This window comes from Puntigrus tetrazona, chromosome 5 (assembly GCF_018831695.1).
Source record: "Puntigrus tetrazona isolate hp1 chromosome 5, ASM1883169v1, whole genome shotgun sequence".
Lineage (NCBI taxonomy): Eukaryota > Metazoa > Chordata > Actinopteri > Cypriniformes > Cyprinidae > Puntigrus > Puntigrus tetrazona.
In genome coordinates this window covers 28,178,119-28,250,207 of record NC_056703.1, presented here as the reverse complement: position 1 = coordinate 28,250,207, position 72,089 = coordinate 28,178,119, and the positions used below count along the sequence as shown (strand labels likewise).

The 72,089-nt window shown below is 36.6% G+C and overlaps 2 protein-coding genes across 6 annotated transcripts in view; both read right to left on the bottom strand.

The window, feature by feature from the left end:
* Nucleotides 1-7,936, bottom strand: part of pappaa (pregnancy-associated plasma protein A, pappalysin 1a) — an 88,227-nt gene extending 80,291 nt beyond the window's left edge. The window contains exons 1-3 of the mRNA XM_043240426.1: nt 6,479-7,936; nt 3,482-3,774; nt 1,972-2,741 (exon numbers count right to left, since the gene is read on the bottom strand). Of these exons, the coding sequence (XP_043096361.1) occupies nt 1,972-2,741; nt 3,482-3,774; nt 6,479-6,866 (1,451 nt within the window). The 5' untranslated portion in view covers nt 6,867-7,936. The remainder of the gene's footprint in view (nt 1-1,971; nt 2,742-3,481; nt 3,775-6,478) is intronic.
* A 14,050-nt stretch (nt 7,937-21,986) lies between these two features.
* znf618 (zinc finger protein 618) lies at nt 21,987-66,058 on the bottom strand. 5 transcript variants are annotated; one of them, XM_043239233.1, is made up of 13 exons: nt 63,131-66,058; nt 58,888-58,982; nt 48,037-48,310; nt 45,543-45,620; nt 44,119-44,166; nt 43,897-43,986; nt 42,991-43,062; nt 37,918-38,007; nt 34,991-35,083; nt 33,108-33,152; nt 32,713-32,790; nt 31,730-31,852; nt 21,987-31,383 (listed from the first exon to the last, which is right to left on the bottom strand). In XM_043239233.1, exons 3-13 carry the CDS (start codon nt 48,275-48,277, stop codon nt 29,852-29,854), a joined length of 2,490 nt encoding a protein of 829 aa, XP_043095168.1. In that variant the 5' UTR covers nt 48,278-48,310; nt 58,888-58,982; nt 63,131-66,058; the 3' UTR covers nt 21,987-29,851. The 5 variants fall into 5 exon arrangements, with proteins under 5 accessions (XP_043095168.1, XP_043095171.1, XP_043095166.1 ...); XM_043239236.1 differs by having other exon boundaries at nt 63,230-66,058; XM_043239231.1 differs by lacking the exons at nt 58,888-58,982; nt 63,131-66,058 and adding an exon at nt 49,362-50,069.
* Nucleotides 66,059-72,089: the final 6,031 nt, after the last annotated feature.

The window sequence follows — 72,089 nt, the reverse complement described above, 5'->3', positions numbered from 1 at the left end:
CACACTTCAAAAATCGACCTGAAATAGTAGACCATTCAGAGACTCTTTTGCATAATCTTTTCAACATAGTATGCTTTAGGATGTACTTATTCTAACATCACATACTATTTAGGGTGGATAGTATGAACATTGAAACGCAAGTTTTTTAAATTTTCTATTTTCAATGTCCAGTCTCATCCTTGGATGTTGTGTTGTTTCCGTACCTGTGGTGGATTTCTGAATCTTTATTAAATTCTGTTTTGGAATTGGTCTTTGTCTTCTTCAGGCATTCCTCCAAAGATTGTGGCAAACGACAAGATCAAAATAGTTGATTTGCTGCTTTTATCCTCCCATAAACAGATATCCTCACTGTTAAGCTCCTCTGCATGGGGCAAGAGGATCGCTCCCTCAAGAACAACATAAGGGAATTTTTAATCCTGACATACCAACCTACTTGGACAGCTGCCTCTGTTCTTTCTTCGTAAGACTCAAAACATCGACTAATGCCAAGCTGTTCAGGAAGGGTCCTTGGGGGAACTTTGCTGCATTTGTGGAGTGGGTGCTGGTGAACTGTCGCTTGCCTTTTACCATCATTCCAGTGGAAGATGTCTCCAGCCACATTTCCCACACAGAGCCTGGCCAGTTGTCATCCGGCAAGTTCCATCCAGCCCTCAGTCATCTGTCAATGCATTGGTTCTGTCCAGCCCAGAATCTGTTTAATCTCTTGTTTTCTTTTCCAACCTCTTTGTCTTAACTCAGGTCTTATAGTCTCCAGCTCTACCTTGGTCTGAGGATCCCATGTCTCCACCTCCAGCCTCCAAGTCCAGGATTCCACCTCAGCCCTCTGATCAGCTTTGATCAGCTAATCAGCTCCTAGTTCCCTTGTGCTCCCTCGATGTGGTTCATCATACACCTGACTCCTCCTTGCTCCTCTTCCCTCTGGCTGCACTTTGGCCAGTTGTTGACCCTCTATTGCTACAGGATTCCACTCCTCTGGCTCCACTTCATCCCTCTGGTTCCATTTAGCTCCTCCTTCCCTCTGGCTCCTTCTTGGTCCTCAGTCCCACTGGCTTCACCACGGTCTTCCGGGTCCCAGCCTCAGTTACATGAGCTATCCTATGGACCCTCCAGAGGGTGATTTTCTCTTGACTGGTGAATACGAAGCCAAGCCAATGAAAGTCAATGCTTCTCACACCCGGACTAGGAGCGGTGCTTGTGTAAGCCACCTGTCTAACTGGACCAAAGCTATGTTAAGTCACTTTAATTAATATACTACTTTTTATTAGTATACTACTTTTTACAACACACTTTTATTTTTGTGCTCTCCTCTCTGTCTCTTACTCATTGTACCCTAACTTTTGGAGGTGTGTGTTTAAAATGTCAATCCAGAGAGGAAGCAAATGTTAAAATTTTGAATAATGATTACCAAGACATACAATTTTTTTTCAGCAGATTAAAGTGCACAGATTAATTGTTCACATGAAAACTAGCAATGTGTGCTAAGAAATAAAGTAAATTTCGATTTCATGCAGACTTTAAGATTTTGGTCATATTACCCACTCCAAAGTCTTAGGTACACAAGGACACAACACCATGGACACTTTATTTCCCTTTTTAATTTTTATCTATCCATTTTCTAAACCACTTGTCCAGTGTATTCTTAGGCTTGAGATAGACAATCCATTAAAGCGTTAATGGACTAATGTAATGCATAGACATTCATACTCACACCTACAGACAATTCTGTCTTCAATTCACTCATGCTGCATGTCTGTGGATTGTGGGGGAAACTACAGCACCAAAAGACACTTCACAGAAACACAGTGAGCAAATGCCACACAGAAAGGTCTGCACTTCATTTTCCCCAACAAATGAAATCTTTTTTACAGAAAAATTCATGCATGCAGTCTACAGAACAAACAAGACTTAGCTTAGTGACTTGGTGTCTTTTAAACTCTCTGGTGTTTAGACTGTCTGGTCTTAAAATCTTACCTTAAAGGAGAAGCTGGATTGAAGCATGTCTTGGTCACATCGGTGATGCTAGGGTTGCAGCAATCTCCATTATCATAACTATAGTTCTCACAGTTGCACTCTGGATCACAGATGCCATTCCCTTGTTTATGTTCAGGACATCGTGTCCTGGGCTTGCAGTAACCAGCATCAAAGCCGGTCAGAGTGTGGTTGCATTCAGGGTCACAGTCTTCATCACCCACCTTGCTAATGTCACAGTTGGCAAGTACCAGACGGTTATACAAAGAGGAATTGCTTACATTGTGCACAGTCAACTCCCAGGTAATGTTGTACATGTTAAAGGCTTCATTCAGATGCTGATGTTGCAGGTTAATCTGTTGATCTGTGACTGTGGGTTTGCGCTGGGAGTCATCAAACACATTAACAACACGATACCGTACTGTTTTGGGGCGGCGGAAGCTCCAGAAATGATTGTAGTTGCGTGCCACTTCTGTGTTATCGCACACCGTCTGTCCGCAAGCTGGAGGCTCCAGAGTAGTGTCCAAAGACCCCAACCCTGCACGAGGACCCTCATCTGGTATTGGGAAGCTGCCGTCCTTCACAGCTAGCCATTTGCGTGCTGGGTGTTCAAATGTCTCACGGATCACCAGGTCAACCAGGTCCTCAGGGTCCTCATGTCCATGCATGTCCCTCATGATTTGCCTCTGAGAGAGAGCCTGTCGCCACAAACCAACACGCTCCACAGACCCTCTGTAGTTATGATTCAAGGCATTTCCACCCACCATCAGCACCTTTTTAAATCAGATGGAATCATTACATTTCTCTGTTTTTATTTGCATACAGTACACATATTATGTAAGATCAGGAACCTTTTTAAAGGTGAAGAGTGTAAGTTTGGTAACACTTTAGAATAGGTATGTCTTTTCCCTCAGTTATTTCTTAATTTGCTGATTATTAATAGTTAGCAAGGTAGTTGTTCGGTTTAGATATTGGGTAGGATTAGGAATATAACAAAAGGTAGAATAAGGTATTAATATCTGCTTAATTAGCACTAATAAATGGCTAAAATTCTATTATTATGCATGCTAATAAGCAACTAACCTTGACCGTAAAAGCGTTATCGTAACTTTTTTTCTTTATAAGATGCTTTCCGATACTCAATGCAGAGAGCTGTGTAAGTTAACCCTTGATAGGTTGATTTGCTGGGTTGCATTGCAGTTCCAACAATAAAATTACTTTAAATCTCCCAACCAGCTCAATATAGCATTATTGATTCAACTTCATGTGAAGGCGAAAAACAAGTCAAGACTTTTAGAAGTAAGATAAAATGGCATGGCTACTTCTGTAAATGCTTTTTTTAATCTAATGATTGCATTGGCCGAACTTAAACTCAAAGCACAGAAATTACACACTTCACCTTTAACTACTACTACTAGTACTAATGCACTGTAATAATAAAAAATATTGTGTATAATTCTACAAAATGTTAAGGAAAATGGAAAACTCTGAAACACTAAATAATTAAACTTACCTTACACTTTTTAGTAAGGGGACTGAAGACATCACCTGACTGTTCCCTGCTAACAGCTGTCTGAGCACCATTGACATATAACTTCATGTAGAGGCCATTGTAAGTCACAGCTACATGGGCCCAGTGATTGGGCAAGTAGCGGGCATTCGAATGAATGGAGGTAACTTTGTGTGCTCGATCCGTTTTAAGGGAGAAAAAGAAACGTGGGTCACGGTTTCCCTGTTCACTCACAGCTTTAATTCCCAACAACCATCCACGATCACTGGAGGCATAGAAGCATTTGTCAAAGAGACCTGTGGAAAAAAAAAAGAGAAGGTATGTGTGGATAAAGCCAAGTTTACTTCAATATTTGCTAGAAAACTTCATTCAAACATTCATTTATGGGTACTCATTCATTATATTGTATTTTGTTCATTGTATTTTTATTTTATTACACCTCTAATGCAATTCCATTAATAATAGGAGGAGAGAGATAAGAAGAAGTAGTGAAATTTAAAACATTTAAGGCTTATCAGATCATGAAAAGGTAAGCAAGAGATGGTTCTTTATACAACCTTTGCCTGAATGGTTCTTTGTGGAACCAAAAATGGTTCTTCTGTGTTACTGCTGTGAGAACCTTTATTTTTAAGAATGCAGGCTGCTGCTGGGGGTTTACTAGTTTCTAATGAAAACAAAATGTATGCATTTTATGTAATTTTTGGGCCAGTTCAAATCAGTGACAACATATCGCTAGAAAAGTCAGAAAAGGCTGAACGAATGGTTGACTAACACACTAACACATTACAGTACATGTTTTAAGCATCACGGAACCTAAACGTCCTTCCTTTGATGTCACCTAACCGGTCAAGCTTGAGTTCTGTATCTCAGATCAGATCTGCTGTGGAAGTCAATTTGTATCTCATCATCATGGAAGATCAGTGTCAACGAAGCACTTTTTTTTCCTGCTCTCTCATCAATCTAACGCGTTGAACGCACTATTCTACCAGATGGACAATGTTAATCATTTGATCAAAGTCAACATAAGGTTTTGTCGAAAACAAGACAGCGTGGTTTTTCCTGTGCTGTTTCCAAAGCTAAAAATTTACAGTCTAAACAAGATGTCCGATTTGCTGTCTGATGATGGCCATCTTCTTCTGCTGCCAAGTCATGACCATAAATAATATCGATGGTCTACAAAGCACTCATCCGAATCTATCTTACATACTGCAGACGCAAACTCAGCGCTGTTCAGGGTGCTGAATTTACTGACATTAGGATGTTGATAAGCTTTTTGTTTTCCCTTCATCAAAAACGTCTTAAAATACTCCTTCATTCCCGTATAATGGAATGAAAAAAAATAACATAGCTCAGAACAACACAATAACAACATTAAGTCTCGACATTAAGGCTAACTCTGCAAAAGCAAAACAACAACAAGAACAGCGACTGCTGAAAATAAGCAGTGGCTTCTCTCAAAACAACTGACTTATGTCTTCATTCTTAGATGCATGAATTAGATTTAAAAGATTAAGCTTGTCTACGTAAGCCAGAGTCACTTCAATCACTTTTTCTTGTTTTATTGTGTTTTTTTTCCTTCTTTTAATATCCTAACACAACGGATATTCGGTAAAACAGGTCTTTCAAATACCTTTAGAAATGTTGCCATTTTAAAGGAATATTTAGAGATAGACTGGCGCCTATTGAATGCAGTTATATAGAGATATGTTTCGTTTTTTTTGCTCAGACTCTCTTTCGGAGAAGTCAGTAAAAATAGAGAACTATGTACTGTGTCGATATATAAAGGAACCCCATTGATTTTCACTGGAGTTTTACCTATAGTTTGGATTACACACTGTATATTTTTCTTTTTACAGATTTGTTTTCTTGCAGGGATCATGCCATAACTTTTCCCCTAATTTTAATTCATCATATACATAAAAGGATTATTGGATGAGATATCCGATTTCTGGGCCCCGCTGTATAAAATATTGATTATATCCATATACAGCATCATCACGCATGCATTTATGGATCCAACGAGTGCGTGTATGGGAGACTTTATACTGTTGATCTCCGTAATGCCGGTCAGGCATTCGGTCCCGGTGCAAACCCACTGCAATCCTGAAAGAGATGATGTCATCTCAAGTGTGGTGGGTTATTGGAGGGGGGCGCGCTGACATCAGATGCCACGCGTAAATCAGTGATGCCCACTGCCGCATCAGTAGTGAATTCTCACCCCGGTCTGTCTAGTCGTGCGTGATTGCATAAAAAAAACACACATTATTTTTCTGCCCATGACTTTCAAAAAAGACCGACATATCGTGTCTTTTACGCTCTCTGTCGGCAGAAGGAGGAAACGAAAGCGATGTTGTAAAAAAACAATCTCTACAGAACTGCGGTGGCGTTTGCAAACTCGGATTTGTGTTTTCTAATGTCTGCAGGTACTGGAGAATAACGCGGTTGCAGTGCGATGCGATTCGGTAACGTGTTTGGCCATAGTTCAGACGTCTTCGAGGCTCGGTATAGCTTGACTTTTCTCCTGTGTTTTCCTCCGAAATGGGGTGGAGGAGGGGGTTGGGTTGGGGTCTTTCAGGGATTCGAGGGTCGTACGTGTACGCCGGGTGCCTCTCCAGACGCGCAAAGACGCGGGGAGGGGGAAAGTCCTGTTCCGCTCTCTCTCTCTCTCTCTCTCTCTCTCTCGAGCTCAGAGCTGAAACAGCAAACCTAAGCTTTTGGATAGACCACATATAGACTAATGAAGTCATCATTTTCCTGACACATCAGCTCAAACGCTAATATCTGAAATGAATTAAAGCGTGCGTGGAGTCTCCGCGCTGACGCACGCGATTACTTAATCGTTCGACGTTGTAACTGATTGACCTGTAAGAGGTACGAGGAAGTTATGCACTATCCTAACACCGTTAAAGCCACATGGTCAAGCCTCATCCCTTGCATGCATTACCTTTCCACCGACATTCATTTCAAACTCGTAAATAAAACGCATAGATCTGTTCCTACCAGCTATAACGGTAGGGGAACGCTGCCCACCCTCCGCTTTGACCCACATCTGGAGGGTGAAATTGCCCTTTGGTATGTCCACGCCGGGCTTCAGTCTCAGCTGGTCCCCTCTGCCCGTAAAATAAACGGCTCTTCCTCGAGAGGAGCTCGCATCCTCCGCCGGAGAGGAGCGGCGGCGCTGCCGGGGAAGCCGGCGATCCAGCGCCGGCAGGGAGCGCTTGCCCCGGGGCAGCCGGGTGGCACAAGCCCCCGGGAAGACCGCTCTGGCTTCTCTGATCTTCACCAGCTCGCGTTTGGATCGGGTCTTTTTCAGGACCGTCCCGCAGTCTGATCCCACACACAGGACGAGCAGGATGGCGAGACACTGGAGAAAAGTCCAAACTTTCATTTTATTCAATACAAGAGCGATGATGATAATGATGAGGATGATGATGAGGATGCAGAAGGGTATGGTAATGTCCCAGAGAAACGCGCACGGGACGCGCTCTCCCTCTCCAAAGTCCTTCCACTTGTTATTGTTGTTTTGTTTTCTTCACAATCGTTTTGTCAAAGACGAGTGTTCCAGACACACAAATCCATGAAGCTCTTCTGTGCGCTGGAGTTTTTCTTTTTACTTCTCCTGGAGGCTAAAGTGAGTCTTCTGACGAGATCGCGTCTAAATTCATTGATTCGATCAGTAATCAATGAATAAAGAGCTTCAGTCACACTCACTGCACTTCTGTCTTTCTCTACTCGCAAAACAATGTTTAAGAACAATTCATGAACGCAGGACACGTCCAAACATGACGGGCTGTCATATCTGAGGATGGAGCACATTCAGATGCTGTTTGTGCTGAAGTTGTCTCGGCGTCAGAAGTTGAAGTGGTTGAGATGGTCTGCAGGAGGTTCGGAGGTGTCCAGAGCATCGCGGGTCCTCATGTATGCTGTGAGCTCCGCTGGAGATCCTTCAGTCTTTTAAGAGTGAGAATGTGATGGAAGCAGGCCAGCCCATGTTTCAGTCCTGCATGAGTTTTTCCTCTTTCCGATCCTCCTCTCGTGTTGTGCTGAAGTCACAGGTAAAGCACTGACGGCAGGAGCATTTCCACACATGCTCCTCCAAGTGTTGGACAGTGTTTCGAGAGTTGGGAAGGGGTGTGTGTGTGTGTGTGTGCGTGCGTGCGTGAGTGCGTGCGTGCGTGTGTGTGTATCCCTCTAGTGGCTACAATTCAAACCATTTCATTCATTTGAAAGTTTTCACAGCACAAGTGGCCGAAGCCGATCACTTGTAACCTTGTCGTAATAGTTATGTTTGCTTTGTGGTTTGTTTATTTAATATCATTGTACACTACAGCTCTGTAAATGAATGAATACATAACTAACGTAGCAATGTACAATGTTATTGTCTGCGCAAATAATAAGACTGGTTTTCAAATATTTAGAATTAATATGTTAATATCCTGATTAGGTCTGACAAAGTATTTTTTTTACCTTTTGTTTTAAGAAAGTTTTTTAACAAGGTACTTAATATCCAAAGGAAAAAAAGATTAACTTTATTCAAGATATATATTAATTTGTTTAATGAACCTCTTCTAATGGAAAAACTTGATGTGTAATATTTAATAAATTGTGGATTTTATTAGCAATAGCAGGTTAATAATTGTAATATATATATATATATATATATATATATATATATATATATATATATATATATATATACACACACACACACACATATATACATACAGTATATATATATATATATATATATATATATATATATATATATATATATATTTTGATGTATGTTTATAATAAAACAATACCAAGCTTAAACTCTTATGTGCTTCATTAGAATATTCCAGCAGTACTTTTTCATGTAAAACACACTGTAGACTCAATCACTGCACAGACGACTTTCACTCAGTTTGCACGTACTCCTCTAAAAGAGAAAAAAATATGCAGACGAGAACAGGATGGAGAAGCACAAAGACCAGGAATTTGTGCTATTCTGCATGAAATTGTTGGAGAGTTTATTTCCTCAGTTCTTTGAGGTGGTCCACCTTTGTATGGCAGACCATCTGTGTGGAGCGTGGAGACAGAGCTGGTGTGGAATGCCACAAGAGCTTTTGTTCTCTGTTTGTTTGGTGTAAACGAACACGCAGACAGCAGAAAATTGCTACCTACCATTAAACAGGGCCAAACCGATGTTAAATATTTGTCTCAGTTTTGTCACATTGCAGTGGTGAAACCGCATTTTTTTCCTTTGTCCAGACAGAACAGAAGAATGACATGGGTCGTGGCGGTCAGGTCGGCCAAATGACCTTAAGAGGAAACCTTCGGTTACAGTAAATTCCATGTCACTGAGTACATGACATGGTACACAGCTTGGGTTCAAACTCATGACTGCTTTACCATTATATTAAGTATTATCAGGTTAAACGATGGTTAGTAGATTTATAAGAAATATTTAATCCTTTTTACTTATACTGCCAGAAAAAAATATAATAAAAAATATGATCAAGACTTGCTTTCAAATATTACAACGTTCATTAGAATTACTATTTATTGTTTGAGCAAAACATTATTTAAGGTTTACGCTTAAAGCCAGGGGGTGAAAGGCAAGATGTTGAAATTATTTATGAGCTATTTAGCTTGATTTAAGGATTTTTACATTTTCTTCTGGAAAGCAAAAACTGATCTGCACTGCTGTATTTCTCCAAAGCCTCCCTGATGATGAAATAAACTTATTAATGTCTCGGGTGGCCCGAGGGCAAGCAAATGTTCGTTTAAGAAACATGCGCTAATATCCGGCGAACTTTTTTCCGTTTAAGAAGATCCATTGAAGTCGCTGAATAAAACATTATGAATTATTAAAAGGCAGTGTGCCTGCCCATTCTCACTGCAGTAAACTCTAAACAGTACCTGCTGTAATATATACCGCCTCTGAAATCAGAGAATAAAACACTGAAACAAAAACAGATCAATGGCAGAGTAATATCAAAATCTAATCAAATAATTGGACCTGAATTATCAGATAGTTCTAGTGGTAATATCAGCATAGCTATACCCCTTGTCTTTATTGATCTATTTTGTCCTGTGATTATACAATTACAGCTCTGATATTAAAAAAGGAGAATGGCTGAATATTACCGATACTTACCTTCTTGCAGAGCTCATAACTTACGTCTCGTTCATCTTAATTCGTCTTGTATTCCATTTGGCGTCTACGTATGTCACTCAGTGGATGGAAGCTGAACGTAGATCGATAGATCAATTGATCACCAAAAGCCTTTTTGAGAAAAACATGAACAAATTAAATTCATTTTGAAATTTCTTGTCTTGTTTTCCAGCCTAAACATTCTTAAAGAAACAGTAGACGCAATTACTTTATAGGATATCAAGCCTAAAAATGTAAAACGTACCAAAATTAAGTGAGTTCATGCTTAAAACAAGTACAAATAACCTATATGCACCAATATATAAACGTTTTCTTGCTTTAAGTAAAAAGGTCTGCTAATTTTGATTGATTGACTGACTGATTGATTGATTGACTGACTGACTGTTGTTCAAAGATCACGTCATTCTTTAGATTGTTTATGTCCCAATTCCAGTCCAGTTTCAGATCTTGTTAGCATGTGTTGCAGTGTTTACAGTGACTTTGGAAAAATACCTTAATCTTTTCATTGACAATAAAAACAAAGTTGCACAACTTACACCAGTCGGGTGCTAATAGCATGCAACGTTTAGACTCACGGCATGATGTTCAAAAGAAAAAAAAAACATGATAATCCTCCATACGTCAATCTTTACGCTGATATCCGATCGCCTGGAGTAAAAGGGAAAAAACACAGTATAATCCATTAATGCTTTGGCAAAAATAATCTCTCTTTGGAGCATGCAGCTGCCAACGTAAATGCACGGCCCCCTTATGAAGAATGATCCATTAAAAAAAGAGCATTATATAGAGAGCATCATTATAATGGACAATAATGTGAATCACCTTACAATATAACATCTGCTGGTCTTCGTCATAACGTCTCACTGATAAGATAACAACCATGGATATATGGTAGGCCTCAAAGCATCAGATATATTTGCAAAGAATGAGAAAATAATTATAAATCAACAAAAATGTTCCTACGTAAGCAGCATAGCGTTATGCTTTAAAATGTAAGTTCACCCCAAAATGAAAATTCTGTCATTAATCACTCACTCTTATGTCGTTCTAAACCTGTAAGACTTTCATTCATCTTCAGAACACAAATTAAGATATCATTAATGAAATTGGAGAGCCATCTGACTCTCCATAGACACAACTGAAATGGTCCAGTTCCAGAAACTGTAGTATATACATCAGCAAAACAGGATGTGACATCAGTAGCTCAACTTCACTTTTGCGTCGCTATGGGGATCGTTTTTTTGAGCAAAGAAAACAAAAATAACATAATTTACTCAACCATTCTTCTTCCTCGAGTTACTTCGTCAAACATTTCAGTTGTGTTGCTGTTTATGGATGGTCAGATTTCATCAAAAATATCTTAATCTGTGTTCCGAAGATGAACAAAGGCCTTATGGGTTTGGAACAACATCAGGGTGAGTAATTGATTACATAATTTTCATTGTGGTTGAACTAACCCTTTAACCATTTGACATTTTACTTATTATTAGCAATAACACATAAGCAAGTACATTTTAGAAGTATATGTTTAAAAAAAAAAAAATTGGATCAACATTATTGTTATTATTTTTATTTGTACATTTTTTTAAGAGTAAATCTGTGACATTTTTTTATTATTAGCGAAGCCAAATAAGCGATTACTAAATAAGTAATTTTCTATATAAATGTTATGTTATGTTATGTAAATGTGCATTTATACAGGTGCATCTCTGTAAATTAAAATGTTGTGAAACAGTTCATTCATTTCAGTAATTCAGCGTATTAAATAAATTCAGTGCACACACACTGAAGTAAGTCTTTGGTTCTCTTAACTATTATGATTTTGGCTCACATTTAACAAAAGCCCACCAATTCACTCAAATTAAAAAAATAAATAAAAATTAGTGAATGGTTGGCCTTCTGGAAGTATGTTCATTTACTGTACATGTACTCAATACTTGGTAGGGGCTCCTTTTGCTTTAATTACTGCCTCAATTTCAGCGTGGCATGGAGGTGATGAGTTTGTGGCACTGCTGAGGTGGTAAGGAAAGCCAGGTTTCTTTGACAGTGGCCTTCAGCTCATATGAATTTTTTGGTCACTTGTTTCTCATTTTCCTCTTGACTATACCCAATAGATTCTCTATGGGGTTCAAGTCTTGTGAGTTTGCTGGCCAGTCAAGCACACCAACACCATGGTCATTTAACCAACTTTTGGGGCTTTTGCCAGTGTGGGCAGATGACAAATCCTGCTGGAAAATTAAATCTACATCTTCAAAAAGCTGGTCAACATGAAGTGCTTCAAAATTTCTTGGTAAACAAGTGCAGTAACATTGGCTTTCAAAAAACACAATGGACCAACCCAGCAGATGACACTGAACCCCAAATCATCACAGACTGTGGAAACTTAACACTGGACTTGGGCTATGACCTTCTCCACCCTTCCTCTCTAGAACTCTAGAACCTTGGTTTCTAAATGAAATACAAAACTTCTGAAAACATCTGAAAAGAGGACTTTGGACCACTGTCCAGTTCTTCTTCTCCTTAAACCAGGTATGACAACTCTGATGTTGTCTGTGGTTCAGGAGTGGCTTAACATGGCCAATTTCCTTGAAACATCTGTGTGTGGTGGCTCTTGATGCCTTGACCCCAGCCTCAGTCCATTCCTTGTGAAGTTCACTCAAATTCTTGAATCAATTTTTAGATTGAATCGGCTGCGGTTAAGATCAGCAGTCTTCCTCCAACTGAGAGACCACTTTGAAGGCTCAGGAGACCTTTGAAGGTGTTTTGAGTTGATTAGCACCATATTCTAATATGCTGAGATAGTGAATTGGTGGGTTTTTGTTAAATCTATGCCAAAATCATCACAATTAAAAGCCCAGAGACTAAAATAAGTCTCTGTGCTTTGAATTTTTTTAAAACACAAGTTTCACAATTTCAATTGAATTACTGAAATGAATAAACTTTTCTAAAATGCACCTGTATGTGCATACTCACATCTCTTGTCTTGCCTAGTCTTATTTTGTTTGTTTGTTTTTTGATAGACAGGAAATCCATAAGTTTTATTAAAACACAAATGCATCACTCATTTTTGCATCACTTATACAGTGTTTTTTTAGTCCACCGTTCAAAGGGTAAAAAAGAATAAAGGATACATTTCTATACAGTTTTCTTCTATATAGTTCACAAACTTTCTCAACAGAGGAAGTGTAACGCATAAAACTGCTGGTGTCATTCAGACAAAGCTTTTCAGATCCCACTGGTCACCCTGACTGAACTGAAATGAACAACTGCTGCATAATTGGAGTCACAAGCAGAACAGTTGGTGTCCCACCATTCAATCTAATCTCCAGAACAAGACAGAGGTGATGCAAACCCCATTCTGTTCCTCTGATAATGTCATCTGAGAATGAAGTCATCCATGCACAAATCCAGCCAAGATCCCCACATGAAGAGGGGCTAATAAGCCTTTTCTAGAGCTTCATAAGTCTAAAACATGTTTCAGTTCATGAGTCTAAATAACTGAATTTGCCCTGTGCCTTACACGATGTTAGAATTTAACTGTCGTGACAGAACGTTGAGGAAATTAGGCTCAGTTTAATAGAACATTTAAGTATTTGCTTGTGTAATCGGCAATGTGTAACAAAAAAAAAATACCATATTTTACCATTCTATCCAGCTATCATCCCATTTAAATATTTTCCTGTACTTCCCCAGTATTTTTAATCTTGCTATAAAAAAATTCCACTTGGCGTATCTTATATGTTTGCTACATTCACCTTCGGTAAAACTCCCTTAATTTAAATGGCCCTAACCTCATTATATGAATAATCACATCAATATATTCCAAGGTTGTCCAGTTGCCAGATCTTGTATGAAACGCATTCTTCTCACACGACCGCTGAGATTTTCAACCCATTTTAAATAAATTTTAAATATAATTTTTGATCAGGCATACATCTACCTGCTCAAGAAGACGACTTAGGTGATGCTTTGGTTAAAAAAAAAAAGGTACAGCGACCAAGACTTCAGTGCTCAACATCAGAGTCTGACCTCACTAACGCTTGTGTGATATTCATGCATAAGTATCATAACCTTCCCTATCGCTGCTGCTGATTTCACTCTTCTGAGAAAGCTTTCCACCGCGTTGGACCATAGATGGAAAGATTCAGACATTAAGCAGGTCAAGCAATGATTATTTAGCGGTCAAGTACTTTCTTCACGCTAGACTAGCAAACCATTTCTAGATGGACATCGTTTTGTACACAGTGTGTCCTGCAGGGGTGATTTATTTCTGCAGGCCAAATAATAAAATAATAATAATAATAAAAAGTTGGATTTTTGCATTGAGGGGTGAGGCAAACGTCCGGGTCGGCCTAAACGAATTGTAACAATAAACCATTGTAAAAAATAAAATCACTGTATCACTTTATTTTTAAAACGGACTCAAACTTCATCAAATAAAAAATCAATTAAAAAAAATACATATATGGTTTAAGTTTGTCCTTTGACAAATTAAATTACACATTTAAACTAACAATATTATTAATAATATTAAAGTGTCCCAATTATGGGTAATAAAAGGTTCATATTTTGGTTTTGGGAGTTTCCCAAAAGCATGCTGAGATGTGTTACACACTGCATGAGAAGTCATTTTCAAATATCCATAATAGGGGCACTTTAATTAAGAACCGAAAGTGTATTTCATCAACAGATTTTGCAAACAAAAGCGCCTGCCCAGAACTGAGCCCGTATTAAATATGTAGCCTAATAACTTTATTGAAGTGAAGCTGCGATGATGCAACACTTTTAGTTCAGCCTGTGAGTCAGTCCGTCTGCTCTAAAGGATTCAGTAAAGGCTTTGTCATATTGATTTCAATCTAATGAGTCTTTAGGAGCAATTCATTTATGCAAGTTTCCATTCAATTTTCCCATTCAGCTCCGTGTATATGTGAAATTAATTGAACTAACTTCCTCTGCCTCTTTTCTCTTTACCATCTGCATTTTTAAGGCTGCCATCAGTATATTAAAAGTAAAAGATTTTAGTCATTTGGTAGGCCTGTTATTTATTAAAGTATAAATTATGATCAGTTAAATCTGTAATACTTAAATAGTGCTTTATAGCACAGTTTTGACAACCTGAGCTGTAACTTATATATATATATATATATATATATATATATATATATATATATATATATATATATATATATATATATATATATATATATATATATATAAATGAATAGACTAATAAAAAATATGTTTTACCAAAAAAGTTAGAGACCTGCAAATAAAGACAGGGGAATAAAAGAGCAGTTGTGTAGTCTCCTATTTAGTCTCATTTTGAATTTCTCAATGGCTTCATTTTGTTTGCCTTCGATTCAAAGTGAGCGGCACACAAACCCACTGCCTCATCCTGTCATGAAATCCACATCATTTTAGATCCCGTTATGAAGCATTATACAAGCTTTTTTTTTTTTCGTCCCAGGCAGCGCGTGATGTAAAACAGTCTCTCCTCGTGGTTTTTCTAGTCCATATGGAGGTGGTTAGAGGCCTCATTAGCTGGTTTGTGTTAAGCAGTTACAGTGATGTGCTACTATAAAAACCCTGCACTGATGAATTATCAAGGCTGAGACGTTTACAGCATCACCCTCTGGCTAAACAGCGGTCCTGCCAACCTCGGTACAGTAACAGACGTTTAGTATGGGTCGAACAGAAACTGTAAACCACAACAGCATCTCATTAAAAAGTGAAACATTCGAAATGATAACTCGATTTTTTTTTTTTTTTTTTTGAATGACGGCAATTAAAATAGCTGAACCGCACTGGGAACACTTTCTTTAACCCCTGTGTGATGTTGCAGTTTCAACTTTTCTGTTAATTTGACACCGTAAAGCCTATAAAATATACAAATTCCCAGACACCACAGGTTTAACGCAATAAAGTCCCTAATTGGATACAATTAAAAGCAATTCAGATGTTCAATTTAGGCACATATGCAATTTATAAACCATCGACACCCACATCGGGATAGAGGGTTGGGAGAGGATCCCCAAAATCCAAGTGCTCCTTAATCTTAACAGAAACATGCTCTCAGTATAAGAGGATATGCTGTGTTATTGCCAGAGATGTGCTTGACAGACCTACATTAGAAATGAATGAATGCAGTTTTTTAAGATGTGATTTATCATGTTATTACTTTATCATTAAACTATCCAAAAGCATGATAATAGAATTAAAACAAGAGATCGATTTCTTCAAGCGCAAGTAGGACTAGTCAGTTTGAGCTTAAGAAGTGTGTCGCCTTTCTTCAGCTAGTTTTCTGAAGACTGCAATGAACTCTGTTATTATGACATAGGTGTTTCATTATAAATCATGCAGTGCAACTTAACAGTTACAGTCAGAATTGTGTATTAAATTGCAGTTACGAAAGCGTCAGAATTGTGTATTTTATTTTTGTGTTCCAGAGTAGAAGCGGTGTTTCATACACACCACTTAATCAGCTTTGCTTTAATTAAATTAAATTGCATTTAAATTAATTTAGAGTACAGGAACTCACACAATGTCGAGATGACTCGCATCATATAAGCTAATTCATTTTTCTTCCTGAAATAAATAAATGAATAAATAAATAAATACAACTCAAGTCATGCTTTGTAGATTTAAAATGCAGCTATTAATCCCATTAGACTGGCCAAATGTGATATTTTAAACAATTATAGTGATATCTTAATCGGGTACTAAATATTTGATTTTTGTGTTTGTTTGTTTTTGTGTGTGTGTGTGTGTGTGTGTGTGTGTGTGTGTGTGTGTGTGTGTGTGTGTGTGTGTGTGTGTGTGTGATTATGAAAGTATTATCAGTTTGTTTTGTCCATATGATACAAGTTATGGGTGAACCTGCTTTAACTCAAGTAGGGCTGGGTATCGAGTTCGAAACTTTTAAGGGACCGACCGAATTGCCTCGATAACATCGAAAAACATCGTTCGGTACAAAAGCCGCCTCCTAAGGAGTTAAACTCATCAATAAGCCCGCAGCACTAGCCGTCGCGTTCGAGAGCGATCCGAACACGTAGTCTAACAGCTCTCGCGGGAATTTGAGTCGAACACTGTTGGAAGCCAAACAACGCGATATTAAAGAGTTCGCGTCGCAGGCACGCCTCAACGGGGAAATGTTCGCAAACGCTGACGAACTGACAGCGCGACGCGAACCCTTTAATACCGCGCTGTTTCGCCTTGCATTTGGGTTGTTTGGCTTTCCGTAGAACAACCTGACGTTAGTTTACGCCGGTTACAGAGATGTGGCTCACTCGAGTGTTTGTAATAACTGAAATGCTGAAAAATATTATTTCCTCTGAGTGGAAGAGAAAATACAGCTAGCTGTAAGACAGCGTAACAGACGTTTAAACAGGTTTTTTTGTGTGTGTATATATATGTATATATGTATTTTTACGAGATGAAAAAAACGTTTTTTGGGGAGAATGTAATCTTATCGTATCGAAAAAGGTAGCGTTCAGGAACCGGTATCGATATTGAAATGTTTGGAACGACACCCAGCCCTAAACGCAAAACAAGACAGTAAAGCGCATTGTATCATATTTTATCATAACGGACACAAACCAGTATTTTTGTGCCCGAATTGACTTTCAGTGAAGTAAATAACTCTAACAGCTTTATCTGTTGTTTGTGAGGTTACCTGTATTTAAAAAAAAATACTTATTTCTGAGTGAGAGTAATTGAAAATCACCGCTGCTTACTCTACCATAAACACAATGATAAAGCCATCATCACGACAGGAAAGGAATGAATGCTGGAACGGATCAGGAATCAAGACATACTGGAGAAAACCACAAGCACCTGTCAGATCGCCTGGCAGCAATCCAAACTATGGGAATCAAAGATAATTTGTGCTTCAGATGTTTTGAAGATTTAAGTAAACTTGACATCCTTGAGCACGACTGTATTCACACACCTTTTCTTTGGTCTTTTTGCTGCACTGTATTGTTTTTGCATCTTCCTCTTATTGTTTTAGGGGTTTTTTTCCGTTCTCCTTTAATGTTACAAAAGCAACTTGCGTTGGTTCTAGGCCAGAAGCCCGCTTTCACATAATTTCTGACCCAGTTCTGTTTATTCGATACAAAGCAGACACAGGACAGGGATTCAGTACGCATCATATAAAGATCTGGAAAACATCTCTTTTGCGATATTATTTATTCGTGAAGCAAAGAAAATTTAAATGATCGAAATGAAAGATGACGGATTCACTTTCCCACTGAAAGTATGTTTTTATTGTTTTTCATATGTAAAAAAAAAATGCAAATGGTTATTTAAAAACAATAGAAGCTTTCCCTGTTACGCAAATCGTTTAGGTTCAAGATAAAACTGTTCTACCTGTTGACATCATTGTCACGTTCTTCTGAATCACTCTGAACTAACTGCCTGAGAGGGAGAACCAATAAAGACAGCTAGCCGTTTCCTGTTTTCAACAAACAGCTAGACAGAGTAAAACTGAAACACATGTTTGATAGGTCATCAGAAGCGTTTGCCGTAAAACGCAGCAACTTGAAACGCAAAGTAAATGTTTTACTGCCACCTAGTGTCTCCTGAGCATGCAAGACTGAATCATCATTTTACATCTTTTTTTTTTTTTTTGTCATTTTAGTTTATTTGTTTAAGTTAGCTTTAGTAAATAATAAAAAAAAAGTAGTAAATGTTTTCGTAAAATGAAAAAAAAAGAAAATTAGTTTCTATGTGCTCTTGAATCTTATTCTTTAGGGCAGGTTTAAGCAAGTTTAATAAAAAAAAAAAAAAAAAAAAAAAAAAATGAAGATGTCACAAAGGCCAAAGCAAACCATTATGTTTAAGGTGGAAAAGTCAGACAGTTCTGCATTTTAATTATTTTGGTATTTTAAAAAAAATCGCCAAAGACTTTAAAAGCAAAATGTTTATTTATTTTAGTTTGTTTTTTTTAAATAAAGTAAAAAAGATTGGATTGATTTAATCTCTGCAATTTACGATATACTGCTAAATCTATTTTAGTCTAAATATATACAATAATGTTGCTAAGAAGGTGTCTCAAACTACCCGAATATATAATGAGTAAAAGCAGCTGGCCAATCAGAGGCTGTTTATCTGCTGTCTTCCTTTTACGAATCTTTATTGTCAGGATTTTACAGTTTTTGTCATACACAGCCTTGTAAAGTAGGCCTATGCAGCTTGCACGATTTGAGTATAGGGAGGATCAGATCTGCTAGCAGTTCAGCAAACACAGATTATAAAATGTCCAGCAGAGGGCAGATGTTTGATGGACTGACCCGCACCTGTACTGCAGGACAGGGGAAACTCTTCTGGAGCCTTCAGTCTATTCTTCATCTTATGCACTGAGGTGATGTGAGAGAGCATGGCAGTATCAGGATCCTGTGGAGAGAGTTAGATGGTGAGAAGCTGCGGACAAGTTCACATTAACAAAGACGAGTGCTTAATTGTATTGAATGAGCATTTTTAGTATATTTCACCTCTTAATGCAGCCTGGGCTGGTTTTAGATGAAGGGTTTTCAGCAGGGTGAGTAGCAAGATTGTGTTCAGTTCAACTATTTCCGGTACTTAGTCCAGTCCAACATAAGAAAACATATCCGGAATCTGCATCTGAAATAGCGTTTAGATGTATTTACACAGCTGATGTATCTCAGAGGCATATAAACGCATCAATAGGCTTAATGTTTTGTTTATAACATAAAACGTTGAGTACTGTTATTAACAGTCGCAATGTGAAATTAAAAATTGCAGGTGACTGATAATAACTGAGTCACTGAGTTTGAACCGATTCATTCAAACTAAGCATTTGACTGTAATGAGTGAATCACTGAATCGTTTATTCAACCGATTCGTTTAATCAAATTCAATAAGTAAACATTTTGCTCAAAAAAAGTGCTCCTGTGATCTTCGTTTTCGAACTATTTTTGTTAACGTTAGCAAAATTGAGCATTAACAAGCAATATTATGTCTAAACTGTAAGTCGCTTTACTGAACTTGTATAAAAATGATTCAATGCTATTAAAGCGGTACTCTTTGTGTGATAGATATAAAAGCTAAATATATTAAATTAGCCTATATAAATATAAAACGCATACAGAAGCATTTTTCCGTTTATAATTTAGGATGCATGGAATTTTTTTTGTTTTAATAAACAATCCACGAATTGGGAGCCTATTTGGTAATGTCAGATCGCATAGAATTTCAATGAAATCATCCTCGGTTGTGCGCGCACTTACTTGCATTAGCAAAGGCGTTTATTAGAAGTGTCTGTGTTCTTCTCACTAAAAAATGGGCTTCAGGGAAAAGTATCGGAGTAAAGATATACTCTTTAATTAAGAAATGTAGTGGAGTTTGATCGGCCTTCTACTTTCTGTTTTATAATGTATATTGATACTGATATGTTTATAAATAGAGTAGGGTCGGTGAAGCTGACAGCTCAAATTCACACATTAGCTAACTAAATGCGATACCTTTCTTTGTTCCATAATAACGGACTATAAAGTTAAATTAGGTGGCATGCTATTGATATCTATATGCACGCAGTAGGGTCACTGAATCAAAATCCGGTCAAATTTATTATAGCTACTGAAATGTGATACACCTCTTTATTTCATAATAACTGACTATAATGTTTCTATAATGTAATAGTAATTCCGATGTTGTTTGTGGAAACCTTCTTCAGTCCAGAAACCCAGAGGGCCTCGCTTTACATGAAACAAGCTTATGTTTGGAGAAAACAAACAATGAAGAAGTCATCCAATCTTCTAAAATGCACTAAAAAAATACCAAACACTTCATACATCAGATCAGATCTTTGCAAATCTTACAATACCATGTTAAGCGACAGTATTCACGTTTACGCAAATTACACCTGTCAGGATTTCCTGAAGTTTTACTGGACTGTTGGACATTGGGACGTCAACAACGGCAATTTCCTGCACATCAACAATGGCTCTCCCCGTAATCAAGACCTTTTGTATAAGTAGGACCTGAAACTGTAGGTATTCGCCAAAATGAAAGTCCAAAATTGCGTTTTTCTCGCATTTGTTATCCTACTTTGTCACACGCAGAAACTTTACACCCTGAGAGCAATGCGTATTCATTAATAGAAAGGAAATACCGAGTCCATCCAAACCTGAGGTATAGAAAGGAAGGAAGGTTCCCACACCTTATTAAAGTGGTCAATGGATGCCCATTCTTTGCATGATTCTTTTTGAATTTGCATACCAAGCTACTCCTTTATACGTACGGGTATATAAGATGGCAGGTCACCCTTGTCCCTAACCAACGCAACCAGAGCCTTTATGACCCGATGAACTAGGCCGGGTAGAGTCAGACTCAATGCACCCACAATGCAGTGCAGCGAACAGAAACTTCCAGGGCCCGGTTTATGGCAGGGCCCTTCTTTTACCACAATAGTGGATAAAGGTTTGCTACATTTCAATTGGATCCGGGTGGACTAACATAAGCAAACTGTCCTACGCCTTCTGATAAAGATGCAGATACCTCTTCAAGAGCAAGAAGACTTTTAAGACAACAACAGGACTTCTCATTGGTCAAAATGCAGTTTCACCCACCAACAGGCCGATCCCTTTTGGTCTGCGACCGCCATAAAAATCCTTTAGGACCTCTAGACGGCAATGGGTGAAACAAAGAGAGATCACAAAAATTCCACCCATTCATAACTATGTTCTCAAACCTTAAACTGATGCAAACTACAGCAAATACATCTCACGCTTTTTCAGAGAAATTAATATTATTTTCAGTGACAGAAACGTGTCGCGCAACATCTTACACAAACTCAGCTGTTAATGGACAAGTGAATGCCTGCATGACAGTTCGATCTTTTTTCATCATGTTTGCATTTCATGTGTTTGTAACATTGCCGTAGGTATTCTGGTTGTGGTGTGTTACGTGACAAATGCACTGGTAAAACTTTAGTGACTGCCACCGGACTGCTCACTTGACCACAGGGAACATAACTATCACTTATCCAAACCTCTTTCGGAGACCATTGTATTATCAGTACATGATTTTCTAATTTGCATTGTATATTATAAAGCCGATAAAGCAGTTGATAAATAATCTGTCCCGTATTTGTTTGATGCATAATAAGGTTCTTCACCTTATTTCTTTCAGAGTAGCAACAGTGTATCTTTCCAGGTAACGTAGCTCTGACATAGCAACAACATAATCACTTGCACTTCATGAATCTTTTGCACTTTATTCTTACTTCATTTATAGTTAGCAGTTGTTGATTACTCTTGTCTGTCAAATCTACTTTATTACGCTTCTTCCTTGTGTTGACGATACAGAAAAATTGAGTACTCAACACAGTCAAATAAAAAAGTCTTTTTATTTGATAAAAAGGGCAAAGTATTGTGAATGCATTTGCATAGATGTAAAAAAAATACATGTTATTTTAACAAATTATTTTTATTTGCCAGGTTGAGAAATTCACATTACTCCAATCATATAATAATAATAATAATAATAAAATAAATAAAGATAAATAGAATCAGTATATTAACTTTGTTAAAACTTTTGTCACATTTGAGAGGGGCATAGCTATACCACAAATAATGGCTTTTAAAAAAACGAATGCTGTAAACCGCCTTGCAGAAGGCATCGTTAAAAAATGACGGTTTGATCACAATAAACATTCTCCTTTGTTAACATACAGCGGTTGAAAATACATTGCTACACATAATAGTGTGTGTAATTAACTAAATTAATTAACATAATAATACAGGTTGTCTTAATTCACAACCGAGTTTTGAGTTGATGAGGTGACGCTGCTTTCCTTGAACACACCAAGAGAATCCTTTCTCACCCGGAGACACTATTCTCATCCATTTATTATGCTCTGAAAACACAAAACAAAATGCAATCATCTAATAAACTGATCTTATTCTGTGTGTGTGTGTGTGTGTATATATATATATATATATATATATATATATATATATATATATACTTATTATATTTTCTGGCTGGATGTCTGACACCGGTTTTCCATGGTCAGTGCGTCCATGTCTGGCTTAAGTTCTTGTGCTGTAACAATCCATAAAACAGCATGGAGCTTCTTGGAGCATCGGTGATGCGTGATCTGTGCCTGATCTTGTTTTGATTCATAATTGAAAACATCTGAGATAGGTGCTCCCAAACATGGACAGAACACGAGCAGCATGGAGCCGGAGCTGTGCTAGGGGCAGCAGTCGGAGAAGCGGAGGAGGACAGTGGGTAAGATTGTCCTGTTCCAGTTGGGACTTCCAAAGGTGAAATTTACTCTGGAAAGCTACAATCATGTCCGACATCTGCGTGATGATTCGTTTGCATCCCTGTAGCCTGATTCAGTTGGGCGAGATGCTCAGTTATGTCACACAACATAATAAAGTCGCACAGCCAGTTTGGATCTCACAGCTCTGGCAAGTGTTTTACCCTACTTTGTATGAAAGCAACAATGTCCTTCCTAAGCTCAAAAAATTTTAGGAGGCTACACTTCTGCTCAGCCACCTTACTTCTGTATGGTATGGCACGTCTCCATGCTTAAAGCCATGAAGTTCACCATTTTCATGACTGTGGTCATTATATCATCCATTTTCAGAACCTTACACAGAGCTTCTTGATGCGGCAGTGATACGTTATTAGAGGTGCCTGTTACTTTTTTTCATTTTGTCCTTCATTAGTCCAACCAAGCCCGTTTTTTCTCCACACATTTAAGTTGCACAATCGGTAGTTAGGGCCATTAACTTTTCCAAGGGTAATTTAATTTTACTTTGCATTGAAAACGTCCTTCCCCGTTGTTGTCCCATGCATGGCAGCTACATCCAAGAGCTCTATCTGGCTTCACGCCCCTTATTAAAAATTGATAACTGCAACGTATCTGTGCTTTCATCAACGGTTAACGGAAAAGCCAGACAAACGTGGGTCTTGTTGGCCAGCTGCGTTCGTTTTCTTGCCAGTCCCGTAACTTGCACAGTCCTGTCACTGTGTTTCTTGACCAACTTAAAATTTGTAAAAGTCTGTATCTGGTCGGGACACGCCTTCAGCATGCATCGCTTGCAATACAAAAATTTAATTCTTCTTGGACATTTTGTTGTTAGTATTTGTAATACTGCTTATTTAAAAAGAACCAAAGATCATTTTACCAGCTACGAACAGTGAATGAAAAGCACCTCTGTGGCGTCCCTCGCTAGTAGATATCAGACCTATGGAGGCAATGTAGTTTCGTACTCAGGTACTGAGCCTTTTGGCTGTTCTATGCAAGTATTAATGTTTTGAACTTGATGCAAGCCACAAACATTAGCCAGTGCAGAGAGATGAGTGAATGACTGAGGCATTTATATAGCTCTTTATTGTGCATTGCCTTACACCAAAGTGCTTTACAATCATGTGGGCGGTCTCTCCTCAACCACCACCAGTGTTTAGCATCTATTTGGATGATGCAACGGCAGCCACAGGAAAACGGCGCCAGTGCGTTTACCACACACAAGCTACAGGTGGAGAGGAGAGAGAGATAGAGTGGCTTTAGGTCACTTTTCCACTGCCGGGCCAGTGCTTTAAAAGGGCTGGGCGGGGCTAATAGCCTCGAACCCGTAGCACCAAACCCAAAATCACGAAGCTTTACTAAAATTCGGAAATGCAGCAAGGCAGAAGTCTAGCCAGAAGAACACTGCGGTGAAATTAAGTGTCCCCAACTGAGCAAGCCAGAGGAGACAGCAGCAAGGAACCAAAACAGAATAGAATAGAGAAAAAAAAAAAACAGGCTCAGTCAACAAATGCAACGGGGAGTGTTCCGTTCCGGCTGATCTAAGTAATGCAGCCTAACAATCCTTGATTTAAATAATAGAAGCGCATTAGTGTGTTATTTGTAAGCCACGTTAGAGAGATGGGTCTTTAATCTAGATTTAAACTGACAAGAGTGTGCATCCCAAACAGAGCTATGCAGATTGTTTCAGAGTTGGGGTGTATTTTGATATTCTAGGTATTATAGTGCTTTATGAGTAATTAACAAGATTTGAAAACCTATCTGATGTTTGATAGGGAGCCAGCGCAGAGTTGACAGCACTGGGCTAATACGGCCATATTTCCTAATTCTAGTTCGCTCCATTTTGGACCAGCTAAAGTCTGTTTATCAAGCGTGAAGAACAGCCACCCAACAAAGCATTAAAACAGTCCTCGAGGTCATAAACGCATGAATAAACATTTCTGCATTTGACGTTGAGAGCATGGGTCGCAATTTAGATGCTTCTGAGATGGAAAAACAGAGTTTTACAGATGTTTCAAAGGAAAGATTCCTATCAAACAGCACGCCTAGGCTCCGAACTGATTCAGAGGAATTAACAGAACAGCCCTCGAGTGTTAGACAGTGTTCTAGGTTACTACATGTGGAGCTTTTAGGTCCAATAATTTACTCGTAATCCATTTTTTTTTCTATACTGACTATGCATTTCATCTCAATTTGGTGTGTTTCTCCAGTCACAAAGAAATATAGAGCCGAGCATCATAAGCATAACAGCGATAGCTAACACCATGTCTCCTGATTATATCTCCCAGAGGTTACACGTAAAACGTGAAAAGTAACAGCCCTAGTACGGAGCCTTGAGGTACTTCATATTTCACTTGTGATCACCATGATATCTCCTCATTTACTGCTACGAGCCGATGCCGGTCAGATAAGTACAATTTGAACCGCGCTAAGTCACTTCCACTAACGCCACAATAGTTTTCTAGTCTATTCAAGAGAATACCGTGGTCGATAGTGTCGAATGCGTTACTAAGATCCAATCACACTAATAAAGAGATACAACCACGATCTGATGATTATTTAAAAAAAAAAAATCTTTACTTTTAATCGGCTATAAAATCAAATACATTACTTGACAATAACCATTTGTATAATGTATTTCCAAACGACAATTTTAGCGTCATATCGTCACAATTCAAATGTTTTTGTTGGGGACCTCACAACAGGGGCATTCCTGAAACAAAAACTCATTTTAAACTTGAGTTTGCTTCAAAGTATGAAACTAGCAATATGGTACAATAAAGTCTTACATGTGCAAATAAAGACATTTAGATTTTTCATTTCATGACCTCTTTAAAGTGCACTTGCTTTCATATATATATATATATATATATATATATATATATATATATATATATATATACAAACTCATCATTAAGTTAGTCATTAGTAACTAACAAGAACAATGCAATATAAAGACTTTGTGTTGCTTGTTTGAGGATATTTTATTCACACAGCACATACTACAGGAGTAGATAGATTCTTAGAACAGCGCAGTGTACTACTGACAGTTGATAAGGAGAGAAAAAACTCTATCAGTCATGTTTAGAAAAATAGTGTTGTTAAAAAAGTATAAATTAGACCTACAGCTGAAACAACTTAATACACAAAATCAGAAAAATGCCTGTCAAAGACAAATGTAGGCTGGACTATAATGGGGGGAGACCTTCTCAAACAAACAGAATGAACAATATTACTAATCGTTGTACATCCATAAATAGTTGTGATTAAAACAGTGTTTTATACTTTCAGAGATTAGGATTTGTCAAAAACTTGCCTGCTGCTGAAGAGCATTTTGCATTCGACCAGCTTTCATGTTTCCCCCAAAAATGTACACATTCATCCAGGGAAAAAAAAAAAAAAGAGAGAGAGAGAGGGAGAAGGATAGAGAGAGAGAGAAAGAGAGAGAGGGAGAAAAGAAGAAGAAGAGGAAAACCTTCATGAAGTCTGACATATTCATAGACTGAGTTTATCAAAATAGCTGAAATGCTTGAATAGAAAACAGAGGTAAGATGTTTGGAGACTCTTTGCAAAGACAGATTTCTGAGACACTTCTGCCCTCTCGTGGTTACACAGAAAAACGACAATATTCAACAGCAGCTGTTTCTGGGCCAGGTTTATCAAAATCTTTTTTTTTTTTTTTTTTTTTATACATATGAACATTTCTGCACATGCTAGCCAGTATCATTATCTGTATTTTGGGGTATGTGAGATACCAAGTCCAAACAACATGCATCCCTGCTACTTTTTTTTTAGCAGATAATTTTTGTATGAACTAAGTGCTTAAGCAATTCAGGCTAATGGCGGCCTTAACATTATGACCACTTACGTGCTGGAGCTAAAATACGGTTGTTACTCCTCTATTGAGCGTTTATTTGCATTCGGATAGATCCAAACTCTTTCCCACCACCTATTTGGGAACAAAATGGACTGGAACGGCGTTTAAAGTGGACATTAGTATTCAACCACTATTAATAAATAATAACAACAACAACAGCAACAACAAAATAGTTGAAAATGGCGGTGCTTTTCTCAAAGCTAACAGTAGTGTTTCTGAATTTGTTTTTGTTCATAATAAACGCGGGAACACGAAATGCTCACGCTGAGACATGGCGCCATCTTGTGGTGCATGGCTACATGACATGTGACAGTGTGATTGACCTGAAGGCATTGAGGTTGGAAGCGGGAAGTTTCCCGCCTTTGACTTCGTCTGGAAAGAAGTCTTAGTCCACTCTACAACCGACTTAACTTAAAAAAAATTCAGGCAGTGACAATAACATTAAAGTAAGGCCAAAAAGAAGTGAACTGAAATGCTTTTTGATGACTATCACATTAAAAAAACAAACAAAACAAAAAAAAAACACTGGCTAATTTTTCATATTTTTAGTGACCTTACTGGGAAGCACAATAGCACAAATGAGTATATAATAAGCAGAAAAAGGCAACACTGCAAAGAGCGTACTGTTTAAAAGCAGCAGCTTCACAAGCGTAATAAACCAAGTGCCTCTGTCGATGTTGGTTTAAGTAAAATTGCACGACACAATGCGTCTTTGGTCGCTAATCTTTGGTCAAACATAACCGACACAAATGGGTTAAACTGTTATTCACAGCCGCAAAACGCCGAAATTGTTCGCTATAGTTTTATATCATTTAAAAATGATGTGTGTGTGTGTACATCAGTGTTTGGGATTAACAACCGTATTTACCAGCAGATGTTATTCTTGCGCCTACAATGTCTCCACAGGTCACCAAAGTCATTTAGAGCAAATAACGCCTGTAGCGACAGGAACAGATGATGATAGCCAATAGACGACGAGACTTTTAGGACTTCTTAAAAAATTTGTTCGGAACTGTTCACGTGGTCAAAAACTCTTCTGTACGGTTTCCCCCCCGTGTAAGCCTATTTCCTAAATACTTAAGAGTTTTGTCTCACTCTCTCGTTCACCACACGATACCACCATTTTACATAACCTGAGAGAGGTCAACAGCCCAAAGCGCACACCTCATGCTTACCCATTTCAATGATGCGATTGACTACTTCACTGCCATTTCAGTCCTATAGCACATTAACTGAACCCTCAAAATTTGGCTTTGACTCCAGAAAATCTAAGTCAGTCACTATTGTTGCAGAATGCGGTTGTCGTTCTTTTATAAGGACATCTGCACATGAACAAAACCTTATTTAGCACTCAAAATAGGATTGACAACAGTATTTGTGCTGTTGTGTGAACATTGACTATGCATTTGTAGATCTCTTCCACTTTATTAAAGATAAAAAAAAAGTCTTATATTGTCTGCATGCATATCTGTATAATCACACAAAGATGTTCAAGGCATTACAAGACAAACTATATAATACTAAATCACATCTTTCCTTGGAAAAAACTACTGCAAAATACTCTTGAAGATCATTTATTTTATTATGAAGTGAAAATTGTTACTTCTGTTTGTTTACTAGAACAATTTTGAAATGAACAGTTGTTCAAAGGCAGTGGAAATTTATGAGGGCGAAACCGTTATGAGGAAGCATGAGTATTATGAGATAAAACTACGAATCTGTCCGGAAATGGCAATTATTCACAATGACAAACTACTTTTAAAAGATACTTTGGTCCTAATCTAGGCAATGATTTTTTTTTTCTAGTTAATGTTTTCACTAATCTAATTACCTGCTGTAGATAAATGAGGAAAATAATGATAAGAGAAATCCAGTGCATAAATAATGAAATATTTGTTTAGCTTTATCCTCTTAAAATGCATTCAAACAATAATGCAGTTAGCTGCCTCTGTTCAAGGAGGTTTGTACCGAGACAGTGAGAGACAGACAGTTTCTGTATTTCATAGCCCTATTCCCACTTTTTCAGAAACGAGATCTGAATTACATAATTAAAAAAAATAATAAATCAGATCCACTGTACTGGAACATCAGATCATTCCTATATACTTCCATAACCCAATATTATTGGGCATCCAATCTTGGGGTTTAAGTGACTGTTTCAGGTATTGCAGATTGTATTGTAGAAAGAAATGATCCCAGTGAGCTGTAATGGGGAAAAAAAAGGCTGCTACAAAGGTGCAAGGCATCAAAGTCAGCTTGACAGTATAACTTCTGCTACGGAACATTTATTGCAACGTTATTGTGAGAACTGACAAAAAAAAAGAAAAAATTAATAAATAATTGCAAACTCATTTATCTATGCGACCCAAGTATAAATTTGAGTTTTGCTGGCCTTAAACTCCTGAGGCTGAACAAGAGCTTAACACACTCAAACCCGGTTAACTGAGATTACTGAATCAGGGCCTGCCTACGACAAGACTTATACCTTTACAAGCTTGATCTGCCCTCTGAGAAACTGCTAAAGAGAGGTATCGTTCGGATGTCACAGCAAAGAGTGTTTGTGGTTTTCATAAAGGCGTAATTGCAAAGAAATGGCTTTTTCTAAGTACCCGGTTTTTTTCCTTCGCTAGATGGAAATTATGTTGTGTATGATTTCAATAATCCACTGACTGAATTTCAGATGGATTCCACAGAAAGAAAAGAGAGATGGATGAGCCACATACTGATAAAAACACATCACAACTTTAAGCGATATTTTAACAGAAACATCGAAAACACAAGTTCACGTCCGTGTCCTCACGCAGACTGTATTTTCATTGAGTTGCTTCTGTTGCCACTGCCAATGCCAAGCTACTGTATGGTCTGAAGGGATGTTGTGAATTAGTTGTAAATGTACCTTTCCTTGGTAAATTTCTATCATGTGCCTCGTTGATAGACACTTGCGGTAAAACAGGATTTTTGGAAGGGGTAAAGAGAAGTGACCGGTACATCTGGTTCAAAAAGTCTCCATTTCAAACAGTCTATGGTGCCATTAGCTGAAAGCCCTGAGCCGTCTCAAGCAAAATTACTCTTGAGGAAGACCAGCTTGTTCATCTCCTCTGCAGTGACCTGCTGCTTTCTCTTCATGGCTAAGGTCTGCTCGCAAATGCTAACGCACTCTCCATGCACAGCTACAGCCGGTACAGCTAGCAGCCACAGAGCTAACCGCGACAGCCTGGGGTATCTGTCCATGACCGAGCTCCAGTACTGCAACAGGTCACCGGTGCCATTGAAGAGTGGTTCACCGAGGTACTGGAACAACTCTTTTCGTACCTGTGGCTCTTCAGCATCGCACGATGGCCTCTCCAACCCACAGTCCAGCCGGCCACGCTTTGGTGCTGACGGCCCTTCGTTATCCCGCTCGTCAACAGACATGCCCCCAGAACCACCGCTTCCTGATTCCCTCATATTAGCAGCCATGTCACACACCCTTGAGATAATGTCCTCATGCTGGTATGCAGGTACTGGCCGCAGCTTAAGCTGCGGATCCAAGATCATTGCAACTTGATGGACACGCTCCACTTTGAAGTTCTCCTTCAGGGCTTCCAAGAAGTAGTGGCAGAGTTTACTGCCAGCACCCGCTTCACCGGCTTTGGAGGTGAAAAGTTTTTCGAGACGGAGGTAGACGGGAAGGACGTGTTGGAGCGTGGGACAGCGCTCCACACTCAGCTCCTGAGCTGCCTGCCTTAGCGGTGCAAGCAGACATGCAAGCGTGCCAAGCAGGTGCTTGTTCAGGCCTTGCAAGAGTGGCACAGTGCTCTTCGAGCGGCCGTACGCTTCACAGGTGGCCTCAAAGTTCTCGTGCACCTTGAGCAAGGCCTCTGCAACTGCATCCCAGCAGGGAGGAGCGGCAGGCTCTTCTGCAGCTTTCCCTTCTTGACTGAAGCTGGTCGTTGCAGCAATGTCGCGACATGTAGCCAGAAGCTCTCCTAGTTCATGAAGCCCTCGTGCTTGCAGGCTGCGGCGACCGAGAACGGCCTGAACCGTGGCTGTTAGAGAGCAACCTGCGCAACGAAGGCCAATTCCGGTGCGACCGCAAAAGGCTACCGAAGACAAACGCGGCTCTGTCACGTAGACTGTGCGGATTTCCGACATTACAAATTCTGACAGAACGTTCTGGACCCAGTGGTGTATCTGCTCAGGACTCTCCCTTAGCGAGGCCTCCTTGAGGCCCAGCACGTAGCGCCGGAGTCGCACACCCTCCACTTGATAAGCTGTCAGCAAATAGCACGAGTCTGGTCCTATAGTTTGGGAATGGCAGGTCACTGCAATGCCCAACGATGAGTTGGAACCCAGGGCGCAGGTGACTTTCACTTTGACCTGATTGTACATACGGGGGAGCTGTTTTAATGCCAGCGAGCTCATATCTCCCAGGGCTTCACGGATGGAATAGGCCCCATTACGTGAACCCGTGTCCACCAAGGTCTGAGCAAGCTTTAGGAAGTCTTTGCTGCTGAGGACGCCAAGAAGGCCAAGGTCTACACACATTACTCTCAGTAAACGTTCAGCCACTTGTTGTCTTTCCTTTTCTGGAAGTAATCTGTTCTCTGCAAAAGCAGAATGAGACAAATTAATTAGGTTATGTCTACAAGTTAACTGACTCTTCCATATGCAACCTTAACAGTTGCAACCCATCATATCATCAAAACAAAAAATGCTGTTAAAAATTGCGGGGGTACAATAACATCTTAGAGAGGACGCATATGGCAGGTTTGGCCCATAAATCTGCAGGGACAGCTACATTAATTTACTTTGTAACAAATTTTAACTTAAAAAACGTAAAACAACCAAGCTACTACCAACAGCAGTCAAGAAACAAGTAAATGGTTAGCTTTACTAGCTTTACTTTGTTGGCCCAATGGAATCTGGTAATGCTTGTAGGAAAGCACTCACGAAAAGACGGTATGTGGTTCCTCTGTTGTGCCGGCTGAGGAGATTTCCACATCTGCTCCTGTGTGCCCACAGGCGCTTGGCAAGGCTTCGGAGACTCATCTTTAACATGGTTCTCATTATCAGCTAAAAGGGGATTAAAACAGAAGGAAAAAAGAACACATTATGCACTCACTCTTGTGAAAGCGTAGGTATTAATTGGAAAAAAAAAAAAAAAAAAAAAAAAAAAAAAAAAGATAAACACACTGAGGGGTGAAAACATAACAAGGTCAGTGCAGAACAAGCAATTTTCAGATTTTCTGAGTTGATTTTAGCAGAAAATCTGTGGAATTGACCAGCAAGTTCTAAAGTTACCCATTATATATAACATAGGGCTCCCAATGATGATTTTTCCATTTGTTTTTATTTGGAATTCATTTAATTCCCAAAAAAATTCTGAACTTGCAAATTTCAGCGGTGGGCCTCAATTTTGTAAATTTTTGCATGCAGAAATTTCCTAGACTTTCCCTGTCCTAATGTCATAAAAGGATGAATGACATAAAAGGAAGTAAATGATTTTTTGGGGAGTGACGTACTCCTTGGATTTTTATTTTTATTTTTTTATGACAGTGGGAACCCTGTTAAGAAACGGGTATGCTGGGAGTGGGAACAACAACAACAACAACAACAAAAAGAGACAATAAATGGCAATATGATTCTGTGGAGTTTTTATGGAATTGTGCATGCGCAGATTTCATGCACGGGTAAAGATGTTAAAGTTACTGTTCAGACAGAGCAAAAAAAAAAAAAAAAAAAAAAAAAAAAAGCTCATGATGGACTCAATACGTTATGCAGTGCTCACATAATGCAGACTGTAAAAAATGTGCCCTTTGCATAAAACAGTTACCCAAGTGGTGATGCAAAGAAATAATGTAAACAAAACAGAGTGAGTCCAAATTTGGATGAGCTCACAGCTGAAAATGTTTTCATTTTCTGGGCTCACTCACCAGCATGGGACTGCATGTGCTCCAGGAGGTTGTTGTAGAACTGGAACTGAATTCCACAGGCTCCACACGTGTAGGTTTCTGGAACACAACGTCCAGTTTCTCTCAGAACACAGCAATGTTCTCATAAAAGAGCGTGACCAGCTAGCCTCACATCAGAGCACTACATACAGCTAACAAATTTAGGTCAGCGTCAGGCATTCAGGCAAAAGCTTTTTACTTAAAGGTTTTAACAAACCTGCAAGGTTTGAAAGCCATGCAAAATGGCACAAAAATGGGCACGAGTGAAGTCGATCATGATTTACAAAAATGAATAAAAACATGGACTCCATGGAACATGGGAAGAGTGATATCAAGTGAAAATGGAAAAAAAGGAAAAAGATTTACAAAATACATACTCTGAGGGCTGGGACGGGAAGAATATGTTCGGCTGTTTGGAGTATCTGGAAGAGAAAAAATATATATATTTTTAACCATGAGTATACTTGCGTGCAAAGTATAACACTATATCTGAAAGGTTTCAAATCAATACTAAGGCTCCAAAAAGTATTAGAGCACACAGGATCCCATTCAGTGTTTTAGTTTAGTGAAGTGAAATTCAGGTGTATTCACAAGGAAAGTCCGCTAGTTTATTACAATGTTTTTTTTGGTTTGGTGCAGTTCACTTTAACACTGCCTTTTTTCGACAAGTGAACCAGAAATTGTAAATAAAACCACACGTGTGCTAAGGCCATCCATTCATTGGACAGAAATTCTCAAGCAAGAAAAAAACGGAGAGTTCATGATTTTCTGCTATCATCTACACAATATAGACATTAAAAAACATTATAAAATCTGAATATAAAGTATTATGAGGAATGTTTATTTCTCTCTCAATCATCATTGAATTGCATTGCATCCATTGCATCCTGACAAACTCATATTTATATACATTACACAAATAGCCTCATGTAAGGGGATCCTACTGATTTACATTACAAACTATCAAAATTTTATATTTTGGACTATAAATATCAGCACCTGATTTCATATTTATGCTCAGTTCGGGTCTCTTTAATAAAATTCTTTCATTTAATTGTTAAATGCCTACATTTAGTCATTAAATGCCTACATTTTATTAGTGCTATTTATTAACTATATGGAGTATATTTATTAACTATATGGAGTATATTTAATAACTATATGGAGTACAAGCTCCATATTCTCACTAGATCAAACATAGTAACATTTGAAGCACACTTTTTAGATTTTGTGTTTTTTCTTTCTAATTATATCTTCATATTGCAGGCTTCATAGGGTTAAAAATGTTGAAACAGATCTGATTTGATGTTACACATGCATGCATGTTTTATTTTTTTGTATTTTTTTTATCTTCCATTTGAGAGTTAAACAAGACCAAGGGTTATTAATCAAGAACAGTCTGTAATTTTTGTGTTCTTTGCAGTATTTAGATATAAATTGTCACCCACAAGTATTATAGCGTTATTCTCTGCTCTAGTCCAGCAATGTGTTCTGTGTTTAAATTCACTGCTGCATTAAACTGGAGGCGTTTCCAGCCTCATATTTGAAGAATTCAAGCTCATGTTTAAAAATCTAATTTTCCAGTTTGTAGCGGTGCAACTCCATTTGAAAGAATTAGACCATTTCTGCAATATGGCGTGCTTGTCTTTTCATAATTTAGACTGATTTTAACAGCACATTTCTGTACAGAACTGCTGAATCTACTACGATGCGTTACAGCTCTGGCAAATTGAAGTTTCAAAGTTTGCACAACTTTGAGCTAACCCTCAACTGGTTAAGCAAATAGTGTTACTCAATTGTCAACCAAAGAGGTTACCCATTCGTAAAAGAGATCATTTTAGATAGATAAAGCATGCTTGATTTCAGTTGGAAATGTAAAATCTAAATTGTGACTGTTCTGAAGCAATCAGGCTTGACTCACATACAAGAAAAAGAAAGTGCTGAACGCGTGCCCTTAGGGAGACGACAACAAAAAAAATTGTGGTCAAGAGTGAAGACACCGTTGAGTCTTTGCAGAGCGCATTACTAAACGAAACAACCAATTTCCAGTAAAAGCATCTGTGCGTCCTTAAACAAGATAAGAAAAAGATACGCTTAATTTAAAGGGAAAACAATTATTTTTCCCATCATTTTTCGGTCAGCAAAGAGATGTCGCAGACCTTTGATTATGACAGTAAAATATTAATACGAAAGGGGCGAACGCTTTATGAGACTCAAATATCAAAAGGTGAAAGATTTGAAAGATTTCAATGTCACTTACCACTTGAATTCTGGGAATTGTTGATGTCGGCACGACTGGATTGGCCTGACTGGCTAGACATTTTCCCTTCCATTTTAAGGCCATAATTTCCCTCTGCAAAGGCAAATATCAAAGCGGCTTAAATAATGCATACGAGGCAAAGATAAGAAATACTGAAATTCTCATTTCTTCCTTCTTAATGCTTCGCTCAAAATAAAATAGCCACTTTCCATGAATAGGAAAGAAATGGGTTTTTAAAGCAATTTCTTTTTGATTTATGTGAATTGCAAGTTGATCAATAGCTTTTTTTGACAAGCAACGTACAGACATGGTCAGAATTGTTGGCACCCTTGGTTTCAAAGAAGACTGTGGGAAAAAAAAAACGCATTGCTAATCCTTTTGATCTTTTATTAAAAAAGAAAAAACAAAATCTAACCTTTCATTGGAAAATAATAATTCAAACTATCATTATGACAAAAATGTTTTTTCTCAAATACAGGACTGTAAATATCTCTGAAGCATACTCCTATTAAATTTTACAATTTTAAGCACTCCAGGGGATTATGTATTGTCCATCCTTGGCTTCCTGTATCACGGAAATATAAATAGGGGGGAAAACAAAGCATATATTTCTGCTGTGCAGCAAATGATTGAAGAGGCTTTAGGAAAAGACCTAATACTGTGAAAATTCCCATTTCCACCATCAGGGAAATTATTAATAATAATAATAATTATAATAATAATAATAATTTCCAATCAACAGAAGATGTTACGAAAAAAAGATGCCTGAAAAAAAGATGCGTGTCTATATCGTCTTAATGCGTGAGTAGAATGGTTTGAGTGCCTAAAGTCTCTCCGAGATCAAAACCATTCAAAAAAATATATCTCAAAAAAGCCCGTACATCACCACATGTTGTTCAGAATTCTCCTAGCTCATCCAAAAAGCGTATTCAGTCACCAGACAAGACTGGAACTTCGAAAGGAGCTAGCTTCTATGCTCAGATGAAACTATTTATCTTTTTAGCAGCACACCCACTAGATGGGTTAAGTTCATACAGGGATAAAAAGTACCACATGTGTACAATAAAATATACTGCTTTATTTTTTTTATGTGTAGCTAATATTTCTGCTGCAGGTTCGTGGACATTGTATTTAATTGCATAGCATTATGGACTATAATGGGCATATTTACTTTAGATTTATTTTTACAGCTATTTTTGATCATATTTATCGAGGGTGTCAACAACTCTGACCACGCCTCTATTTAATACCCAACAATGAAACGTTTTGCAAGTGCTTGATTTGTGGAAGGCTCTTAAAATTGGAATATGTTTCCCATCCGCTGCCTTTCCACGATCGTTTCTAAAGAACTGGAAAATGTATGTGTGTCTAAGAATTGCCAGGTCATCGTTTTGGAGTTTGGACATTCTACTAATTCTATTAACTTCTACTAACTCTATGTCAACTACATGTCAACTAATTGACTGTTCGGCCAGAGTCGTCTTGAAATCGTGCATCTTTGGAGGCGGAGCCAGGCTAATTGTTTGCTCGAAAAAAAAACGTTGCGCGAAATAAGGTCGCACCCAAAGCGAAGCTTCAATAAGACCGCAACGAAGTCATCGAACTTGTAGATGCGAATAAACTAAGCTTTAGGGTTGGTAGAATAAGTTGACATATACTTAAAAAGATTTTGATTGTCAGTACGTTGTGAACTCATCAAAATAAAATGTCAGAAGATCTACTACTGACTGCTAGTTGGCATGTAGTTGAAGTTACTTGCTGTTAGTAGAATGTCTAAAGTGGACTATCAAAATAAAGTTCTACCATATTAATTAGAAATAAATTACATTGCTAAAGGTCATTTTCTTTCCTATTTTCGTGATCATTGCTTTATTTGACAATATGATGACTTAATCGGTCTTGTTTTGGCAAGTTAAGCATAAAACAATTGTATGCTAATTTAAATGTATTTATTATACTTGAAGCTGAAAAGATAATTGGGAATTATTCGGATAATTGAATAAAAATAAAGACCGCAATCAGTGCTTCCTTTACCAGTACTTCTATTTAAGCTTATGTAGTTTTATAACTAATTAGAGCTTCATTAAAGTGGCAGATTTAATCTAAGTGGGTGTGGATGTGTCAAAAGCAAAATGGTTTCAAATCATTCTGTTTACTTCAATACTGGACCAATGGTTAATTTTGCTCACAGCAGTAAAAGCTTATAAATAAGCTTATATATTTTTAGGTTTGGATATATAAAATATATTTGAGAGTGCTGATGGCATTTGAAAGTGAAAAATTCGCATATTGCTATATTCTTGCCAATGGCTATGAAATGTCTCTAAAGCAAACAATTAATCACCCAACATGTCTTATTGACAATTAATCACAGGCATCCACAATTAATCATTAAAAAATGCGCTTTATTACCAATCAACCATCTCACATCTCCCGACTCTCTAAAAATTCTACAGCTCATTTAGAATAATCAGTCATTTTGAAACAAATTGAAATTTAATTCTGGTAGCGTCGCTACAGTCTCTCTGACCCATTTCTATATTTTCACCATACTTTAAATAGCTTTCAATGTCAAACTCCTCTGCATATCCTCAATGCAGGACTAAGAGATAAATGAGAGGAGAGACGAAGGACGAAGATAATAAGAAAGACTTTACAGCGAACACCTCAGCAGAGCGCAATAACAATTTGAGATCCCGCATGGTTTATTGCAGACAGATTGGGTAGTTTTACAACAGAAATTATGATCTTGGTATATTAAGTTACATAGTAGTTTTGCGAGCCAGCTTCCACCATCTCCATATCTAATGATTGAACTTTCCTTTACTGTTAGTGTATAATCTATAACCTCTACGTGCCTTTATTCATCTATTAGCAGAAACTTGTCATAAACAACGCAACACACAGGTAATGAAGTGAGGACTTACTCATTGGAGCGTGAAGAGCCACATGTTCCTGATAGGGGTTGAAGTATTTGTACTGTTTTCCACAATACTCGCATGTGTAACTTCCCGTTTCTACAGAATACAAAATACAGTAATTAGCCAACACAATTATTAGTCAAAAATACATTAGCACTGAAAAATACATTAAAGCCATTATGATTTATCAATACCAGATTTTAGTTTCTTAAAGCTTGACTGAAAGGAAGACAAATATAGCATTCCAATAAGCCATGGATTTTTTTTATTTCACCCCTCAACAATATTTGAGGGGAATCCAGGAATCTAGCTCTCTCAGAAAATCCATGAATATATGAAGTGTAATAATTATACTTGGAAAAGTTGTAAAAATTATTTAAAACTGAAAAATGAAAAAAATTAATTTTTGGTAATTGGGAGATACATATACAATCAGCTCTTAAAACATCTGTAATTCTGTAAATTTGATTTACAGAAACTAGCAATGTAGACGGACTTGGATTCAAAAATCAAAAAGGGTTAAGGACCACTGTTTTAACCCCTTAAAGCAGTGATCCTCAAATCAGACCCTCGAGATGCATTTTCCTGCAGAGTTTTGCTTTAGCCCTAATCAAACACACCTGAGCATGCTAATCAGTGTCTTCAGGATCATTAGAAAATCTCAGGTAGGTGAGTTTTATCAGGAACTAAACTCTGCAGTGCATCGGAGATCCAGGGTAAGATCTGAGGAACCCTCAAATCAGTGGTTCTCAACCACTTCACATGTTATAAGTTAGTTTGTCAAAAGAAAAGAAAGCCAACAACTGAGGCATCCAAATGATGACTGTAGGAACCTGGGGACAAGGCCACTTCATAAAAATACTACAAATAAATACTTAGTATAATCCCTTTAAGAAAATTTGCAGGAATCATGACTTCTTCCAATTCAGATAAATTTAAGCAGAGTTTGCTCTGCCTTAAAAGGGGCTCATTACAATGCCAAATTTGAAGATATGAAAAATAAAAAAAACAGAGGATATGTTATACTTGACTTTTTTTCCCCCTAAGTGACTTTAAGGGTTTATTTGACTTTTTATGCTTGATGATATCTTTAGAGTTACATCCCAACAGGCCAAGTCCTAATGTGAAATGGAAAATTTATGTTCAGAGATAAGGGAGACTGGACAGAGAATATTTAAAACAATTTTCTCAAAGTAATGTAGTATAAATAATTACATTAACAATAAAGGAATTAATTGGGACTACACTGCTGATAAATGGGAAGGACTTCTGGGGGTAACAAGATAAAGATTCAAGATCAATCCATATCGAATTATTACAATTCATCATCATTTTAAGTTGAGCAGAACAGAACAGTAATGGAATCGAAAGTTAAGAAAAAAAGACCTTTTAAATTAAAGTTTAGAGTCTAACTCTCTGTTCCTTATTATTCCAAATGCAACAGTTTATGTGAGAGTTCAGTGATTTAAAGAAGGCTGGGGTCAAACTAAATGGAAGATTCTGGAACTATATTATTCATTTTAATAACATTAGCTCTCAAATTTCAGCGGAAACACTTCTGGGTCCAGACTCTTCCAGTTCAACATAGCCTGATTGCTGTCCATTGTGTATGCTGGTCCTACTCTGCTATAAACGGTAAAAAAAATAAATAAAAAAAAATACAAAGTGCCTTTGGCAGCACCCCACATCATAGCTCCAGACAAAGTCTTTGTTATCAAGCCAAAATTGTGACAAAATATCCAAAACCAAAAAGGTCACCATTTAGAAAAGATATATTGAACCTCTAATTTGAAGTTGCAGGTATGCTAAAAGCTGGATCTATATGCAAATGCACCGATGCACAATCTGATGGAGTCAATACGATAGTGTTGCAAGTAGAAGCTGTCTAAAGATAAAAAAAATAAATAAAATAGTCAAGCCTAGAATATGAATTTTGAGGGTGTGGACAGAAGGCGGCCGTGAAATATAATAATATATTATATAAAAAAAATTCTTTGAACTAAAACAGCCGAAAATGCCTTATAATCATCCATCATAATGAGAAAAAAAATAGGAATATGTTTGCAGCAAAAGACAATTAACCGTCACAAATTATAAAGTGACTTTATAATTCCACCATCAGGGCAATAATTAAGAATTTCCAATCAATTTAAAGTTACAAATCTGCCTGAAGGAGTACATGTGTCTATATCGTCCTAATGCACAATGAGAAGGAACGTTTGAATGGTCAAAGACTCTATAAGTAACACAGCTAATTGAAGAAAAGAGTTAAGTCTCAGGGTCAGAAAACCTTAAAAAAATAATAATAATTTTACATTTTTACAATAATTTTGTTAGAAATCTTTTAATGGGCCATGTTTAGGTCTCCCAACCAGACAACAATCAGATCTTAAAAACAACAGACAAATGAGTAACTGGGCACAAAACCAAGCTTCTTCTATGACCATTCTAGTTCCCTGACCTGAACCCTGTAGAAAAGAAGTAGGGTAAACTTAAGAGGAGAAGCACCATCATGGACTTGCCAGGTGTTCTCTAACATCAACAGGCATTATAGGAGGAAACTCAGAACTGTTATCTTGTCAAATGGAGGTTTCAAAAATGATTAAAAAAAAGGGCATATTAACTGTGTCCAATGTTTCCATTAGTTATGTGAGTGTTCATGCTTAACTGATGCATAATTGTGAACGAGTTAATCATAATAATAAAAATTTGGGACCCTTGAAATGGTAAGCTAATCATTAATTACTAGTGTGTTTTTCTTCAACTAATGCTTAATTGTAAGTGAATAAATCGTTAATTAACGCTTAAACCCTCAAAATAAAGTGTTTCCAAAAAACATCTATTTTACAGTGATCTCCCCATCCCATTTTAAATTCTAATTTTTCAATAAAAGGTTCGATTTTGAGAGTTGTTTTAAATAAAAGATCAAAAGATTATTTTTGCTACCTACAATTCTAACCATGCGCGCATAGTCTCTCACTTTGGGATTCAGCTATATTTCAGTCAAGCCAGTGTAAATGCAGAACCGGGATTCAATGCATTTGTAGAAAAAGATTCGTCCAAAGAAGAATTCAATATGCAGTGAAAGTCTCCAGCAAGAAAACCCAATGCTTTACAATGACAGTAAAACAAAAGTTATATGATGTTTAAGAACCGAGCTTGTAATCTCTATTCAGGATCGGATTTTGCATATTCCAGAATAAAAGGGAATAAAATGGCAGCACACGGTTGCTAAATGGTCGCTAGAAAATGCTTGTGTCACTAAAAATTGCCAGCTCTCCATTGAAAGGAATGGGATCGTGTCGTTTCGGCACTGAGCGACGCTTGTAGTGTGAACAGGGCTTTAGTTTCAAGAAGCAGCGCTAAGAAATTTTTTTTTCTTGTGCACAAACGACAGGTTAAAAGCATCCCAAACAAAGCATACTCAAAATTATAAAAGAGATAGTTCACCCCAAAACTACAATTCTGTCATTAATTACTCCCCATCATGTTGTTCCATCAGTGGTTCAACCAAACATAAGAATCATTTTAATGTTCTTTAACTTCATAACAGGAATATGCCTATAATCAAATTTTCATGTTATGATTAACTGCTAATGCCTTAATTGCAATGTTATTATAAACTGGAATTCACTAAGATGAATGAATGTTTAGGAGATTTTAAGTTAATTAATGAATTAACTTACGCCTCACCAGCTCCAAATACACCCCGCAGAAAAAACCCCCCCAGGAAATGCTTATAGCGGTCGCTCGATAAACAGAATATTTAACAGCTTTCATCGATTCAACGTGACTGTTAAACACACGACTATGACAATATACGGTTTATCTGTGCTCTTATTAGAGTTTTCATTTTAAATAAAGTAATAGCTTAATCGCTCCAGACAACAGCACAATAAACAATGGTACAATAGACAATTCAATCTAAATTTACTTTTTTTTTTTTTTTTTTTTGGTGCACATTGCTAGCCCTAAGGTAAACAATTAATCCATGCTGAACTGTTAATCCACTGAGAAAAAAAATAAAATAAAAAAATAAATGGATTACTGTGTTTTCTGTGAACTGGTTAAGTTTGGGGGGGAGGGGAAATTGTTAGAATTTCCTTGCTCCCCGTCTCCAGTTTTAGGATGAACGAACTGGCTCGGTCTGCCAGATGTGGTAGGTATTTGTCTTTGGCCTGCAGCTGGAGGTTTAAGTTGATTAAATTTGGAGGAAATGTCAAAGTGAGATGCGCCAGCTTCGTTTGAATTTGTTCGTTACTAAACTTGCTGGCGAGCTCGTTCATGCTTTCTTTCAGAAGAAAAAAACCCCCCACACTTTTCCGCAGTGTATTTTACTGCACTTAAGCTCTGCCCATACTTATCAGTGTCGTTTTGATCAGTGTTAATGTACAGAGACAGAAATAAATAGAGAGCTGAAAGTTTGCCATGACTACCCTCTAATCGCTCGCGCAGAAAACTCGCTCTCTTTTCCAACAATACAACAAGAGTGCGACCACAAAGACAGATAATCTGATCAGAATTTGTTTTCCGAGGCCTGGTTATATGCGTACTGGGGCTTAATCTGTACCTTACAGTACATTTGCAATTTTTTGGTCATTAGAAGTAGGGCTGGATAACATAAAAAAAATGAATGACACAATATCAATATTCATGACGATATTTATTAGCCAGGGCGACAAGAAATCAATTAATTGATTCCCCCTAAAACCAGTGTTCGTTTGCTTGCTTAATAGCTCGTCTTCATTCATCTTTTTGTGCGTTCATGCCCTCAGATGCAATTAATATCCCACGTGTTTGAGTTTGTACAGTAAACATAGTCCCTTCAAAGAAGAGTCTATTCCATGATATTTAAAAATGGCTCTGGGAAACTATTTTTGGCATCCGAGACCAAGTCATAGCTACTTGAATGAGGAAATCCTATAATATGAAAAAAGCTTCTTATGCTCAAGTAGCAAAAAATTGTGATACCAATATGATATCTACTGTTCGTCACCTAGCGCTGAGGTCCCGTAAATCAGTTACTAATGCAACATCAAAGTGACCAATAAGAAAGGAAACCATTTTAAGAACTCTTACTTGGTCCCATTTTCTGGTAGGATTCGGTCTCCTCTTTAAGGTCTTCTACTGGTATCACATGATCATACGGATCTGGACAACACAACAACAAGAGGACACAAGATTAGTGAAGGACTTTGGAGATTTTATAAAAAAATAATGGTTCTCCGAGTGCGGATCTTAATGAGGAATTCATGCCAGTAGTGTAGCAGTGTTACACAATTAGCATTTGGTCATTACTAATAGTGGATGAGTATTTACACAGAAGAAGTGGTGTATTTTATTTTAATTTATTTTATTTTTTTATTTACCACTATTCATAAGTAAAGTTTTATTTACAAAAAACTAACAAAAACAACAACAACCAAAAAAAGCGCTTACTTAATATTTGAAGTAAAATGAAAGTGTAAGCATATATAAATAAATCGGTTCAATATTTTGAATTGAAATACGTATTTAAAAGCTACTTGTGATAGGTTTTGGTTCATCATGTGACCCTCTCATCACTACCTAAATTTGTTTATCATTTGTTTAAATTTGGTTATCAGTGCATTACAAAGGTACAAAACAGATTTCAGTACTTTAATGTGTTCATATTCACATTATATCTGTTAATGAATATGCTGTATTTAATTATAAATTTAACTTAAAACTGTAAAACCAAAAATGTTGTTACCGTATTTTTTTTACGGTAGAATTCAAGAAACCACATTCAATTTCATGATTTTTTTTTTTTACAGTTTTTTTACCGTTCATGTAAAAATTTAGTTCGTTTTTGTTCCTTGAAGTGGTTCGGAGCCCTAATTTTAAGATTCAATTCTAGCTAACAAACCACTAGTTATTACTTTTTCCTCAAACTCTTAATTTGCAGCTTAGAAATACAAGTATTACAAAAAATATTACAATCAGGTGAATATGCAGCCTTACCATCAACTGCATGCAGGTCTCGATGCTCCTGAAAACAGCTGTAGTACTTGTATTTTTTCCCACATACATCACATGTATAGCGGAAAGAACCTGGATTTAGAAAACAAAGACTTGTATGAACAAAAAGCGTAAGATGTCATTATGTAATGGGATGTTGGGTAGAACTCTGCTCAGCTTTCCCCACTTAATTTAGAAAATGTCCCATGAATAAATGCTACTCACTATTGATTCCCAGAGATGCTCCCTCTCCAGAAGCAGCAGCTTCAGTCTCTGAACAGCAAGAAACCACACAAATATATAAACTGGTAATGGAAATTGTCAAATTACATTTTTGTTGTAATTTGGATTTTAACTTCAATGATTTCGTTTCAGTCAGTCAGCACTTTTAAAGAAGCATTCATTCACCAATAATTACAGAGACACACACACACACATATATATATATATATATATATATATATATATATATATATACACACACACACACACATTAGTTTTTGTGAAAAGTGGGCGTAATGGTTTTTATACTGTACAAACTGTATGTGCTATTGCTATCTGTACTAAAGCAATCAGCTGCTCAGCAACATTTTTATGTATTTTAAAAATAAAATAATTGGGATCCGCAATATTTTCCAATGCTTTCCAATGCAGGCTGCTTTTATTTGTACACAGTAAAAAAACCAAAAAAAACATGCCTGATTAAAAAAAAGATTTCAAAAATGGCCAACAAATATTTAATTAATTTGAGGTTAAATTGTGCATTGTTGCTATAGTTCTAAGCACATTTAAGAGAGAAATGTTTAGTGGCAAGTAAATATTATTAAATTGTTGTTTAATTTTTTTTTCTTTGAAAAGCTAGACAAAACAGTAAAAAGCTCATTTTGGCCATTTAATTTATGCAATTGTGAAAAAAAAAAATAGTAATACAAAATATATAGGGAAAATACACAAAAAAACTAAATTCAGCTTTGGCCAAGAATTTTCATTTAGGTGCATCCCTAGTGTATATGCACTACACAACACCTCCCCCTTTATGTACTATATCAGTTACCTCAGATCGCTAATTCCAACGTCTATCTTTAACTAAACGTTAGTCGTATTGTACAAAACAGTAACTGAAGCCAGCTTGCTTATTTATATCTTTCCATCCATCTATCTTTGCTTGATTTATTTTTCCTTTTAACAAATGCTTATTGTCAAACTTTCAGAAAATAGAAAATAGAAACTAAAAATGTAATATGCTGGTGATCAAGCTAAATATAAGCTGACCTGTTTTACTTTCTTTGAGTTTTATGTGAGGTTTCGTATAATTCCCACAAATATAAATTTGGATGATTATGTGCCAACAATAATCGACAAACAAAATGAGTTATATATAACATGTATAGATATAGATATATAGATCTATATATATATATATATATATATATATATATATATATATATATATATATATATATATAGATAGATAGATAGATAGATAGATATAGACAAGACAATGATATGGAATGATGGGTTTGCTTATTGTATTATTTTTAACATTAAATGCCCTGTGCATCTAAATCAATTTCATTCACAGTTGTGAATATGAACTGGTTCATGACTCTCAACCTTACAGATATTACAACCAACCCTTCAATACATACCTGTGTGAGCTCGGACGTGCGTCTGAAAGCAGTTGTAGTACTTGTACTTTTTGCCACATACCCCACAAATGTAAGAGCCTGTAAGAGAGAGAACAGGAATGACATCTTCAGGCAGGTAACACGTTTACCTTTTATCAGAAACCAAGGTTTTGAAACTGCAAGGTGTTCTTTGGAAAGAGGTCATTAAAAAGCTACATGTGTTCAAATAAACATTCTTTCAGATATTTTCACAAATACTATTAATAGTTAACTGTATGAAGTCTACTGATCAAATGATAAATTGCCAAGGCCATCGTCTGGTGTTTACCATCATGTTTTTGGTGGCAGTGAAAACATTAACATTTCTGAAAAATGTAGAGCTTCATGACCTTAAAACAAAAAAAAAAACAGAAAACAGTAGATAAAATATAAAGCAGGCGGATACTTAACTTTAACTTGTCACTTTCAACCCAACATATTAGTATGTGGAGATATTAAGATTAGCGCTTGTAATTATTTGAACAAACAAAATGCAAAAAGAATACGAAAATAAAATGTGGACAATGTTTAGACGAGTTAACGGTGTTTTTGCTAAAATCCTTATATCTCAGGAGCACTAGGTGGCGCTGTGTTCAAACTTGGCAGGTAGTTCTGGGACACGTTGTCGACGATTCTTACCAATTTTTGTGCTTATCTGTCAAATGGTTCAAAAGATTTATGACAATTTATAAAAACGGGGCCCAATCGTTCACCCAAAATCTACTACTACTAATCTACAAAATACTACCACTAGCTTGTGTTAGCTGTAAATGTTTCAATTTCTGTAGTTAATGCAAAATTAGCATTTTATTCACTAACGTTAACAAAGATGAATAAATGCTGTAAAACATGTATTGCTCATTCTCAGCTATTTGTGGCTAATGTGTTACTAGTTTGTTACAGGAATAACAGGAATATCAACCCTTAAGCCATTTTTAGAGAATTTATTTTCTGATTTACATACACAAAAGTGACTCAGAAATCCAAAATTAGAGTCATTTGATAGAAAACCTTTTAGGTTTTTAGAAAACAGATTTGCATTACATTTGGACATTTTCCCGCTGAAAAGCTGTTGATAAGGCAAAAAAAAAAAAAGTGTGCTCAAGGGAAATTTCACTTATCTTTCTTATTTTACATGCAGTATCTCAGGAAAGAAAAAACGGAGGAGGAAAATTCCCTACATGTGAGCTGCATCTAAATCAAATTTCATGGTGATAGCATAAAGTAATCAAAAGTTATAGAATCTGGAACCAAGATAGCCTTTTTGTTTAGTCCTTGACACCCAGAAGGCATAGAGTTGTTGTTTTTTTCTGAGTGACTTACATAATAGTAATGACTCATAACATCGAAACGGTAGCAAGGACGAGGAGTCTCAAATAGTAGGGATCATTTAAAAAGGTACCATTTGATAACAGAAAAAATTATAAAAATCATATTAGAGATTTACCAACTGAATTTTGTTGTTGTTGTTATTTTTTTAGTCTGACCAGCCAATACCGATGTTTTCCTAGAATAGCATTGTCATTTTTGTTTTCCCATGCATTAAATAAATGAAGTGTTATAAATCCATGAGAAATATCTTGAAATCAAATTGACAGATCATAGTAAGCTGAGGCTCCCACGAATAATTCATGAAGTTAAAAGCTAAAAATGATTGGTTAAAAGCCCAAGACAATAATGCTTGCCATATTCTACTCTGTGAAACATTTCAAATTACATATAGTCATCAGATAGTCATGCCAATATGATGCTTTTGACATATATATACATATATACACACATATATATATATACATACATATATACATATATATATATATATATACATATATATATACATACATATATATATACATATATATATACATACATATATATATATATATATATATATATATACATATATATATACATACATATATACATACATATATATATATACACATATATATATATATATATATATATATATATATACATATATATACATACATATATATATATATATATATATATATACATATATATATACATACATATATATATATATACATATATATATGATATATATATATATATATATATATATATACATAATATATATATATATATACATATATATACATATATATATACATACATATATATATATATACATACATATATATATACACATACATATATATATACACATACATACATACATATATATATATACATACATACATATATATATATTAATTATACACACATACATACACACACATATATATATATACATACATATACATGTAGTTACATATAGGTTACGTTTAGTATTGTGTAGAATTAAGGATATGATATGATAATGTAAATCACACAAACTAGTTAACGGTCTCTATTAACAATTTTAAAAACCCAATAAGTCGAAATCTAGTAACTAAAAATCAGAGACGCACATGTAGTCTCATTACTACACATGCTTCTGGAAGCGTACCTTGTGTTTGAGAATTACGAGAGCTTCCCAAAACCACACAGATCTCAGCGGGGATGTTTCCGTCACTCGCTTTGCCATTACTAGCCACAGACTCGACGGGAGATGACACCTCTGTCTTTACATTCACTGAGGGAAGCTTTGGGGACGTTGTCGGTACTGCCTGTGTGGCCCCGGCCTCTGTGGGGACCACAGCAGTGTCCTTCGGCTCCTGGCTGGGGTTCGGCACCTCCTGACAGCTCATGACTCCAGGTCTGCTCGGCAAGAGTGAAGGAAACTGCACAAAAACAGGAGCGGGTTTTACATATACCTGTACATATACCTGTGTGTGTGTGAACTTAACATGCTTCAATATATGTAACAAAATATAGACGCTCAAAGCTCCAACAACTGTGCATTTGGTGCAAATTATTAGAGAACAATAAGAAAAACGTTAGAACCAATCAAAACAAATTCAGAAACTCCACACTGCAGCCTAATCTAATTTCACGTTGAATTCAGTAATGCAGAGGAAGTATTTTAAAAGCATACAGTATTTCCCTTCTGTGTGGGAGACATTCATAACAGTGAAGAAGAGCAGAGATTCGTGTTTAGGAGAATAACCACAGCTATATGTGCATCGCTCAGAAATCTCTGCAGAGAAATAAAATGATGCTTGCTGCATGCATCTGCAGACTACAGAATGTGTGTGTGTGTGTGTGTGTGTGTGTGTGTGTGTGTGCGCGAGTGTCTGTATAAACCAGGAGTGTTTACTACAGAAACCCTGAACCACAACTTGGGGGAAAAAAAAATATATATATATATATATATATATATATATATATATATATATATATATATATATATATATATATATATATATATATGAGGTGGATTCCCCCTCTGTTACTTTCCTCCTGGGTTCTTTTTTCTTCTTTTACTGAAACTTTTTTTCTCTCTCTGTGGGGTGAAAAAACCTGTTCAAAAACTTTTTTCCTCTTTCTTTCCCCTCACTTTTTATCCTCAAGAGCCAACAGGGCAGAGAGAAAGAGAGACAGAGAGAGAGACAGAGAGAGAGAGAGAGAGAGAGAGAGAGAGAGAGACAGAGAGGGACTCTTATATACCGTAAATTCTGGACTATAAACCGCATCCGCTGTATTTTAAAAAAAAATAAAAATTAAAAAATAAACAAGCCGAACCTGCCGCCTCCGCTCTATTTAAAAAAAAGTTTTGCAAGCCACAGCTATGTATGTTTTTAGATTAGATATTTACTACAAGAACAGAACGATTTTGAATTGTTAATGTAGATGTATGTACCTAAATAGATCCTTTCCTAACGTCAAAGGTACCTCATCCATATTTATGATCTCATCTGGTCCGATAGAGTGTTCTTGTGTCTTTGTTTGAACGAATTTGTGGAAGTTTTTAATTTTTTCCTGACAGTCCGGAGGGATTTGCTCACAGAGAGTGGTCCGTGTCCTGATGGACAGGTTTTTACGCTTCATAAACCTGAAACACCATGACGGCCCCGCTTCGAAATCTTTAATTTCCATTTCGCGGGCAATGGTTTTGGCTTGAAGTCGGATCTGTACAGTGGATACACCACGGCCACCTGCTCTCTGCGTGTTCACCCAGTCCTCCAGGACATTTTCAAGTTCTGGCCACCTGCTTTTATGTCCCCTGAAAGCTTGCCTCGACTTTGGGCATTGCATGAGCTCTTCCCGCTGCCTCCTCCAGCGTCTCACCATAGACTCATTGACGCTAAGCTTCTGAGCAGCAGCGCGGTTTCCTTTTTGTATAGCGACATCGATGGCCTTCAACTTAAAACTTGCATCATACGAACTTCTTCGTGTGGGTTCCATGATGAAGGGGTGAGGATTTGAAAAGATAGAGGATTGGTAATTTGTCGTCCTTCTATCCGCTTCTACCGACTCACATCTGCTAAAGAGGAACTAGCGTATTCTTCTTTGCATTTATTTTGTCTTAGTTTTAAATCTAATTCCGGTTAGAGCGCCCCTAGCGGTGGAAAAAAAATCTGCAGAATAGCCGCACCTTTGTATGAGCCGCATGGTTCAAAACCTATGAAAAAAGTAGCGGCTTATAGTCCAGAATTTACGGTACTTTTTTTTCCCCCACACACATTGTGGCTCAGGGCTTCAAAGTCTTCTTTGAGGAGGTAAGAGGCATTTCTTTCTGCACGAAATGCAAAATCCCCAAAAAAGTTACCAAAAACTGCCTAATAGTTTAGTTTAACTTAAAATATCCAAAATATCCTCACGATATCAATATATATTTCTATCATAGTGTTACAGAAACATTGACATATTGCATATATCGATTCATTATCATTATTTCAAATGGCTGATAGAGAAACTCGTGGCAATGATCAGACTACCTGATATATATATATATATATATCTGAACTGCCACAGAGATATCCACACCTGTACAATCACTCATGAAGAGATTTTAAAAGTTCAGCGAAAGCAATTAGTTCCTACAAAGAAATTACAACGAAGCTTGTGTGAACTACCCATAGTTATGCAAAAATCAACGCAGATAAAATTTTCCCTGTTAAAAACCTGCTAAAACTGGTTTTAGCTGGTCTCCCAGCCTGGTCTTAGCTGATTTAAGCCGGTCAGCAGGCTGGTTTTAGAGGGGTTTTGTCCACAGTAGGTCAGGCCGGTCTTAGCTGAGAGACCAAAGCTAAGTCCAGCCTAGCCAGGCCGGGAGTCCAGTTAAAACCAGCTATTTCCAGCTTCTTTTTTTTTTTTCCAGCAGGGTTTCCAAATGCATGAAAAGAATGAAAAGGTAGCAAGCAAGTAAATATTACACCATACTGCTGCTGTCATTGGTGTTCTTCTTTAAAAGGAAATTTTAATGTATACGATAAATACATAAAATCAGGCTACGTGCGAGCATCGCATCGTGTTTACGTGAATCTAAACCTGCCTCCAGCGGCGCAGGGATCAGTATACCGTCAACTCTGCCTTTTTCAAATTTATTTTTGCCCTCAAACGAAGAACGAAAAACGTTTAAGTACATCGGGGCCTTAAAGACTTTAATAATATGTGCGCACAAATATTGTGGTCCTATTATTGGATCGAATTTTTAAAGACAAAAAACTAATAAAGATGGAAAACTTGCGCTTCTTTATTCCCAGCAGTGTCAAAAAAATATAAATAAAAAATTACATACATACACATACACACACACACACACAGACAAAAGATCAAAACCAAATTAACAAATTATACCGTTTTATCACTTTCCATGCTAAAATTAAAATCAAATTTAAAAAAGGTAAAATGAAAAACAATTTTTTTAAATTACTAGATCAAAATTCACTATATTCTTGCATCATAAGTAATATATTGAACAGTGTGGAAAGCACCTCTTAATTTCAGGTACGTCCATCAGAAGAAGAGCCAGGGGGCATTATAAGTGTGCGCAGGTACATTCTTTCACCGATTCATTTGGAAAACCAGCTCTGAACCGTGGTAACTTTGAGCAGAATTTCAACACTGTCATCTAATGAGAATTTATTACTCTCGGGCTATTTCAGGAGATGACTGGAAGAGATTAGGCTGACAGCCCTAGTTTCCTTGAACCAGAACACACTGACACGTTCCCGTCATGAAAAACACCGGCATGCAGAAAGGAATAAAACTAAACAAATAAATAAATAAGTTTATTTTATTTTTTTCATTTTTACTATTTTACATTTAAATGAAAGTGGAGAAAAAAAAAAAAAAAAAAAGAAATATCTCTCTTAAATTTCATCTGAGTGGGCAACTCAAAAAAAAAAAAAAAAAAAAAAAAAGCCTTTTCAATTTATATGCTAATGATTTTTGAATTAAAATTTAATAACTGGGAGATATTGAAAAGCATACTTGAATTATACAAAAAATAAATCCTGAAAGAATAGACTAAAATTAGAAATTCAGGGCAGCACACGGGCCAGCGCTGAGCCCTTAAACACTCGTGATTAAATTTCTGATGGAAATCAAAATTGCAAAACAAGCAGGAGATGAAGAGACTGAACCTGCTCCGTGGTGACACTAAAAACTAGACAGGGTTTTGTGTGTGTGTGTGTGTGTGTGTGTGTGTGTGTGTTCATTCTGGATCAGGGCAGGCATGTTCCTAACAAAAAAATAAAAAATAAAATCATTACAGCCCCACAATTTTGTGGGTTAGCGCGCATTACTTTATTATTCATTGTCATTGTATGATTTATAAATGTATTAATTCATATTAAGGTTATTTATCATTTATTGCAACGTATAAATGCTTCGTTTTGAATTATTGCATTCATAATTATATTCCCTGGCTTTTCATTTTGTCGGATGTTCCATTATTTCCCCCGGAGCTTTAATCGTCCGATAGGTTCTCACGTCTAGCAGAGATCAGAGGACTGAACATCTGCTGCGGTTAATGCAGTACCGCTAGCTGTTATTTCATCAATTTTATCCCACCTTATAACCTGCACTTATTATTTTACTTGCGCCCCAGCATAAAAAAAAACTGAGACACTGCAACCACATACGAGCTGCAAATGAGAGCTACACGATCGATTCGTGTGTCATTAAATGCAAATGGAAATAAAAGAACGCCGAGTGAGTTTTCACAGATATCAAAAACCAAAATTACTACCGAAGCAGAATCTCTCAACTAAATTTCCTCAAGAACATGCACCGAAACGCAACCCAACACAAAAGGGGTCTGCGGCATTTTCAAAAAGTCTATTTTTAGGGCTTGAAAACCCCAGAGGGGCGTAAATGAAGGGCGTAAACGTAGCAAAAGTCATGCGTTTTAAAACTAAAAAGTGGACGGGGAAACGAATGACGAATAGTTGGAAACCCTTGAACATTATTCCAGAGTTTTAGCATTTTCAGGCCATTTTTTTTTTATTTGTTAAGTTAATTTAACTGGCTTTTTTCTTAGCAAAAGGCTTGGGTTTGGCTGCTTGTCGCGGCTTTTATTGAATCGCTACATTATATTTCTCCGCACCCAGGGAGTAAAATTTGAATTTTGCATTAAACCCGTAGCTTCACTGTTTGCAGAATGAGATGATTCACGCAATCAGCTTTCTTCTCTCTCTCGATTATTTATTCAAATCAAAAATATAATTCATGCATTCAAATACAGTCGCTGCCAAAAATATCGGCACGCTTGGTAAATGTGATCAAAGGCGGATGTGAAAATGAGTCTGCGTTGTTAATCCTTTTGATCTTTTATTTAAAAAAAAAAAATAATAATAATACAAACATCTAACCTTTCATTGGATAAAAAAAAAATGACAATTTGTTAAATTCTCCAGCTGTGGTTCTCTCCTCCTCCCCTTCGATTAGGACGATATACACAGACACGTTCTCTTCCAGGCAGCTTCATAACGTTTTATGTCGATTGGAAATTCTTAATAATTGCCCTTATGGTGCAAATGGGAACAGGAATCCATGGCTGGATAAATTCATGTTCATAATCACCCTAGAGTGCTCAAAATTGGAAATATGAATGGGAATGTACTATATTTTACTCATTTGAATTTCTAGAGGTGTCAAAAATTGTGTCTATATTATGGTCTTATGATCCAATGAATGGTTCGATTTTTTCAAATAAAAGATCAAAAGCATTAACAATGCAGATACATTTTCACAGCCTACTTTGATCATATTAACCAAGGGTGCCAATATTTTTGTCCATAACTGTACATGTCATCTTACCACACTAATTCAGTTACTAAGTTACTACTAACAGTTGTTTCATTTACTTATTTTATTTCTAAGAGACTGCAAGCCTGAAACTGCTGCTACCTCTACTACTACTACTACTACTACTAATAATAATAATAAAATATTAGTTTAACCTCAAGCATACCTGTTATGTCCGAGAAAACCCCCTAAAAGACTACTATATTGCATCCAATGTCGCAACACAAGTGTGAGTAACCGCTTTCATTATGTGGTGACTACTGCTGTTTCTATTTTTACAGATCGTTTGATATGCATCGAGTTATTTATGCATTTTTGACAAAGCACAGCCTCGTCCATCTATGAGGAATGCATGTTGTCAAACAGACGACTATTAGCTAATCATAGCAGTGGGTTTTTATTTTCAACTCTGAAATCTGACAGAATACAGCTCATTACTTTCAAATTATGTTTTTTTTAATTAAAAAAATCTAATTAAAATAAAATTAAAAAAGTAGAAAACGAGACACAACAAGTAGTTCATCCCTTTAATAACCGTTCGTAATAAACCGGCTGTCGATACGGACATCAGGGCATGTGCGAGATATTGTCTATAAAGGATAAAATTACTCCGCCATAGTGTACATGCACAATGTCTCAAAGTGTGTGGAATTTATCAAGCGTGGCTAATAATAAAAAGGTGAGGAAATGTAGAACAATTATAAATCTGCCCGGAACTGGCCACCCTCCAAAGTATCTGGGCAAAAAGACCCACAGTAAAAGAGGCCATCGAGAGGCCTACGGCAACTCGAAAGAGTTACAGTCTCCATGAACAGCATGAACGATCCAGACTTATGAGAAACAAAATGATAACGTAAAGGACAGAGCACTGATTCAGAGTTCAGCTCAGACATGTAGTAGTATCAAATAAGCATGTCAAAATAGCAATACACAAAAAATGAGGTAAATGTTTAAAACGCTTCAGCAAGGCAAAATAAAGGACACCTATACAATCCCATGAAAGTTGTGCAAACTGTCAAAATAAAAGTCCCTGACCCATCAGGCCACACTAGTAATTACAAAGAAATACAATGAAATGGGTCAATGACTACTAAATGTGCAAAAAAGCAAACAAAAAGGAATCTGAATATTAAAAAAGATCTTATCTGATGTTTTAGTCCAGACTAAAATGCTAAAATATTTGAATGTAAAGAAATTGCTTTGAAAATAAATATTACAGCTATGTATTTACAGTGATTGCCGTGCATATTCACTTATGATTAAAAAAATAATAATAATAATTTATGTTTGCAATAGCGAATACCAGCATATGTCTAGGATGCAAATTTCTATACCTATAAAAATCAATTTTAAAAAAATCAAGACATTTGAGAAACGCTATGAACAGCCGGTGCTATTGGTCACCAATATTTATTTTTATTTTCCAGCCTACAAGCTTCAGCAAAATACACCACACTGCGAAATAACAGGAATTATATTTAGTGAAATGTTAACACACTATCATTATGACTTTTTTTTTTTAACCTCGAAACCAGCAGAACCTGTAATGTGCAAAAACAGCTGAACTAATCCTTTTAAAAAAAAAAAAAAAGTAGGAAAGCCATTTTGAAGCACATGTGGGAACTTTTTACAAATTGTGTGTGAACTTCCTTTAAGGTACTGGAGTACTTCTAGGTGACTAAACAAATGCATGTAGATCTGTGACATCGGCCACGTTGGGCTAACTCTTTTGTGCAAAGGTCAGATGTTCTAGCTTTCACTGAAGCACGCAAAGATGCTCTTTGGAATATTCACAAATCATGCTGGGATAACATGGATCATCGGTTTTGCGCAATCTCAGTCGGTGTCAGCCTGAGCGAATCTGTCATTAAAAATAAAACCAGGACATAGCGAATGGGAAATATGCATATTGTACACAATACAAATTGTACATTCCCGACAACAGCTAACGTTCGTGGAAATATTAACTTGAGGTTTAATAACTACGTTTTTTTTTAAACGCCATTTAAATTAAATATCAAAACATGACATGGTCGTTTTCAACCCCAAAAACGTTGATTGCATGGGAAACATTTTGCTGAATTTTATCAACATATTCACACAGGTTTGGAACAACACGGGGTTGAGTAATTGATAGCAATTTTAATTTTTGGAATAATTATCCCTTTAAGAAACTGGACGCTTAAAACTAAATTAAGGCGACACTTTGTCCTAAGGCAAGCTGGGGCTGATTAGAAGGGCTTGTTCTGTATTTGTACTGAGACTCAAGATTATGACAGTGGGGCCTGATCGTTCTTCAGGATGTGGGGTTTAAGCGGGAGGATGTCATGAGAAAGGTATATTTCACATTCGTTCAGATATTCGGAGCGTGTAACCAGACTCTGGAGCAAAGTCATCCGAGTCCAAACGACCCTTGGTGTAGCGATATCAGAACTGAGGAACCGAGCGATAGCCAGCATACAAGCAAAGGGACGAGAGCCGATATGTACTAAAAGACTAGCGCACAACCTAATTTAGGACGCAGCGAATCTCATCTGTCGGTGGACATTAAGCCACAGCAAGTTCTGAAAACCTATTAGCCAAGTTTTGTTTAATCTAGGCTTTTCGCTGTAGTTTCACAACAATAGTCATAAATGGATATCACGTTACGCGTGAATCAACTAGCCAACCTAACCAAATCAACTATCTGTGGAGCGGCTGTTTTAGCACTAATCCCGGACCTTTTTTTAATTAAAAATCATATCTTTTGATTTGTGAGAATGAATAATAATAATGACCACCATCATCATTTGAGTTGAATTGTCTGCTACATATAAAAATATAATGGACTTGATAAAAATTAATGAAAAATAAGAGAACAAAACTAACACTAAAAGAAGACATTAAATGGCATTATGTTATTTATATAGAGATAAGATAATCTATTAAAAAAATCCATTAACTAGCATTATGACAAATATTTCCAAAATACCATGACATAATCCTAAATAATTCCAACATTATTTGTTGGATGTGAAGTACGTCAAAGCTGCATGATCACTGAAAATATGCACAATTTAACAATTTACTCATTCAGCCATCTCTCCGGATCCATTTTAAGGGCCTTAAAATGAAAATACCAAACACCAACAGCCGCTGAAGTCTACTTTTCCCCCCACACCGCCTGCGCAAAAATAAAATTATGATGCTGTCATCTTTTTAAAAGTCATTCGCGCTTATAATTTGACTCCAGATGTCAATTTTGACCCTCCGCCACAAAATATCCATCCATGACATTTAATACGTTGGGTTTCGTTTTATTTTGTGTGTCTTTCTCTAGAAAAAAAGCTAACCTAAATTTGGTTTCTCCTACAGAGAACGTATCACATTACCGCCCATCCCAACCATCCCGTTTCGTTTCTAAATAAAAGCAGACAAAATACGATATCAGAATGGCCTTAAACAATCCAAAAACAATTATTCACACAACCCTAATTTGGTACTAATGTCATCTCCGAGTTCTCTTAAGCGCGCCACTTTAGCAGCGAGAGTTTGCTATGAGCAACAAACCGTATGGAGTCAATGTAGCGTATTATGAAAATCTAGGTTCCCAGAGTGATGTAACATTAATAATTACCAGAATCAAAAATAAGGCCTGAATTTACATATCCTACAGTGGAATAAAGGCAGTTGGGCTAAGCATTATTCTACAGAGTCACAATATCACAGAGTCATTTTGTATTCATTGCTTTTGGGAGAAAGCAGGACATTAATGGAGTTTCTGAGGGATTTAACGGAAAGCACTGCACAGCAACTGTGTTACTTTATAGCTCGCTTTCCACACTTTATGAAGAATTTCGAGCAATGGTTCACCAAAAAACACACGGTCATCATTTACCGTCGCTTGTTAGGTCGCATACTTCTTAATCCCATCCAAGACATTTTTTTAAATGTTGTTTACCAATAACTTGAGTAATTCGTTTATAAATATTACATTTGAGAGTCACATTATATCCGCGACCTGAATTAACTTTGCGGTGTCATAAAAAGGTCAAATTATCATATTAAGATTTGAAGAGACTGAATTGACCTTAACACGCAGCCGTGCGCGTCTCCGCTTTTCCTCTCTGTGACTACATTTACATTCGCAATTCAGCGACGTGTAAATGTGACCATCATTTTCCTACGTTTACGCGAAATACATTTTGTGGCAAAGTTTAGCAGCCTTGAACCTGACATGAAGTGTGAGAGGCCTAAATCTTCGCCACTAAAAGGCCATCATTGCACAATACTGAAGTGACAAAAGTTACGCAAATGCTTTTTTTTTTTTGCTTTCTTCACATCAAATGCACCACATTTATTTTCTGTTAATACAGTTAAAACTTACTATTTAAAAAAATATAAAAATTACATGTACATACATATATACACACACTATATATATATATATATATATATATATATATATATATATATATATATATATATATATATATATACACACACTATATATATATATATATATATATATATATATATATATATATATATATATATATACACATACATACACACACACATTATATTTTAATACAGTTAAAATGTACTATTTAAAAATTTGAAAAATTACACATATATACATATGTATATATATAAACACACATCTGTGTATATTTATATATATATATATATATATATATATAAAAATGAAAAAGCTCCTAAATCATATCCATGAATTACATTTTTATGTATTTTTATGTATTCAACTTAAAATTCTGAAAACATACTACAGCTGTATGCAAAGAAACAAAACTAAATCTGTTATTCAGTGATAATCTTCCACTCCACTGAAGCTATGAAATCTCACCTGCACTGAGATAAAAAAAAAAACTCAAATGAAACTGAACGGAGAAAGAAAATGGAGAACGGCAGCAGGAAGTTTGTCAAATAAACCTGATACAGACTTGAATATACTTCTACGGTGGTTCATTTTAACTTCGCGCAGTCATCAGATCACATGGAAAAGAGCAGAGCGAAGATTCTTCAAAAACTCAAAAAAATTCAATGTAGCTTCGAAACAACAATTTCCATTTTTAAATAAACTATTCCCTGAATTAAACCAGAACGGGCACCCCACGTCGGCCTGAGACGCTGATGAGAAGGTCCTCTGTAAAAGGAGGTTTACCTTGTGGTGCAGAGCTCACAGGAGTCAACTGCTCGCTTCTACTTCCTCTCCTTCCTCGTCTGCTTTTCTTGAATTCAGCCTAACAAGAGCACGATCTGAAAACAAAAGGGTCAACGAGTTAAAAATTAGCCACTTCTTCCAAGTTTCGTGTACTGAGATTGAAACGCAGTGGAAAATTACAGACCCCCAGACGCCTTGCACGGAAAATCCCTAAATTTATTACACAAAAGGGGGAAAGGCAGGCTTCGAAAAATTTCCATGAAAATTCTATTCTTAAATTAGCAACAGTCCGAGGGCAGAGTGTGGGTTTATGTTTAAGGAGCAAATCCTGACCAGAACGGGCCCGATCCCACAATACAAGGAAGAGTACCACTTCTGACCAAAGCATATAAAACCAGGCCATAAAAAGAGCATTAAAGATGCAGTGTATCTGCTGCGTTAATACCTCCACAGTGATGTCGTCTCCTTAGGAAAGCTGAGCGCGTGGTTTTTTTTCATTTGAAAGAAAAAAAAGAAAGAAAAACACCTTTGGAATTTATATGGCTCCAAAGTTCTCAAAACATATTAAAAACATTGGGATTTTTCCCCACTTGTAAACCTCGTGATAAAGTTTTATGGTTCTGAAAATGTAAAAAAAACTCTATGGAAAACCCTTCCCTGCCACTTTGAGAAAAAATATATAATTCTTTAAGCCATAACAATGAGATACTTTCTAATAATTATGGCTTTCTTACACTGATGACATCATAATGAAAAACTTTCTCGTAATTATTCCTTAGTATCTTATAATAATGAGAAACTTGATTATGATTATGAGTTAAGATTATACTCGGGGGGAGAAAAAAAAGAGAAAATTTCTCAAAATAATGAGAAAATGTATTGTAATAAATGACTGCGTGTTATAACAACAAGAAATGATTTCAAAATAATTACTAATTTTCTCAAAATGATGAGAAACTTATAACATAATAATGACTCGAAATCTTTTAATAACGAGAAACGTTCTCGAAATTATTTTTTTTTTTCAAAATAATGACTTTCTCGCAATAAGACTTTTTCGTAATAATAATAATAATGAGAAAGTTTCTTGAAATAATGACTTCTCATAGTAATAAGAAACTCATAAAAATGGCTTACTATCTTGTGACATTTTCTCAAAATAATGAGAAACCTTCTCGTAATAAATAGCTTATCTTGTAATGACGAGAAAATCTGAAAATAATGACTTATTTTCTCATAATAATGAGAAACTTTTTCGAAAATGATGGTACGTTTGAAACACATGGACCCCAGCAAACGTTAAATTAAATGATCTAAATGATCCCTATGTAGCTTTTCGTTCATTTGTAGCACATACCAACAAGTTACTGATAGCTCGTTGCTTCCGATGATATGGAGGGACTTATTTTATGTATTTTATGAAGAAACTAAAGCCATTACACACACAAATTTAATTAGTATGTTCGTTTTGTTATGCTATATTAGAATATTTTTGCTATATTAGGTACTCGGCGTCCCACATCGCTTCCTGCAGGACAGGTCAAGATGAAAAATGCTTAAAGTGGCTAAAAGTACATCGACAAATTCAGGATACAATATTATTGATCATGCACATAGGCGAGCATAAGAGCCCAGCATTTTAACGCGACACCAAAAGCTGATCGCTAACCATTTTCCTATAGAAAAGTGTAATAATAATAATAATAATAATAATAATAATAATGCATAAATGTTGTTTTGCATTGCATATTTACTGTATACAGACGCATGATAATTTGTTTCAAACTGTCTTTGTACTTCAAGCCACGTTAAGCATTTTTCATGGTATGCGTTTGTCCTGCAAAAAAAATAATAAAAAAATGGGACGCTGAAAACCATGGTTGCCATGGTATCAAACACTATGTGCTTTTAAAATAAGATGGCTTACTCTGAACACCGTATGCATTTGATTCAGTAAAGGGACGGCTAATAAAACCCATAAAATTCATAAAATGCCTGGGTTGACGTTAGTCTGGAATGTTCGAAGCCATTAACTATTTGGCAGGGAGACTTGATACGTGCTACAAATTAACAAGGCTACATGCAAATAATTTATCTGAAATCATCATTTAATGACATATTACGCTCTTTAGATTACAGAACAAAACGATGCTTGCCGCGCGGTTTTTGCTTTGAGCGTTTACGGATCAAGTCATTATTTGAGAACGTTTCTCGTTTTTTTGGAGGAAAATGAGCCATTATTTCAAGAAAGCTTCTCATTATTTCGAGAAAATAAGCTATTTTGAAAAAAATAAAGTGTCGTGATTAAGTGAAAGTTTCAAAATGAAGTCACTATTTCGAGAAAGCAGGTGATCTCATGTTGAGAAGCCGAGCGCGTTTTTCAGAAAATGCTGAAAATCATTTGAACAAAAAGAAATAAAGCACTTCTGGAGTGTTAACATTCACTTTTATTATTAAATAAAACAGGCAAAATAACAAATTGCCTACAAAAAAAATATATAAATTCATGTACATCTTCCCAATCAACTTTTCCCCACATTGTTAATCCTGCTAATATAATTTCTAATGAGCTTTGTACTTTATTATAGTAATGCTAAAGTAGCATTTACTTATTTGGGGGCCTCTGAAAATGTATTACATTTTACATTCACTTTCCCTCACGAACCCGTGCGACTCGTTTTCTTTTGTGAAACAAAAAACGCGTCATGCGTGTCATTCCACACAACGAATGTCAAGGTTGTTCAGGAGCATTTTTTTTTGGTGCGTCCCACAGAAAAAGAGTCATACGGGAACGGCATGAGGATCAGTGCATGACAGAATTTTGATTTTTTGAACAATCCCTCGAAAGCCTCTTACATGCCGGTCACCCTTTATAGAATGAGATGACGACAAAAACAAAAAAAAGAAGAAGAAAAAAAAAACAAAGAATGCATTTGTGAATTCAGTACAAGACAGACAATTCAGAAATAATGACAAATATACATAGGTTTCAAAGACTATGACAGCAGCTGTTAATAACACAAAATGCGTCTTTTTTAAATGTCAAAAAAATGCATTCTTAATAAATATGTTTTTTAACAATTGCCCTCCAACCCCCCCCTTTTTTTTTTTTAAAATACTGTTAACTATTTAAAACACGTGTGCACCATGGACCTTGAAAATGATGTGAAAAGATGCCTTCAGCTCAAAAGGAATCTCCAAATGCATTCCCACTTCCCTAATGTGGAAAAAAAAAAATCATTGAGACACCCAACACGTGTGACCATTAACATATGACTGTTCAGCAGCTTTCGGTTCATGTGAACAAAACCCCATCTACTTCTCACCCACTGTCAGGTCTGACTGATCATTACAATATTTGCAGTTGAGCTGTGGAAGAAGAAGAAGAAGGGAAAAAAAGAAAGAAAAAAAAAATCAATATCTGTGCGAAAGGAAAACGCCAGCTGGTAAGAGCGGCTTTTCATTTAACAATGTTTAGGTTTCTTACAGCACTGAGGGAAATTTGCTGCGTTTCGGAACGGCTTTGGCTGATAAAAATGTTAATATTTAAACGGACGAACACACGGCGGGGGTGATGAAGTTTGTCTAAAAAGCATAAACTAACCACAACTAACCAGTCTACACGCATACCAAACCTAGCGAAGGTAGAAAGTGCCGACCAGGAAAAAAAAATACATCCCTGCAAGCAAAATTAATTGTAATTTCTTAATTTTTCGAAATATCTACCGACAGATGGCGCTAATTTCTCTGCAAAAACGAAAACCACATTTACATTCTAATTTCATCAAAAAAATAACCCCGTCTTTCGGTAATCACGCTTTCATTGCTCTCATCCGCGTCGAACTTCACTTCACCGAGTTGTTCGGCGAACCACCGGAACAGTTCGAGCCGACCCTTTCCTTCCAGGCGCCGGAGAAGAGTAAAATTCACAGGAAAAATTCAGCAAACATGGCTGCTGCGTGTGCTTTTTGTGTTTTCAGATTGTACCCTACCCCGTCTGATTTCAACTCCGCAAATTTCCTGCAAAAAAGCCTCCGCTCGATCCGAACACACGGACGGCGGGACGGAGAGACCCGTGCAACAATTCACCGCTACACAAAACTCGCCGCAAAACTTTATTTCGAAAGCGGCTCCGCAAAAAAAAAAAAAAGGAAAAAAAAAAAAAAAGAAAAAAAAAATCAACAGATCATGCACCGCACAACACATTCAGATCACATTTGAGAGAATCGTGATGTGATCTTACCGCGCACGCAAACGTGAGCTCCGGATGATTGCGATCAAAGCGCCCGTTACATTGTATCGTTTGTGAATGAGGAAAGACGCGGGTGCTCCACTTTGTTACCTCCCAAAATGATGCGGGTCATGCGGAGAAATTTTCTGGGAATGAAGAAATCCTCCCCTTCGGATCTCAAAATGACGAAACGAGCGGGTCTTTCCGGGGCACTTTTTTTCTCTTCTGGAAACAGAACTCCCCAAATTTGATTTCGGTGAATTTGTCTGTCCTCTTCCTGATACGTCCGCGCCGCTGGCGGCCGATGCTTCACTGTTGGTGAGGTATATTAATGTTGCGGTCTGCCCCACGGACACATTCATCCGCCATCATGCAAGGGCAGGTTCCCAATTTGCAAATGCATTAATTTCACACAATGCCTTTATGTGGATGGCATCACGTCAGCTGTCCCGTCTTTTTTTTTTTTTTTTTTTTTTTTGGGTTAGATAAGCAAAATAACTCAACCGCAGGCTTCTATGTAATAGCAATTTTTTCTTGCCTGCGGAGCAAGGTGGGTTTATTTTTCACATTTATGGCCAAACTGCTTTTTTCACCTGCTTGGGCGGAGAAAACTCTTCTGTTAGACCCACAAGTTACTTGTTCTACCGTTTGTTGCTTAAAATTGTAACTACAGCATTTTGAGCAATTTTGGTATGTTTTCATTCGACGGTGTTTTACAGAGAAACGAACACGTTGTGGAAAAGTACACCCACATCTGGATTTTCAGAAAATTAAGGTTGCATCCAAAGATTGGGGTTATGTCACCAAAAACCACGGCGATTTATAAAAGTGAACCTCAAATCAAAGGACTTTTATGTATGCTGTGCAGTTTCCTTTTTTCCCCGTCTTCGCTTCTCGAGCGTGTTCCGTCTCGACAGCGCCTCTAGCGGCGGGTCCGCGGACGGTCTGGGGGGGTGGGAAAAAAAAAATGTGATTCATGAAATTTGACATGCAAATTCCTATTTTCAAAAAGACAGGAAAACAGACACTGGGGAAAAAAATCGTAGTGTTTTATGAATTCTCATGTTTAGAAGCTTGCATCCTCACGAACTGAATCAATAAATACAGAATCGATAAAAAAAAAAAAAATCACTCTTATTCACTCTTCGTTGTCTATTTATTTATTTATATATATATTTTTTTAATATCATAAAACTTTATTTAAATATAAAAACGCTATGTTGTGCTATAGGCTCTTTGCACTTTATTTTATTTTAGTATTTGTTATTATTGTAAACTGTAAATGACCGAACGGCACCCTGATATCTTTCGGCAAGTTGTATGAAAATAAAGAACATAAAAGTGAATTTACCGCATCCGTGGTGCAGATGTATTATTATCCTGAGAATGCGGTCCTTTGAGTTTGAACGTGCGTGAAGCGATGCGCAGAACCGCAGCCTTCGCCTTGATTTTAACTCCAAACATTATAGATGCAACAACTTTTGTTTGTCCAATCAGCTTCATCTTGTGTACGTAACGGTGTGACCCCAAGGGCCCGTATACAGGGAAATGCAATTCTAAGAGATTGCAGAAATTCTAATGGTTTTCTACAGATAGCATTACAAACCATCCACTGTTAACCACTGAAGCCATTGCCTAATGTTTTCCAATAGCATTATTGCCGTGTTTGCAAACTGTTGCCACAAGCGGAACTTTTTTTTGTCGTTGTTCTCCACGGTTTAAAGTATCACTGTAGCTCGATCTGCGTGTTTTGAATATTTTACATTCCACCGGTGATAAAAAATGTGCTACTTCTTGCTTTTTAAGGGCCTTTAAGCTCATTTGTGACTGTTTGATTACCGCTAGTAATTTTTTCAATTTTCAGTTGCGTTTAACACACAACAGTGACTGTAAAATGAGTATTTCAGGATTGGGAGTGGCAGGTGTTGAGTTTTACAGTTTGGATAGGCTGGCTGGGCTAGTTTTGGGCTGGGTTCGTTACACAGACCCGACAGCCACGTCCAGTAGTGTGGTTTTTGGCCGCGTCAGGTTTTATAGAACGTTACATAGATGTTATTATTTTTAAGTACAACACAGCTTGCTATGTACGTTATATCGGCCCTCAGAAAAAAAACGCAAAGTTCTCTTTGTGGAACAGAACTTTATGCATGAAGACTAAAGGGGTACAAACTATACTTTTAAGACTTTTTTATTCACTTTTCCCACATTGGTTTAATATTGAAGGAGTGAATGAAAACAACAGGACTGAGACTTTTTGTGTATAGCCTGTGTATGCGGTTATTTGATTGACTGCATTTATATATGTATTTTTTTTGTTTGTTCATCTGTCTCCATATCTTATGCTGCAATCATAGGCTATAATGTTAAAAATATATATATTTTTAAACTCAGTCTACACTAATCTCACACTAAGCTGACATCCTCTGGCAGAATGCTATTCTGTTGTGAACTTGCATATGACAGGCAGAGGAAGTTTAGTTTATTAAAGTTTTAATGATGTATATTTTCCTTACAAAATCAGGAGGCCTTTATTCACCCCTCGAAGCCGTCTGTGTCACTTGGATTGCTTTATTGAACTTATCTTGGACTGTCGAAAAACAACTCCTATTTACTGCCAATATAAAGTTTGGGAGAGCAAGGGCTATCTATTTTAAATATAGATTTGATTTATGGCAACATTTGTCATTTAGATCCTACATATGAAAATGATAACTTATTAAACAGTGCTGATGTTTCAGTTGTCTACCACTAGGTGTCAGATTTAGTCTTATTATTCGTTATTATAAAAATTATAGCAGTATTGCTAGTATGCGGTTTCAAATTAATCATGAATCGCATTAAAATGTATTTAAAATCGGTAAGCTGTTTTGCAGAACTGTTGGAGGATTTCATAAGTACATGAGAGGATAATTATTAGCCAATATATAGAAGTTTTGTTTTTTATATTTGCATTTCATACTCTATTTTTGAAAAAAAAAAAAATAAATAAATCCTTCTGGCCTCCTCCTGTCAGTTATTCTTTTTTTTTATCTGCAGGGAGGTTATGGACCGCTGGTGAAAATGAATCAGTTTGTCATTGTGTTCCTAATTCATTTAACTTTTCTTTGTGAAACTTTGAATGAAAACATAACAAAGATCTTTTGTTTCTTAGTGTTGGCTCTCTCTTGCCTTTGCTTGGATCACAGCAGCACTCAAGAAATATGTGACTATAACTATTAAGTCCAGCAGATGTCAGCAGAACATCACAATAAATGCCACTGAAAGTAAATCGATGAAATATTAAGTGTGTAAGGAGCACAACTAATAACAAAAATGGAAGGGTTTCATACGTTTGTGTTTAGAGGTATGGGAAGTCAAAAGGTTTGGTTCTGTTAGCATGACATTTAAGCAACAGCTTATTAAGTTGTTGTATAAAATTGTATATTCTTGCTTCCTTTTGACTTCATGAGCTACTAACTGATACACAATTTATTAAACAGACAGTCTACTAATACTCTGCTGACTGCTAGTTGACATGTAGTTGCTTACTGTTAGTAATGTCTAAAGCGGACTATCAAAATAAAGAGTTATCTTTATAATTTTATGTACATTGTGAGTTTCATTCAGCGATTCTGGATGGCTAAGACTGGAGTAGCCAGCCAACATGGTTTCCTACATTTAACTTTTGCACCTAATATAGCCTCCTGAGACTAAGAAAAAAACACTTTTAGGTTGTTGTTGTTTTTTCATATCATTACATTGTTTAAAGCATAAGAAAAAAAAAAAAAAAATATATATATATATATATATATATATATATATATATATATATATATATATATATATATATCCATAAAAATATTAATATAAAATTTATTTTACTATTCAATTATTATGTCTCCCAAAATGCACAATAAACATACTTTTAACCCAGGTGTCCTCTACAGTGGAAATTTATAAAATCGTGTCCCGTTTCATACCGTATTTGGATTTAAATTCCTTTTCCTGAGATGTTGCTTCATGACAAATAGTTTGAAATTGTTTTAGATTTAAATGACAGTTACAAAATATAATCGTATTTCCATAAAGATGTACAGTTTTTCACTAAATAATATTATCCGTCTTTAAAGACCTAGGAGATGGTCATGGTGAAACTTTCAAACGTTTAGTATCTCTATAAAGTATCTGTTTAGTATCTCTAGTATCTCAATGTCTACTACAGAGGCAAAAACTCTAGCAGCGATGCTACTGGTCTAATTGGATTCAATGAGCTATGCTAAGCTATGCTAAAAAAGTGCTATCTCCAGACCCGATCTCCAGAGTTTTGCCATCAGGTGGTTGTTTAAGATCCCCAGGGAGCAGAACCAAGAAAAATAAGGCCTCTTTTTGTTCTGGGGGTCATTGGGTTACTTAACTGTATTATGTTGTCTGTGTTTGCATTGCACTTGATATATGCGTGTCTTATTTATTTATTAAAGGTGCTGTATGTAGGATTTTGACTCTACTAGGGCATAATATAATAAATACTATGATATGTTTGCAGATATTTAAGAAAAACACTAGTTAACATACTTGTTTATCTACAGTCAGTTCCTTTTTGAAAATGCGCGTTCCGGCCCAGAATGTTTTGGTTCGTGAAACCCGTCTGTCTGTTTATCCAATCGTGTTTCGGAACTCCGGGTTGCCAGTTGGAGGAAAACACATCGTATTAAATTCCAATCATGGAAGCTGGATAATGAGAGCGGTTTGAGAGGAAATCTGGCAACCTGCGTGTGAGTCGAATCTGAGTAGGAGAGGCCGGGTGAAAAAAACGCCTATTTTCTAATATTTTGAATTTGAACTGCAGTATACCTAGTTTACCCACTCGGTATAATCCTACAAAATGTTTTTGTACACCTATATTAAATGTATATAAAGGCAAATTAGCTGAACTTTAGGAAGTTTTTGACTCCCTTTACATTTTTGTTTTACTCACATTTACATCTTTGCATGTAATTTTAAAGTATGCTGCTGAATGTATTGAGCATTTGCATAGCAAAAGCTTATAAAACACTACCCTGTGCTGCAGTTAAACACCTGCAGTAACAAACACAGACCACTAGAGGACGGTAAAATCATTCTCTTCTTATGATGCACAGACCAAACTCAAAACGGCAAACGTCCTGTAGATAATCAAATTGCTGCTTTTTTCCCTCCTTCATAGAATCTGGAGTACGTTCCCTACACACACACACACACACACACACACACACAGTTGTAGTTATATAACAAAACCCCTTCTGGAATAGATCTACTAGAAAACCATTAAGGTGTTCTCATTTAATGAGGCTGATCACAAGGGAGAAACCCATTAGGGTAAAATAGTTACTTAATTGAACTTTTCATCATTTCCAATATTTCTGTCATATTATAAAACATGCATTACGTACAACTATTAGTTGGTAACATGATAGTAAACCATTGGCAGTACAACCATAGTGAATATACTACTATATACAGTATATGTGTGTGTGTGTGTGTGTGTGTGTGTGTGTGTGTGTGTGTGTGTGTGTGTGTGTGTGTGTATATATTTATAAGGTTCTTTATAGTGGAAAATAGTTTTAAAAACAGATTGTTCTCTGAATGGTTCTTTGGGGGGACCAAAGGGTTCTTCTCTTGAGACAACTCCCCTTCATTACCTTTATTTTGAAGAGTGTATATAAAAGAACTTCCGGATGTCGCCATTAAGTCTCTTCTAGCTCTGCTCTAGTGACTCACGCTGCCTACCCTTTCTTTTACATATCAAACCACAAGAGTGCCATTCCTAAACACCGCAGCAATTGTTTTTTTTTTTCCATCGGTTCCGCATCACCTTATTCTTAGTAAGCGAATTCAAGAGAGTCCCAAGACAATATCAGCAGTCATGAAATAAATTGTACACCGAGCGCATGTACAGCGTTTCGTAAGCGCAATAATTTAGACAAAATAATCAAAATCACATAAAGACTGCGTCCTGAATCATCTAAAGCAGGTTCCAGGCTAGCATAACACGCCGCTTTAACCCGATAGCTATTTCCGATTTCTCTCAAGCAAGCGTTACGTAACCGTACTTCAGTAATGTTTAGTTTCTGGGTCGAAGAAGCCCTATAAAGAAAGGGCTGGGATTTGTCTGATTAAAAAACGAGCCTCATCAGGTGAGATCGAATTAAAGACGTCCGTCAGGGATTGGATCCTGCGAGGGTTGGAAGGGAAATGGAACTTGAACGTTGACATATTCCAAATGATGTAGCTATAATTGGAATCCCATTAGCGCGTCGCGCGGAGGAGCTCGCCCCTCACAACATGCGGCGGCTTCAGGAGGAAGTCCAAGCGGCTGTGTGAAGCCCTGAGAACTGCACGCGCTTTGAGGAATTGTGATCAAGCGTTTTCGTAGCATTCATCGTGCGCGTTAAAAAAATGCTCCCACTGCATACGAAGCGTACTTGCAATAAAACAATAAACGGTCGAGTGCGTTTGTTCGGTTTATGTTGAGCTGCAAAATGCTTCTACTGTTATTAAAGAGGGAGACGGTTAAGGCTAAGATTGAGATCAGCAGTTTAATTACAGATGTGCCGTCAGATTGAGTTGTGATTAATAAAAAAAAATACATACTTACAACTGGTTAAAGTAACGTAATATACCATGATTATTTAACAACGTGTTCTTGCATAAGTTTTGGATTAGTAAGCATGTAATTATGCATAATTCAATGGCATTAATGTGTTGTAATACTGTATCATAGTATACTACAGATTGTCAGGTCTATATAAAGACTATATAAGACAGAACAACAGTGATGGTTTTATTGAGACAATAGTACACTATGGTGAGTAAAAGGAAATGGCAACAGCTGTGATGAGAAGGGTCCTTGGAGGTGAGTTTCACACACACACACACACACACACACACACACACACACACACCAATGTCCCAACAGTCGCAGTGAGGTAATCAGTGAATAACTTGTCTTGTATTGCCGGCAGTGGGGACTGGAGAAGGACTCTGGAGCTGTGGATGTAGGGACAGACGAACACAAGGTATAGGTATCCAAGGTAAGCTGGTGGTGACCAGACAGGATCTAGTGAACAGGACACACTTAAACAGAGCATAGACTGGTTTCCATTACAGCTTTACAAAACAACACAATATAGTAGGGCATTAAAAACGCAGGCAAAAACATAAGTAAATACATAAATAATGATGGCTGTATTACATATTTTGTTACTCTCAATAAGTCTCAATAAACAGGCTGTTAATAAACAATAAATAAAATACTGTATGTGTAAGAAGGACACTGTGAAATAAAATGTTACTCTCTTTTGTTTTGGATTATCCAACACTGTAGTAGATTTAAACAGTATATATATATATATATATATATATATATATATATATATATATATATATATATATATATATATATATATATATATATATATATATATTCAGATATATATATATATATATATATATATATATATATATATATATATATATATTCAGTATATAAAATGTGTGCATTATTTTCTTGCCATAAATTTTTCATGTTTATCTATTGCATTTCATACAAACATTTTATTTTTTAATTATTTGTCATTATGTAGTTCTTTCTTTGTTAAATTGTACAAAACAAACTTTAGTTGTACCCATAAACAGATTCAACAAATAACTGATAGACCGATATGCAAATACACTTCAAGAATGAATTCATGATTTAATCTATGTATTTCCGTCCATTTGCTCACTATTATTATTATTGTTGTTGTAATAATTTATTAATTCACTCACTCCCACGTTTAAGGTATTTTTTCCCAGTCCCGTGATAATCTCTAAAAGTATTTTAACTAGCCAATCGGGTGTTATTTGAAGGCACAGCGAAAGGCATCAACATAAAATATAGCTCTTCTCCTCCTCTACCTGCATCTCTTTTAGGGTTGCATAACTCCTGTTCTGTGTGGCCGCGTTGCTGTGATACTGCAGGTCTTACTCATCAAATCATTAGCTTTGCTTTCATGAGTTCATGATGGAGTGATGCATGCCCAACATGAATGTGCAGCACTTATACACTAACAGCATGCGTGAGTTCTACGTGTTCCTGGGTTAACATATTTTATTGACCCAGGAGCAACATTTTAATCCAAAAATTTAATTTTGACCATATCTCTACACCTACGTCTCTAAACCCAACCTTACCCACAAGTAATGTCTAAAACCAGAGGAAATATAGAAGAGTTATAAGCACCGTACACTGATTGCAAGCCTAAACTTCACAGGAACGATATACTGGTTCTTCAAATCTGATTGGTTTATCACAATGTTCTTCCAGGGTCAACAAAGACCACATCGAACTCGGCAAAATCAGGTTCTGCAACAGAGAGTCGGAACTATATGAAGGCAGTGGACAGTGTTAATATATGCGGTAATTTATATTTAAAAAAAAAAAAAGAAAAATAGTAAATAAAGTATGATTTTTTTTGTATTTTTAAAATGTACTAGAATTTGCATTGACACACACACACACACACACACACACCCACACAAAATGATGGTCAGATTTGAACTAACAAAAATGATTCATAATGTTATTTACTGGCATGTCCTGCGGTCACGTCTTTGTTGCGGTCATGTGCTCTGTGTGCCCTACTTTTTCGTCGCCCCTAATGGTCTCATTACGTTCAGGTGTTTCTTGTTAACTCAGTCAATTACTTTGTGTATTTATTCCCCGTGTGTTTCAGTTCAGTTTGTCCGATCGTCGTCGTTTATATGTGTGGTTATTTTCTGCCTGCCTGCCTGTTTGTAACGATATTGTTTATTTCGTTTTTTGGAAGATTAACAGATTTACGTTTGAAGCATTCTCGTCTAGCGCTCCTTCTCTCGCAATCCACACCCTGACACCTACATGTCTTCAGGTTTTGACAAAATGCCTTTCAGCCTGTATTTTTCAGTATTAGCATAGTATTTTTTTGGTATGTCG

Coding starts and splice junctions, on each gene's coding strand:
- znf618 (XM_043239231.1), bottom strand. CDS start 49,874: ATGGAACCCACACGAAGAAGTTCGTATGATGCAAGTTTTAAGTTGAAG. Junction 45,621..48,036: donor TCGTAATTCTCAAACACAAG/GTACGCTTCCAG, acceptor TCTCTCTTACAG/GCTCTTACATTTGTGGGGTA. Junction 31,853..32,712: donor GCACATGCAGTCCCATGCTG/GTGAGTGAGCCC, acceptor ATCCCCTTTTAG/CTGATAATGAGAACCATGTT.